General features: G+C 42.7%; 2 protein-coding genes across 4 annotated transcripts; both read right to left on the reverse strand.

Annotated features, from left to right (window-relative positions):
* Positions 1-780: 780 nt before the first annotated feature.
* Positions 781-5,610, reverse strand: LOC127307122 (uncharacterized). Of its 3 annotated transcripts, none has more exons than XM_051337827.2 (4): positions 4,954-5,610; positions 4,529-4,606; positions 2,814-4,082; positions 781-1,114 (listed from the first exon to the last, which is right to left on the reverse strand). In XM_051337827.2, exons 1-3 carry the CDS (start codon positions 5,446-5,448, stop codon positions 2,874-2,876), a joined length of 1,782 nt encoding a protein of 593 aa, XP_051193787.1. In that variant the 5' UTR covers positions 5,449-5,610; the 3' UTR covers positions 781-1,114; positions 2,814-2,873. The 3 variants fall into 3 exon arrangements, with proteins under 3 accessions (XP_051193787.1, XP_051193789.1, XP_051193786.1); XM_051337829.2 differs by having other exon boundaries at positions 2,374-4,082; XM_051337826.2 differs by lacking the exon at positions 781-1,114 and adding an exon at positions 1,231-2,095 and having other exon boundaries at positions 2,200-4,082.
* A 1,471-nt stretch (positions 5,611-7,081) lies between these two features.
* Positions 7,082-16,762, reverse strand: LOC127307121 (uncharacterized). The gene is made up of 10 exons (XM_051337825.2): positions 15,408-16,762; positions 13,989-14,468; positions 13,603-13,904; positions 11,316-12,050; positions 10,954-11,232; positions 10,566-10,727; positions 9,548-10,477; positions 9,244-9,459; positions 8,405-8,665; positions 7,082-7,760 (listed from the first exon to the last, which is right to left on the reverse strand). Exons 1-10 carry the CDS (start codon positions 16,696-16,698, stop codon positions 7,431-7,433), a joined length of 4,986 nt encoding a protein of 1,661 aa, XP_051193785.1. The 5' UTR covers positions 16,699-16,762; the 3' UTR covers positions 7,082-7,430.
* Positions 16,763-72,089: the final 55,327 nt, after the last annotated feature.

Consider the following 72,089-nt stretch of genomic DNA (forward strand, 5'->3'; position numbering starts at 1 on the left):
ATATTCGTCCAAATCTGGACCATCAGTTTGAAGTGCTCCTAGATCATAATCCCTTTCCAATCTCCAAATACGCCTTTTCACTGCGAAGGACCACCACAGCTGAGTCTTATTTCAGGTAGTTTTCGGGTTGCTTCATAGGCGTGCAAGGTACACAATTCGGTCGGTGAATGAAAAAGTCTCGTCGCTAAAACATCTAGAGTAACGCAGTTTAGACGGCTGGATACGCAGCGGACCCTTTTCCTTTCGGCGAACTTTCTCGGATTCGGCGAGCGGACAAGATGCAATCCGATGGACGGCGAAGCACGCCAAGGAACATGATGCGACGGAGAACGACGGATCGATTGCGAGTTGCTGCGTGGGCCTGCCGATGGATTCGTTTGCGATCATCAATCCTCTCGTCATCTATCATGTCGATCGGCGTGCTTCGTGTCCTCGATCGATCGTGCCCGTTTCGCGGCTAGTCCGCCGGTGACACCGACACGTAAAGTTAGGTAGCGCGCTAGCCAAGTTTGGTGTGCCACGCCTGGCCTCGTCGTGTTATTATGTTCATGCCAGTGCCGCCACCGTGCCGCGCCCTGACGTACCCACGCCACGCTGCGCTGTGTTCTGGAAAGAACGGACGTGCCGTGTATCTAGCCTAGACGTGAAACGAGACACGTCACACGTGCATACATCTCTTTCTCTGGAGGCGTTTATAATCTGCGATGCATCATCACCATGACACGGCCCAGGTGGATACAGCAACCTGGTGCGTAGGTGGAGCTCATGAAAGATACGCAATTTGGTACATCAACAGCAGCAGTAGCATCGTCTTTGATAATCCCTGAATGGGTGCATACGATAGGGACACACAATTTGGTAACTGAACTTTTAACTACAAGAAGACGATCATGTCATGCGAACAAACTTGGCACATGTGCACTTTTTTTTTTTTGAAACACGAACTACAATATGCTTATCAGCAAACACCCCAAACCAAAACTTCTCCGGATCTTCTCCAAGACACGAGGCTCGCAAAAATACCACCATCGACTTCCTAATTCATTTATCACCTAAAAAACTTCATGATTCAGTAGAAGCCATGTAGTATCTGCAGTTGTAAGCTTTAAGAAACCTGAAAAGGGAAAATGAGAATGGCATTATTATTACCAATTTGCGCAAGATGTACGCAACAAGAATTAACACACAAACACTCAAGCTAGAATTGCTACTCTTGCAACCTAAAGGATCCTGAGTTCAATATAAACGAGTACAAAATGTGTGTGCTAAAAAAAGAAAAAGAAAAAAAAAACTACTCCCTCCGTTCCTTTGTATAAGACGTTTTGGCAAGCCAATTAGGCTTACCAAAATATTATATAAAAGGGAACAGAGGTTATACTATAGTTCATCTGGCTACATCATCGAAATGAAAAAGAAGCTATGGTCTGTATAACATGCTCATTTCAATTCCATGGCATGATTGCAGCTGAAAATTACACCACGATAACAGCATTTTAACTTCAGCTTTTACGTATGACTCTAATACAAAACTATTACACTGTGTTTGGCTGCACTGAATTAGGCCTGGAATTGAATTGGATTTTCAATTCCAAATCCAAGTTGGAAAGGAAATGGCTGCCAAATCGAATTCAGTTGTTTGGGTGTGCTTGTAATTTCCTGTTGGAATCGAAGGGTGATACCCAATTCCGATTTCTGTTTGGATGTACAAATTGCGCAATTGAATTATTTGCTAAGTTTGGACAATACAAAGTTGTGGTGTTCAAGTCCAACCTTACACATTATCGAAAAGAAAAAAATCTAACATTAGGTATGCTACGAGATGAGGAGTACAAATCGTGTCTATTTCCGCAGGCGTGTTTGTGCTACCTTTGCAAATTGACTGTTCTATTCTATGTGACGCTACCCTGTACTAATATACAGATGCCAACTAGCGCCTCTGCATTCTCGACGGGATTAGTTGGAAGCCAGATTATTATGTGAGAATCTGCGCCAACATGTACTTCCACATTGCTCGCCTCCGTCGGCCGTGGACTTGGCCTGGAGCCTTGGAGCACCTTGCCGCCATTAATCGGTCGTAGCTACCAGTTCAAGGAAACTGCAATGAAAACAGATCCAAAAATTAGGCAAACTACACTGTATGGCTGCTGCAATGGGAGGGTTCAATGGATAAGAAAGCCAACAGCATCCGCCGCCATTCACCTTTTGGCTGACGTCGTTCACCTTCCGGTCGCCGACTGGTAGTGCCCATGATTTAGGTTAGGACCAGGTGGGGAGGGGGGCGGCCAGGGGGATAGGGGCGGGGATGGGAGAGCCTGGAGGCGGTCGGCCAGGGAAGAGGAGATCGGCGAAGGGAGACGGGGAGGGAGGCCATACCTGCGCGCGCCGCCGGCAGGTCGCTGGTTGCTGCCGTCGGGAGGAAGAGGGAGAGGCCTCGCTCGTTTCGGGGATGGGCTCGGTTTGTTTAGCTCGAGCGAACAGGTACGCGCGGGCTCGTTTCCACGCGTTTCCGAGGAGCCGAGCTCCGAATTGGAGCTGGTTCTGTTGCACGCGAGCGAGCGGGTGGTTTTAGTTTCCAGGCCACAATTCAGAGGGCAGCCCAAACGGCGGAAATAGATCCCGAATTCCAGATTCTATGATTCCAGACCCAATTTTTTACATCCAAACACAGCATAACAGTTATATTACTCCCAATCTGTCATTCAGTAGTTCAACAAAAAATCTTATCCAGAAGTAATGGGAAAACTTATGCACCGACATAGGCACATAGACTAGTCATACCAGAAAGTAAACACTCCATTTATCATTAGACTTACGTAGTTCTGAAGTCTGAACTTCTTTCTGTAAAGAAGAAAAATGCAAGCCTGCGCGTCACCCTATTTGTGATGCCCTCCACCACCTCTCCCCGGTGAATGCCGGCCTCCCTGGTGTTGCGGCCTTCCACAGAAGGAAGGATTACCCTGATTAAACTGCCCAGAACTGAATTGCATAGGATACTGACCTCCATCTCCATGCGATGGTGGCAGGCTCCCATATCCTTGTGTGGTGGGTAACCCAGGAGGCATCTGCCCTTGGTTGCCGGCCAAGTGCTGAAGATTATAAGGGTTCCCTTGCCCCATGCCCAATTCAGATGTCGGACCAAATGGAGGATTTACTGGCGGCCCACCAAACGGCATTGGATTTGCAGGCATTCTGCTCTGCGGCATAAACTGTGCTGGGGCCATGGGCATTCCATTCGGGAATCCACCAAAACTCTGATTATGATAATTTTGCTGGTATTGATTGGCTGCGCTGAGTATGTTCTGCATAATATTAGCTGCAAAAGCAGCTCCATTAATCCCCATGTCCGGGTACAAGGGAGACGGAAACCCACCAGGCCAATTCAAATTTGGCTGCTGTGGTAAGAACTGCTGTGATGGATTAGGGAAGCCACCACCTTTCTGATCTGTAAACTGAATGGCTGATGCCATAGCAGGATTCAGTGAGACTGATGGCGCCATTATTGGTAGACTTGTAGAAATGTTTTGAGGACCTAACAAACTTGCTGAGTTGTTAGCAGAAGCAGCCAAGTCTGAGCGCTGAAAACGATGCTTTGATTGATGACCTGGTGTCTGTAAATTGTGGATCCTAGGTGGCATATCCTTATGGAATCCAGCATCCCTGGGCTGCTTCCTCTTATTACCAGAACGTTTCTTGGACTCAAATTGCCTATCAGTCTGCCTTTTTGCCATCCGTAATGATCTTTTGTACTCAGCCTCCTTCTCGTCATCAGAGAATTCAGGATCATCAGTTTCATCCTCAACATGATCTCCTGATTCATCGTAGCCTTTGGTGTACAGCTCTTTTACATTCAAGATATGATCTGCAAACTCTGTAACAAATGAGACCGCAGTTCCTGCACTGATCCCAGCAGGAACTTCTTCCACAGAGTTATACCGGACGAGATAATATGGGTTTTTTACTGGACCAAATAACTCCTCAACAATACCAAGTGGTTTCCTGCTTTCCGTTATCCAGAGTATGGAACCCTCATTCAGGGGATTGTGTTGCACGGACCCTTCAACAATCACTCTTTCACCCATGATCTGGATGGAAAGCAAACAGTCAACACATGGGTCGCATAGAAAATACACTAAGAAAGATAAAAAATATCATGTGTACTTCATCAGTCTAGGACTAAATGAGAAGCACAGGTTATTCACAAAAAACATCAAGCACCACAATAGAGAAGTATACTACAACAAAACTCCATAATTTTTTTATTAAAATGATAAATGCAATAATGGACATATATAACCACCATCATCCAGGCACAGAGGCACTTATAAATTTCAGAATTTACTACTAATAGAGTCAAGTTTATCTCAGTGGAGACAGGTTCAGTAGATTTCTAGCTCTTATATGCAAATAATCTACAGCTTTCAACAACTGAATCTTAAACATATGTTAAATATAAAAGAAGTGCTGATAAGATTTTTGATAAATGTCAACAAACTTTTAGATGAAAAGTCAAGTTCAATACAAGACTTACAGATGAAATTGTTCCCACTGGGAGTGCCTTATGATGTGGTTCCAGCTGGATTTCAATCTTTGGCACTGGAGGAAGGACCTGAAAGACATATGATATATCCACATAAGAAAAGACATAACAACTTACTTTACAAAACCAGAACATATTGGGTTTGTACCCTAGGTGTACACTTGTATCAATTATATATATGATTTTTAGCAATTGAGAATAGATGTTGTAGCAACACACAATAGCTTGCCACTAATACGCACAGACCGATAACCAAGCATAAACTTCTACAGCTTTCTACTAAAAACTTTATTAATCATCTAACAGATTTTGATTGCAAACGTCAATTATACTATAATTAGAAAACAAGGTGTAACTTACTAGAAAAATGATTCACAATTATACTACTATATGAAAGAAAAATTGCAGCTCAATACCTTTACTTCATGTTTGGAGTTGGTATGACCCGTCAATGTTTCTTCCTCCTCCTCATCGTCATCATCATTGATCCCAACCATCAGTTCACCCTCTTTGATGAGGGCCACCATGTCCTCGACACCATCATGCTTCTTGGCTATCTGCTCTTCCTCATCACTGCTCGACGAGGCCTCACTTGACTCCTCCTCCTCCTCCTCACTACTCGAAGAAGCCTCGCTCGATTCCCCATCTTCCTCCTCGTCCTCGCTACTCTCCCCCTTCCCCTTGCTTCCTCCATCTTCCCTTTCCTCTTGCACGAAGACCTCTGAATTCCTCTCAGCGTCAACAGCCGCCTCGTCCTTGCTCTCCTCCTTCCTATCACTCCCTCCAACTTCCACCTCGGAATTCATCTCAGCAGGAACAACAGCTTCGGCCTTGCTCTCGCCCTGCCCCCTGATTCCTCCATCTTCCACCAAGACCTCCGAATCCATCACAGCATAAACGACATCCGCCATACTGGGGAAGTGGGGAAGACAGAGGGCGACAGCAAGAAGGTTTGGCCGAGGCGAACGCCGTATTGATAGCTGCGAAGGTGAACGGGGGCGCCGGCGGCGCGGGGAGCGGCTACGGCGACGGGGCGGGACTGCGGGAGGGTTGTCGTGTGGGGCTCGAGGCCAAAGGGTGCGCGACTGCGGGCTATGTGGGTTTTGGGCTAGGGTTTTACTGCGCCTTGGCCACTCGATCTCAATCTGACGGTGAGAAAGAGCCGCTCGCTCCAGCGCGCATGAACCGTCCTGATTTTTCCAGCACATGATCTGACGGCGCGAGGTTGCGGATGAAGCTCCCGTCGATATTTTTAAAAAAAACATAAATTTTGCGCATACATGTCGATATATTATGCGTGCACGCTAATTTTCGTGATAAAGTGACATCTTTTGTGTCTTTTGTCAAAAAGATAAAAAAATGTCTCATTAAGAGCTACTTTTACCACCGAAATTTATCTTTTTTTTGACATCCGACACAAACAACATCAGCTTTTTGTGAAACTACTTCGCAAGCACATAGAACGTTGAGATGTACGCGCAGATTTTTTGTTAGAATTGTTTAACATTTTATAGTGTGTCTAAAAATCATATTAATAAACAGGCGCATCTACTCCTGGGTGCAAAAACACCTCATTCGATCTTTTATTGTAAATCAGTCTATAGCAAAAAAAAAAATCAACACTCTTTTGTAGCATTAATTTTGTTGTTGTTGTGATGATTTGTTGTAACAGTTTTCGTTTGTACACACATTGAGGGATTGCGTTGTAATATGACTCACATCTGCCCTAGGGTGCCATTTTTCCTATAAATATTGGAAAGATGCCGAAGAGATATACCCTTTTGGTTTAAGTAAAGAAGCTCAACCGACATTGCGCCTGATTTTGGGCTACCAATAGGGCCAATAGGGCGACCGACACATTTATGCCTTTAACAATGCACTGTATCTTATCGCATCATTCTAGGTATATGTTTTAAGAAACAACCTCTACAATGTATTGTTTTTTAGAGTTGTATCTACATTTAATGATTTTTAGCTAATATATGCACGTGATTGAATTAGAAATACATTTTTTGCCTATGACTTTGTGCAAGGCTAAGATACAACAACCCTCCATTTCATCAATTAATATTGTACCACATCACCAAATGACTTTTTCATCAATTAATATGATGCCACATCACCAAATGACCTATGAGACCGTGCCAAGAGCCACCCATTGTGAAAGACCTTAGATTCCCACCACAATATGACCATTATCTCTCTGTACGCTGAAAACAGACACCATTATCTCTCTGTACGCTGAAAACAGACCTGAAGTCTATGATGATCCTATGATACCGTACCAAGAGCCACCCATTGTGAAACACCTTAGATTCCCACCACAATATGACCATTATCTCTCTGTACGCTGAAAACAGACCTGAAGTCTATGATGGTTGACCAGAACTTACCATATCTTTTTATAGCAATTGTGCGTTGACAATTCAGCAAAATGGAAATGTAGAGCCAGTGGCCATGTGTGTCTACCATGTCCAACACTACATAAGATCTAACAATAGAGACACGAGCATGAAACACTTTCTCATGTTGCAACTTTTCAAATGAGGGAGGGGAAAGAATCCCAATGCTTTTAGAAATAATCAAGCAATGGGTGATATCAACCATTTCCATAGCTCTCCACTTGCAACTGATAGTTCCATCGGGTCTCCTGTTATTACAGCTTATTTCACATGGAACCCCTAGCACGGCACCCATGACATCTCGAGCCGACGGCACTACCACTTCAGGATACAAAGAGAGAAGCCAAATGGAAAGGCAAGAACAAAAAGGCTACCACGCAACGCCGGATTGCTCGGCAGCTGGTGAATACAGCCAGGCAAAATGTGATCTATCGAACCAATGCACAAAATGGACATCTTTGGGTCTTCCGCTTGCAGCTGCATCTTAAGAGTTAGGTTTGATTGAACCAGGGACCCATTGCGTTGCTCCTGTGCCCGTTTCCATGGGTACCCACTCCATTAGGTGCTATGGAGGACGTGTGGATCACTGAGGAAGGCGGGCCAACAGCCAGTGAAGGCGAGGGGAATAAGCCAGAGACACTCAAGAGATGGCTGCTACCCTTCCTTTGCCGAATAACATGGATCTGTCTTAAACTCTGCTCATGGATGTTTGCAAGCGTTTCAAGCTCCTCCAGTGATAAAGCCTCCACGCCGACACCATACAGTGGGGCATGCCGGGCCATCTCTTCTTGGAGTGATGTTTCCAGGGTGCGAATATATTGCTGCAACAGATATAATAGTAAATACAATATGCAGTAAGTTCCGATGCAAAACTTCTAAAATGACAAAGAAATGGTCAGGACAAATGCGATATAAGTTGCACGGTAATGATATAGGTGTTTGTTTCAGTGCACCAGTTTGCCACGTTTAACCTTGGCTTGCAAACTTTCTTAGTTGGTATTCGGCTCATTACTCTTATCTTTCCCATCTCAGGATCACAGTAATTTTCTAAACATGCAACTATAGGTAAAACTTATCAGAAATGGAAACAAAATAGTTTAAGATATTCAGAACTAGAAACCAGAAAACAGTAGGGCCCAAATGCATACAATTCAGGTAACTAAGTTTCAAGATGATTACTTTGTAAAATGATTCTGTATGTTAGTTATTCTACCCTTGTCTAATTTTATATATGCATGGTTACAGTTTCAATTTAGGATGATTACTTTCTAACAACAGTTTTACATGTCACTTATTCTGCCCTTGCCTTCTTATGACAGTATCATATGGAAATCATCCTCATTGTATGACAAGTTTTTGCTAGCAGAGCAGCACATTGAGATATTTAGTAGCTTCACCTCACAAGTATATTGGAAATAATGAAATAATCAGTTATTTTGGTAACATAAATTTTGCAAGAGCAAACCTGGCAAACTTGCAGTTTTGACTCCATTCCATCAATGAAAGCTTCGCAACGAGAAATTTGATCTTCTTTTTCTTTCTTCTCTCCCTCCGTTTGTCCAACTTTATGTTTCAGCCTTCTTACTTCAGCATCAAGTGATTTTCTAATCTCTTCGCGAGCCTGTATTTCAGCAGCATGCCGTTTTAATTCATCATCAAATCGTTTCTTTGAAGCTTCAGCTATCTTCAGCCTCTCTGCCAATGTGTTCTTCTCCATTGTTACTTTCTGCAGCATACAAGAAAGATGTAAACCGTAAAACATCAATATTGTTCTTCTCAATTAAATTTCCAAGGGTATCATAAGGCAACATTCAAATAGTTAATAGTACATACCCAAAAAAACCAAGATGGCTTTGCTTCATATAATCTTGAAATTAGAAAGAAAAAAAAAATACTAAGGCGGTATGCCAGTGCGAGTTAACTGCCAAGGCAGGCTGAAAACTAACTTATCGCTTATCTCACTACCTACAATATATACTCTACACAGATAAGAAAAAATGCATGGTAAGTTATGAACATCTAAGGTATGGGTTTTATCTTCTTAAACTCAGAGGGCATAAACTTCAATATCAAGGTCTAGGTGTTTAAGTTATATATTTTAAAATAATAGGATAAAGATGGCAAACGATTGAAGTATATTCAACATACATGCCACACACAAAAAACTCAAATATGGAATTGCCACAAGAATAAGATCAAATCGCATATTTTCACAAATTACCATCACTATTAAGTTATATAGTGATTAAGAGAAACATCAAAAGCTCAACGAACATGACTATGGTTTTTTACAATAACTCTTACCTTTAGTTCTTCGCGTTTCCGTGCTTTAAACTGTGATAGCTGTGTCTCTGCTTCATGAACACGATCATGAAGATTCTTCCTATCAGCAGATAGCTTTGCAATTTGCTCATCTTTCTCTGATCGCACCCATTCCATCTGTTTCTCAATCTCCCGCATCTGCTTGGACAGTTCTTTCTTCTCTTGTATACAACGATCCCTCTCAGCTTTTAGTTCAGACTACAACAATTATAAAATAAACAAAATGTGTAAGGTAAGAAACAAACAAGAAAGGTGGATCAGTAGCTAAATAATGACAAGGAAATACCCTTAGATGTCCTGTGGTTGCCTCAGACTCAGTTAGCCGTTGGGCTAATACAGCTCTTTCATTGGTAAATTTAGTTTGCTCCATGTCTATCTCCTCATGCAAACGAATATTCTCATCCTCAGTAGCACATATTTGGTGCCACAGATTAGCACGATCTGCCTGAGCAACTTCAGCAGCTTCACGCATCATGCTTAAAACAGGTCTAGCAATTCCAAACTCCTCCTTAACAAGAAATACCAAGACATCCATATCTATGTCAACTTCTCGGCAGTTATCTGAAGTATTTGTTGCCCGATCAACAAGGCCCTTCAGAATTCTGTATCTATAATGATCCTCGGCATAGATCTTAAACATGATAGCATAAAGCATCCGCACAAAGTCTTGGACCCTCGTTTCGCTAGATAGAGACAATACCTCACCAAGCGCAAGGACTGAAGTGAAATCACCTTCTTGGATGGGCGAGGATTCAAACTGCCCACCTGACAGAACTTGTTTGTCCTGTAAATCATACACCACAGCACCAGACTTTGAACTTAACCTGTGAGAATGCCGTCTTTCCAACACCATGGCTACTAACTGTAGCCCAAAGGCCCCTTGCAATAATGCCCTTTCCAAAACCTGTGCAACTTCAACAAACGATCCAGGTATTGATAACATTTCTATCAGTACAAAAACATCTGATAGATGGTTGCTTCCATGTACAGCCTGCTCTTGCCAAGAAGGCATCCCTTCAGTAGAAAGCCCATCTTTGGTACAAGTGCTACAGGGCGATGAGAGACAACTGCTATCAGGTTCAGGGTCAGAACCGATATCCTTCAATAATGCTTCAGCTACATCTGGCCAGCTGTGCACTGTTTTAGACAAAAAATCAAGCACGCAAGATGGAACTTCAGTACCCAAATGTTTTAATCTCCACCGGACAGCTTTAACCTTGGGGAAAAAAGTAAGTGGACTTAGTAGTATGAAAAGATTGTAGAAACATAAATAGTAACAATAGGTTTATCGAAGGTTAACATACAGCTTGAGCAATATGCTGGCACTGAGATGCTGCCTTGAGAACATAGGTAATGGCTGCTACAAGAGGTTCATCATTTGAATCAGACAACAATTCTAGTGCATGAAAAGATGCCCGTTTCCAGACATCACCATCGAACTCTAATTCGGACAGGGCGCCAAAAACCTGACATGATAGAAAAAAAAAGGAGTCAAAATATGCATCACTAACTCACTTGCACATTACTAGCCTGCTATATTATTTATGAGGCTATCTCCAAATACGAAAATAAGATCATAATAAATTTAGACAATTCAGACATCTGTTCACCCAAAGTAGTAGAAATATTAGGTTACTTCACGATAATTAAATTAGGCAAATAAGAAACAGTTGTTCAAAAGGTCAAACTTACCGGTAACCTCAGTGACGGCTCAGCATCTGCCTTTTGAAGATGATCTAAAAGCGCACAAGCAGCAAGTGAGTGTTCTGAACCATCAACCAACTTTGGTACAAGGGCAATCAAATCTGGTTGAAGCTTCTTTGGAGCTTTCTCTAGTACAAGTGCAACTTTCTGGACAGACTTAGGCCGCTTTCTTGGTTCAGGGCATCCATGTGGGACAGCACAGTCCAGTGCCTTCAACGAATTAACAATTAATCCTAAAAGTTCCTCTGATTGGTCTGGCCATTTTGTCTGAAAAAAGATCAGCAGGTTAGCCTATAGGTGAAATAAAATATGAAAATGAGGCTTTATATGATAGAAATCTCATATCATACCGGAGAAGCCTGGTCAGAACTTCCATCCCCAGGCAAATAATTGGCAGGTGTCTCTGAAGGAAAACTGGCCTGTTCTAGAATCTTGGCAGGCATCTCCTTTGCACTCAACTCTGTATTTTGTAATGCTAGATTATGCCTAGAATTATCAGTATTAGATTCAGCCGTTTCATACTGATTTCTGCATGCACGTTCTGTTAGTTCCCCTTCAACAATGATGAGCTCTGGTGGAGAGCTAGCCCCATTTGAATCGGGAGCAGTTTTAGAGCTTTCTGAGGAGGAACCATATGATGATCTTTCATCTGAAGGTTGGCAACACTCAACCATTATATCTAGAAGCAAATCAATGATAGCCTGCTTCAAAACGCTCACACCCATCAACAAATTTATCAGACTTGTGGAGCTTGAATCGCACTTCAAAGAATCTTTCATTCCACCACCCTTGGTGGGCACTTTGGTAGGAACAAGCATGCGCTTCACTTTTGCTGGATTATCCAGATAAACACGCAGCCCAGTAAGAAATCCAGCAATTGCACTAGCATCGGTCAAAATTTTCTCTCTTAAGGTAACCTGTGGCTGAGTATTGTTGTCTCCATATGTAAGAGAAAATCCAGCTCGTGAGAGGAGATTTCGGAACATATCCTCTTCATCTCCACTCATATCATCACTGTCTTCAGACTCGATAAGTTCATCAGGATCTGTTGACAACTCATCCTGGTCATCATCTGAGGCAAATACCTGCCAGATAAATTAATTGGGGATTACAATATGCAAACCATAGTTTCTACCATATAGACAATCTGAATATCAGTTGAAAAATATGGTGTGAACCACGACAGGGCTTGCATCAAACTGCAATATAGGACTGGACTTGAAGAGCATGTGAACGATTATAACTGCGACTCGTAGATAAATGTTACGCTATCCACGATAAGTTCCTTTAGAGGTAAGAAGAAAGCAACCGTCATGTACTCAACATTCATTAATAATTCAACACAGACATCATTGTCTGAACAAAACCTCAAAAAAGATAAAGAAATATAGAATATGCAGTTGCTTGAGTAAAATTACGGAATATGCATGCGCATCAAACCAACAGTTGACCAGATATGCCACGTACAGAGTTACAGACCATAGTTAGGACTTATAACTGCGAAATCAAGAATATATTTCATGTTGAGGCTTGCTATTGGATGGATGTACACGTATGAGAGCTAAGTTTATATCTAACAGTAATCTAATCAGGGTTAAAATTTATCACGTATACCTAACTGGAGTGCTTAAAAAAAGCATATTTGTTAGCTCTACTGTTATAATTGGCATGCTCTTGCAACTCATGAACTATAAGTACTATTAACAATACTTCCTCCGTTTTTATATGTAAGGCCACTTCGCATTTCGAGCCAAAACTTTGACCAATAAAACATAAATTATATGACACCAAAAATATATTGTTGGAAACACCTTTCAAATATGAATCCAATGGTATACTTTTGATGATAACTCATACTACCTCCGTTTCAATGAATAAGGTGCACGGGTATTCCAAGACAAACTTTGATCCAAAAAAGTTGAGCAACAAAATCTTGATTATAATGTACGTAATTAGTACTGTTGGATTTGTATTGGAAATCACTTTCTAATGATACTAATTTTATACCAACAATCTTTATATATTTAGAGTAATTTTTGGTCAAAGAAAAAACATGAAAAATGAGGTCGCCTTATTCATTGAAATGGAGGGAGTATTTTGTTGGTCAAATTGTTAGTCAAAATTCTACCTCGAAATGCATGGTGGCCTTACATTTTGGGACGGAGGGAGTACTTGCTAATTGCTATAGCATATGGTGAATCTGTAATTTGAGTAATTCAAAGCACACTTGAACTGTGGAATGCAATACTTAGATTGCTCTGAATATTTTATGAACTGTTTACAGTTAGTCAGTGATTGGTAGAACCAATTCATTTTAATCCTAAATATTACAAAAAGAAAACCTAATTGGAAGTGGCCTACATCGCCAAATAAGAGTAGTCTAGGACTTCTAATTCTTAATTGTTTCTTCTTGTGTGCCTTCATAAAGGATATACCATATGCTGCACAACTACATTTAAGATGTACCTTTGGTTCTTATAACAACAGCCTTTTAACAGTTTGCAAACACTGTCTCATCAAGGTAGTTTAAATTTATAACCATGAGATTTGGAAACATTATTACAAGATTATCCTACAGATGTGCAGAACAAGCACAAATAGACAAGCCACGTGAAAGATTAGCAAACCTAACCTCACCTCAAGATCAGAGAAGTCAAACCATGGACAGCAGTCTATGATCTCGCAAACAAAGACAACAGTGTCACGGACAAGAAAGCCAGCTTCAGTATCCAGAATATCTGAAACCTTCATAAACTGGAGAACTGAATTGTTCCATGTTTTTGTGCAGATTGACGATTCTTTGCAAATGGTTTTTACGGAATTCTTCTGGTTGAGTATAGCCATCTTATAATGTACCCAAAAGTTCTTGTCAGGATCAACTCCAGATGGCTGATCACTCTCCAGATATATGCAGATTGTATCAAATGATTCATATACACCTGCAGGTTGTGTTATGTAAGCACAGATATGAAAATACACAAGAAAATATAAGGTACAAGGCATGAATAATAAACTTCATTTACCTATCCGCAGCTCACAACCACCAGCCTGAAAATATTTACTGAAAATTTTTCTTGTCTCCATAATCTCCTTAAAGGACAAGAAATTTTCCACCTTCCACGTGAATGAAGGATGCTTTGGCAGAGTATCAATCTGACATCCAGAACTTGAACTGCCTATTTCAGAAATTTCACCACTAAGCTCTTGCATAGTTGCAGTTTCCTTCAATATGAGAACCTCTGCAGAGAACACAACAGTGTCCTGTACAAGAAAACCAGCATCCTGGTCAAAGAGGCTAGTTAACGTCAGAAATTCACGCCAGCCCCAATCCTTCGCTGACTTAGAGTAACGATTTTGAGACTCTTTCATGATTGACTTCTCCTCCACTTTCTGATTGATAACAGACAATCTATGGCTCACAAAGCAGGTCCATTCACCACTAGTGCTTCGGGGATCTGTCACTTCCAAAAACACTGAGAGATGGCATGGTGGTTGAGACTGCCCTGATTGCAGCAACATTAAGAGAACCAACTGATGAAGTTAGTACATACATTCTGATAATGCAGTTACATAAATTTGAAACTAGCAATGATTTTAATGTAACTAGACCATTAAGTTCACAAGAATAAATAAGTAGAGAACTGAAATGTGGCATACCAATTTAAAATGGTAATTTAAATTCTGCATACAAATGTGTACACAGCAATGTTTACTAATATGTGTACACAGCGACTGAACCAACCAAACTCCAAACTTAACCTATAAGAGTGATTTCAACATTGACGGAAGTAGTGCCAGGGATTCCAAGTTCCAACTGCACTGGTAAGCCAGATTGCACTCAAAAGTCAAATGCTTTAATTACTTCAGTTTGATATACTTATGATTATTTTAGGATCAACTCAGAGCATAAATGAACTTCATTATATAGCCTTTCAGACAAAATATATGCATTTCGCTCATGATTTAACAGCTCTAATTAATTTACATAGGTGAATGGAGACCTCACAAGCACGGACCTTGAATGGACAAGATGAGAACCAGGAATGGATATGAGAGTAGTTTTTTTATAAATTCTCCCAGTAGGTGATTGTGTCTGCAACCTCCTTGTTGGTTGGGGCACCTCGGGGAAAAATCATGAAAAAAGAAACATGGACATAGAGGATGCTATAATATGTGGACCAACAAGGTGCGTCAACCGAGAAGGGATTGCAGATGCAAAATTGAGGGTCTAAAGATCTAATTTGAAACAAAGACCACACATGACCTATAGTTGGTTCCAAACAGTTAAGAAACATCAGCCTGTTTGGCATGTGAGGGTTCTGATCAAATCATTTAGGAATCAATATTACAGGTTTGGTTATCACGTTTTAAGCAGTACTATATGTCTCCGTAAAGTTGATGCTGAAAGTAGCATATGAATCTTGAGAGGGCATTTTACTTACCCCGTGGATAGACAATAAGGCGGCAGTCCCGATTCCCGACCTGAAAGCGTCTGCTCTTGATGCATAAACCCGTGATCTTGCGTTTCTTGAGCAGCTCCTTCAATCGTGTGAAGTTGTCGATCCTCCACACAAACTTCCCAAAGTGTCCATCGGACTTCCTAGTCCCAGATCGTCCACCAGCAGCAGCACTAGCGCCCGCCACCAGCGGTAAGCTACGAGTGAATGAGTTAGATTCCTTGATGACATGCACCGAGGCAGTGAACACCACAGCGCCATCAAACAGGTACCCCCCATCAGCAGCCAAGAAGTCATCCATCTTCAGGTAATCCCCCCACCCAAGGCTGGCACTGTCTGCCGCAAACCGCCCATACGAATCCTTATGGATGTGGTTCCCCCCAGGATTCTGGTTGAGGATTGAAACACGGAAAAGACACCAGCAGCCACGGTCATCCAGCACGCCACTCCCTGCACTAGTCGACGCCAATGCTGATGCTGATGACACGGTGGTTGCCTGAGCCACAGGCTCCTTGCCCTCCAGGCACACCGACAAATGGTCTGCACCAGATACATTGCTCTGGTAGACACTGATCCGTAGCCCGGAGTCACTCCCACCGGCGGCGGCCGTGGCGGGGAAGAATGGGGGGCTCGTGATCTTCTGTGTGCGGATCATCTCCCTGAAGATGCCAAAGTTGGACACCTTCCAGGTGAAGCGGCCGTCCGCTTCGGTGAAGGAGGCGGTCTCCGATAGGACGGAAATGTCGGCGGCAATGACAAGGGAATCGTGCGGCGGCAGGAGGTAGGAGGCGGTGGCGGAGGGCGCGAAGTCGGACCATCCGTGCGAGCGTTTCTTGGAGGAGAAACGGTGCCAGGAATCGCGCGCCAGGGACTTGGCGTTGTCGGAAGGGTGGAGGATGGAGAGGCGGTAGCTGAGGAAGCAATCCCATTTGGAGGATGAGGTGGTGGTGGTGGAGGAGGAGGAGGAGGATGGGGTTTTTGGGTCGAGGACCTGGAGGTAGAGGGAGAGGTGGCCCGGGAGGGCATGGACGTCGCCGCGCGGGTAGATGAGGAGGCGGCAGTCGAAGCCGCCGACCTCGAAGTAGCGGCTGTAGAAGGTGCGGGCGCGGGTGCGGGGGAAGTCCGGGAGGGTCCATCGGCAGGAGGCGGAGGCATCGCCGCGGCGCTCGACGGAAAAAGTGGCCGAGGCGGCGTCGGAGTGCGATGAAGAGGGGTCGTCGGTGGCCGCCGCAGCCGCGGCGGCGGCGGCGGGAGGCGACACAGTGGTGGGCTTCATGGATTGGGGATTTTTCGTTTGGTTTCCCGAGATTCTTTTTTTTTTCGCCCTCCTTGGGTCTGGCTTGGGAAGGTGAGGAGGAGGAAGGGAATGGCCTGCCTGTGCTTTTCCATTTCCATTTTAATGTATACCACTATTGTCGAGACTATGCACGATTATACTACCACTGCTCATTAATGGGGAAAAAATCGAATGCAATATATATCTTTTGTTCTTTCTTGATATGCATAATAATTTAATATTTTTAAATATATAGTATTTAATGTACGATACACTTCCTCTATGCCAAAATAATATAAGTGTTATTAGGTTTTTTCAAAATCAAACCGTGTAAACTTTGATGAAGTTTATTTACACAAAGAAATAAAACCATTTAGAATATCAAATCAATACCACTAGAAACAGAATGAAGTATATTTTAATATGTCATACATTTTGGTATTCTAGATATAAGTAACAAATAAAAAATCTAATAAACTTAGTCAAAATTGGTGCACTTTAATTTTCGCGAAAAATCAATGTGCGCTATATTATGGCAAGGAGGCGGTATTGATGTTTTTAGTGTTTATGGCAAGGAGGCAGTATTAATGTATTTAATGTACTAATCACTAAAGTATATATCTCTTAAAAGGAAAACACTTCACATCACTTGGACGATTCGGCGCCGCGCGTCCTCCTGGTTACCAGCGCACCACGCATCCCTATGGTTGCCAGTGCACCACGTGTCCTTGATGCAACGCACCACGCGCCCTTGACGCAAGGGCTAGAACTGGGGCCAACCTCCCAATCTTGTCTTCTTCTCATCGTTCTCCTTCGTTTGTCGCTATCACTAATCTCCTCTCTCATGTTTTTTTGAAGTCTCCATGTCGTTGGTGCCCAACTCCTCTCCATGCCTTCCTCGGCCTCAACCGACGCACTGCGCGGTATCACACTTATACTTGATCCAATATCACATAGAACATGATAGCGTGAAGTTCCAATAGCACATGATATAATAGGTTTATCAACTTTGGTGGCGTTACCTTGAACTATCTTGGTGGAATCTTCACATAAATAAACATCACAAGGAGTTTCTTCATTCAGTTCTTTGATGACCGAAATTTGACGCTGAACCTCAATTTGTTCATATGGTTCATTACATGTTCTAGCACTCTTATTTGCAACAGTAGTGAGTAAATTTTCCTTCACTCTGCTTGGATATGGAGGAGTTTCAACATATTATTCAATTTTGGCAGATGATACTTGACTATCCTATTTCACAACTTTAGGAACAACTGTAGAGTATTTAAAAGGCTCAACATAAACATCAAATCCTTTTTAGGGACATTCAGATGGTAGCAAAAGATTTAGTAACTTCTACTAAAACATGAGGATCAAGGCCAACCATGTTACTTACCTCTTTAAACAATATAGTAGTAGAGAAATTCTCTACAGATGAATACTCATATTTAAAACGGGTTCGTTCCCTTTATCAACATCCCAAGCATCAGTATTTTTAGATATGATATCCAATAAGTTTTATGCTTCTTTTTGAGTTCTGTTAGTGAAACTTCCTTCAAAGGAATTATCCAAAAAGTTCCTAAGATGCTGAGGTTCACATAGAAGTTGATTAGTATAATGCTTTCAGGAATACCATGACAAGGATTCTTACGAATGCGTTCATTCACTCTCCACCAAGCTTGAGCAATACTTTCCAACATGAGGCCAAAATTTATAAATATGACAACGATCATCATAAGCTTATTTAGAAGTATAGTACTTGAGATAGAAAGCCTTCCTCAAATATTCCCAATCAAGGCGGTATTTATCATCTAGAGATCTAAATCATATGCGAGCATTACCAGAAAGAGATAAATATAATAACTTCCTTTCCACTTCATCATGAGGAATATCAACAAGTTTAAGTAGAGAACATAGATCTTCAATGGCGTGTAAATGCTCTATAGCAGTTTGGCTTCCATCCCTTAGTTTTGTAGCCTTTTTTGGCAATACTAATATGGATTTGATATGCCACTTTTGGTTCAGAAGGTTTTTCAATCTTATTCTTAACAACATGAACATATTCATGTAGAATTAGTTTCATATCCTCACAGCCTAAGAAAGCCACGATAAACAAATAGTAAATAGTAAAAACAGATTTAAGTTTCCTTACCAAACAACCTACCAATAGTGTGACACTAAAAGAGCAAGATCTATACCTCGTGTTTTGTGTGTTTGATAACAACACTTGAATGAATTTAACAGTGTGTATAGATTGTATTTGATAGATTTGTAGGTGCACGGTGCCCTCGCTGACGCATCATGATCGGAAGACTCAAGCGTAGCTTATAGGTTTTCTGGTTTTGTGTGTGTGTCGTGAGGTGACGTGGTTGGAGAGGGAAATAGGAATTGTGGAATCTGCCTGACCGGTACTACCGGTACCAAGAGCGGTAGTACCGCTACCCTATTGGTACCGGCATGTGATACCGCTCTGGGATTGCACGCAGAAACGCCCACAGAACAAAGTACGGTACCTTGAGCAGAAGTACCGCTCCCAAGCGATAGTTCCGGCATGGTACCGCTTTGGTAACGTAACTTTGAGTTACAGAATTTCCGCCCTGGTACCTCCAAGGTACCGGGTGGAGTCCGGGGCTCGCAGAGGCCATGCCGGTATCTCAGCGGTACCGCTAGCAGTACTACCGCTTCGAGCCCACGTGGCAGATCTGTGGGCGGAATTAGAACCCAGAGCGGTACTACCGCTTGCCCAAGAAGTAGTACCGGTTGTGCGGGATCTACACATAACAGTTGGATTTAGGGGAGCCTATAAAAGGGCCCCTTCTTCTCCAGCTCGATTTCATCTCTTCTCCCTCTCCTCCATTGTTACTGAGCTCAAACCTTGAGGATCTCCCCACCTACCCAATAATTCTTGCCCAAACTTTGAGAAGTGGTACGTGGAGGAGGCCCCGGACTATAGTTCTACCAAGAGAGATTTCACCAATATCATCTAGTCCTTAGTGGATCTTGGAGTTAGGGTTCCTATGGTGGGATCTTGGAGGAAGTGCTCCTATGGAGGCTAGCTTGGAGTTGTGCTAGCCCCATAGGGTGCTGGGAGCCTCCTGTGTTTGTGGAGCTCGCCCCAACCTTGTGAAGGAACCACCGCCTCGACCGGCTACTTAGTGGAGAAGGGGAAGCTCCTTCATGGGACTTTCTCGAGGAACAAGGTGAGGCCTGTGTGGCCACCTAGCCTTCATGGTAAGCACCTCCTAAACGCAAACATACTCCCTTTTGTGGGAGGAACTGCAGGAAACAAACCTCACATCATCTCCACGTCCCCGATTGTTTCGCTCCCTCTCTTTACTACCTTGTTCGGTTCCTTTGCTTGTTGCAATAGCCTAGGATCATACTAGGAACACCCCTATCACCAAAGTTACCATGTTTACTTTCGCATCGCATTAAAACTGAAAAAGACATAAAATTGTATAGCGACCATTCACCCCCCTCTTGTTCGCTACAATCCATTCAGATGCTCCCCAGCAACGGCCCCAGGAAAGTGTCTTGATGGCTCCCAAGTGCAGGAGATCAATAGTATTTTTCAATAAGAAAGGTTGTCGAAACCACGAGGAGCATGGAGAGCTCAATATGAAGAAAGGGCGAGAAGGATGAAGGAAACCGAAGGATCTAAACTTCGAAGCTTGACTAACTCCGAGCTTCAGGCACAGATTGATCTTCTTCACCAGCAAATTGTTGATGAAGAGAAGCACTCCGCTTGCTCTTGTCACCATATAAAGTTGTTGCAGGATGATGAAGAGGCGGTGAACGTCAAGTACATCAAGAACGTGGAAATCAGCTCTGCAGCCTGCATGGAGACCATCGGAAGGCTGGAAGAGAAGGTCAATTGGTATAAGGCCAAGTGGACGGAACAAGTTGAAGCCAATAGGAGGTTACTTGCATCCTTGTCAAGCATAAGAAGCGCAACTGATGGGGAGATAATGAAGATCTACATCAACACTTAATCTTGGGGGAGTTATATCAAGTCTTTTATGCTTTCTAGTTTATCATATCGTTTTTAGTTCGTCATCTTAGTTGGTTTTGCTTTCATCTAGTAGTATCAAGTCTCTCATAGTTTGGAAAGCTCTTAGAGCATTATCATCTATCTTTGGTCAAGTGGGTTTTAATGAAATTTGAAGTATGGTGTCATCCATGATTCTTTTGTATGGAGATTTATGGGTAGCACTCATGCAGATGTGTTCCTCGTATTTAGAAATTTCAGTCACACCTTATCTTGAACTTAATTAACTTGAGCATGTTGTACAAGCATAGAATTTTGTGAGTATGGCTTGCAACAAAGGAAAGATCCATGCAAGCAATACTAAGCATTATAAGAAAAATAAAATACCTTGAAGTTGTGTTGGAGATGTGGTATTGGATAACAAATAGTTAGGAAGAGAAGATGACAAGGAAGTATGAGACATGCTTGTGCTACTTGATAATCAACGGGTAAACTGATGTAATGGATATTTCAATACATATGCTCCAACAAGTTTGTGAATGAAAAGGTCGGCACCCGAGGATTCGGTTAGCCATGAAAAGTGAAATACAAAGGTGGATGTAAAGCATATGACATGATTGAAAGATTTATGAATAAGGTTTATATTGGTTACTAAGGGGCAAGACTATTAACTTGTCATATAAAGGAAAATGCAAAGTATTTGATAAACATCAAACTTCATGCTCTATGAGAGTTTATCTTCAGTGCAAAGGCAGAGTAAAAGAAGAACAAGCTGGTAAAAAGCCAAGCATAGAAGTGATCTATACTTGTAGACACACATGAAAAAATGTTCAATTGTCCAACATGCAATGGTTAGAGCATTGCATCATCAACTTAGGCATATTCAATTGTAATGCATCATCAACTTAGGCATATTCAATTGTAATGCAAGATTTCTGAACCAACAATCATATTTCTTTTATCAAACATAAGCTTATTGATGCATGATACGATATATTCGCTTATTTGCTCGAGATTGAGCAAAGGTTTAAGCTTGGGGGAGTTGATACATGCATTTTGCATCATCATTATTGCTACATATATGATTAGTTTTCATTGTTATTTGCATCATCATTATTTGAATATGTATAAGTTGATGATGCAATGCTCATATTTTTTATCAACCATAAGCTCATTGATGCATGATATGATCTATTCGCTTATTTGCTCGAGGACGAGCAAAGGTTTAAGCTTGGGGGAGTTGATACGTGCATTTTGCATCATCATTATTGCTAAATCATTATCTATGCACTCTTAGTCAATTTCCGGGACTTTCCTACAAAGTCCCCTTCATTGGTATTTAATTCCTGGGAGGCAGAAAACCTCCTTTTTCGTATTTTATTTTTTTCAGGATTTTTTGGATCGCTAAAAATCGAGGGAAAATACCAGATCATTTTTTCACCCGGAGAAGAACCGTGAGTGAAAGAACCACGCGAGAGGGGCCACGAGGACCAAACGAGCATAGGTGGCGCGCCCTACCTAGGTGGGCGTGCCACCCACACTCGTTTGTGCTTCGAGCGTCGCCTCGGGCCCCCTTTTATACTAGGGCCTCCATTTCGTCAAAAAATCTAAGACATATTTTCCCGAGATTTATTGAGGCGACGGCGGAGGCGAAAGTCCTCTCCTACTACGGGAGAGGGCTGATCCTGCACTGGTGCCTCCGGTGAAGGGGAAATCGACGCCATTGACATCCCCACTCCTCCTTGGCTTGGTAGGAGGCATCTCCATCATCACCATTATCACCACCATCTCCATCTACGAGATCGACGTCATCCCCATCATTGTTTGTGTTAAATGGAACCCCAGATATTGTTTTTAGTGCTATTACATGTTTATGATTGGTACTTTGTCATTATATGGTGGGGAGATTATATATTCAGATTGTATTGTAATCCTTATGCCTCTGATTCATATCATGTTTGAAACTTGTGAGTAGTTCCCCACGGTCCTGAGGGCATAAGGTGATCTGAATATGATTCTATATATTGTGCAATGAGTATTTGGTCATGTTTTCTATGTTTTATGTTGTTCTATGATGGTTTTATATGAACGTCGACTGCATATTACTTCACCTATATGGGCTCATAGGGTTTCACTTTAATGTAATGCATTAGTGTTGGAAGGAACGGACTGACAGAAATCGTTTTCCAATACTATGGGTTACATTAAAGTGGTTTATGTCGGGGACCAATGATCTTATTGCTATGGTGATACATTCATGTTTTAATGATTCCTATAATTGCACATGAAAATGGCTCTAGGACCCATCATAAGGGGTGTGTTTGCACATATCTATGGTTGCACCTAATTTAGGCTTCGCCCCTAATGGAATAAAGCTTGACAAAATATTTAACATGTCGTTTATAACTCAGATGCTAGTAAATCCATGTCACCCTCGGGAACTTTAGTATCATATAAACACACACTTGAGCTTGTCCTCTTGTTGCATAGAGGATTGTGATTTTCTCTCATCGAGAGAATTTACTTATTTGCTATTCACTTTATACACTTTATTTTTATTGCAAACTATACACTCAAAACACCAAAAATGCTACTTTATTATTACTGCTTTCTTGTCGATTCTGCTAACCAATACCTTCAGATCCTCGTGGGTTCGACAAACCTTCTTATTGAAAAGTACTACAATTGATCTCCTGCACTTGTGAGCCATTGATATATCACATACGATTTGCTTGTGAGCCATTGATATATCACATACGATTTGCAATCGGATTTCCGTTTACGATCATATCACAACAAAAATGGTTAACCGTGCCTAATCGTGTGTGTGATCTGTGGGTATGTCCCGTCGGGCTGACGAAACCCTCGCGAATATTATTTCTAGTATAAATTAGTACTAGCATCGTCATTATCCATTATCGCTCCACTCCAGAGAACACGGATTTAGAACCACTCCGACGAACGTAAGCTAGCTTTTGGCCGGAGATCTTCCTCGTTGGAATGGCAATGAACTCCAGTGTGGCACGTTGGCCGTGGAGTCTCGCCGATCCACGCGTTCTGAGGTTGGATATGCCGTTGATACCTTGATGACGCTCGCGTATGTCATCCAATCATTGGGACTCCAAGCGCAGAGTGTCGTAGCAAGTGAAGCTTTCCCCCACAAGGGTGAATCGAGGGTTTTTATCAAACTCTCGGAGAATTGGCTTAGAGGTATCCTCTCTTCCTATTCTTATAGCAATCCTGCAAAGCAAAGTTTTGCCTTGTGTCCCCAACTCCACCGTGTGGTTTTCAACCACAAGGTTTCATATTAGTCATTGTAGATAAAAGAGGTAATAAAATAAAGTAAAGCAAATAAACTATGTAAACTAAATAAAAGCGGTAAATAGATAATTGTTTTGGGTTTTGTGTGTGATTAAGTAAAGATTTTTTTATTTTTGGGTTAAAATAGTGCTGCAAGTTGGAAGTATGATAAAAGTAGTGGAAAGGTGTTTCTTATGATTAAAATTGGACGCTTCATGGGTTCACTTGTCTACTCTCTTTGACATGATGTCTGATATCAAATATGCTACGTTGAGAAAACAAGATTATCATTATTGTCACATGATAAACATAGAACATGCAGTCACTTTATCCCTAGTGAGGCAGCAAAGGAAAGTGTAAAACTATAATAGATCATGAATTTGTTGTCATTATTCAATCACTAAAATAATGCTACTCCATCTAATACACACTTCTCTCCACACATGTTCTTGCATACACGTTGGTTCAGAACAAGCACTTAAGAACAATGTACATCATATGCATCTATAAATACATCTTACACATAATAGATTCAAATCTCATATCTCAATATCATTTCAAAAAGATCCACCATATAGTAATTACATATATGACCATAATCATGTTGGACAACTCATATGGTACTAAGATCTACGAATAATAAGAGAGAAATAGATCAATATACTGCCACAAACCCATAGTCCAGAGGTGGACTACCCCCTTCCTCAAGGTGATGATGTTGAAGACGTTGGAGAAGGTGGAGATCCCTCTAGAGGTGGCTCTAACGGAGTTTCCCCCTCCAATCTTCGATGCTTCAGCCTCTGTTTTGGTGTTTTGGTGTTTCTGCGTCGTTCTCTCGAGGGAACCATAGGGGTCGTATATATATGGTTTTTTAGGTCAAATGAAGTCATTGGGTGAAAGAATTAGGTCAACTGGAGGCCCGAGGGCGAAAAGAGATAGGGTGGCACATCCACCCTTACTGGGCGCGCCACCTGCCCTCTTTTGGGCCTCCAGGTCCCTAACGTGAGGTCCAAGTGCTGTAGATGCTTCTTTTGATGAAATCCGAAATTCTAACTCAATTTGACTTCGTTTAGGTCCCTGAAATTAAAAAATACACAAAATAGGTTTTTCCCGTCCTTCAAAGTTATAACCCAAATAAAGGGGATCATTGATAAATCCCTATAAATCAATGTAAAACATAGATATAACATCATATATGTTGCAAATATGTGGGAATATGTATCAATAAACTAAAAAGTTTATGAATGCATTTTACATGCATCAACATCCCAAGCTAACCTATGCTCATCCTCGGGCATAAAGGTGATAAAACTAACATGGATTTTGGACTTTATTGCATTTCTTCTATACTATCATGCAAAGTATCACAAGGTTCAGTCATTAAAGAATAATAATACCTAAATGAGGTATTAAGTGATGTTTCTCACATTCTACAAAGCATGCGTATTAATGAGTGGCATTGTGAGCAAATAAATTAATAGCATTATAGACCATAAAGCATGCCTAGATGAACCTATAAAATTTTATTTGGAAGACTCTTTTTCTTCTCTTTTCTTTGGATACGTTTGGCTCTTTTGACTCTTTGAATAACAGAAAGTGAGTAGGGAATACATGTTTTAGTCCTCCAAAAAATAAAAGATGAATGAGACAAAAAGAGTAAAGTTTCGAGATATGTACTTCACGTCAACGGTAATCATAAGGATGGGGCTCCATTTATCTCTTTCTTACTTTGTTTTAGATACACTTATGGTTCATATGTTTGACTTCTTATAAGCTAGTAAGATGCTTCATGCCTTTTAGCACTTTGATAACCACACCTCGTACTACTCAACTTTAGATTAACTAGCAAGGTGGCCCGCGCACATGCGCGGTCAACATCTTTATTGTCCTAAACTTTTCTCTTGAAATAAGTGGAATAAAGTTCTGTATTTTCTAATTTATGAAAAAAAAATGTCATGTATACAATTCTTCTTCCTAGGAATATCACATATGTATGTATCATCGAGACACAATCAATAAGCTTATAAAACACAAAATCACTAATGTGAAAAAATAAGTCGTACAACATCCAAATGTGGATATCAATGCAATGATCAATAAGTATCAACGGTACACATCAGAACTAATATATCTCTCTATACAAATGTTGTTACTTACATATACATGATTATGAATGTCACATAAGATGGTGTGGAAGGCTTGGGATCCCCCGAAGGCCAAGTTCTTCGCTTGGCTCCTCATGCAAAATAGGATTTGGACGGCCGACCGCCTACATGCTAGAGGTTGGCCGAATTGCGACCGGTGCCCCCTTTGCAACCAAACTCTAGAGACCGTTGACCACCTTTTCATCAAGTGCCGTTACACCACCCGCATTTGGGTTGCAATCAAGAATTGGATTGGCATTCTATCCATACACCCGACACAATGGGAGGGCCTCTCCATCGAGCATTGGTGGCACATGTTGGTGGGCGTCACCGCTCCGAGTAGGAAGGCTATATCATCGCTCACCCTTCTAATCACATGGAAAATTTGAAACGAACGCAACGCAAGGGTCTTCCGCAACAAACATACCCCCTCTCATGTTGCTATTGACAAAATCAAAGCCGAGGCTAGGTTGTGGGTTAGGGCGTGTGCCAAGCATTTGGGCAACATCATTCCGGGAAAGTAATCCTTTGTAATAACTTTGGTGTCCTTTGTAATACTCTTCTTAATTAATTGAATAGGGCAAAGCTTTTTGCCCTCGGTTAAAAAAAATCAAAAAAAAAAAGATTATGAATGTCACATCATGGCTACTATTGGTTCGTTGAGGCAAACTACAAAATCTAAATATGTTCATATGAGTCCGTGTTTAAATTGGAAACAGATATATAGAAAGTTGGACCATGTCCACTCGATTCAGCCAATGTGAGACTGCCCTTAATTTTTTTCATATAAATAAGAGCTGCAAAATAATGAAAATATATCACCCGGGCTTTATATGTGCAAAATATAAGATCTCTCCAAATTAAGAGGTCGTGATCTTCTGTCGAGAGATCATACTGTTCATAATATTTGCTAGCACTGGTTCTTACTTACGTGTCACACCTTATAATCACATACGTTCAGAAGTTAAAAATGATAATGAATTGTTTATCCTTAAATTTATCTTTCTAACAAAGTACAATGAGCTATATAAGAGCAATTAAATGTCCATGTCAACCGCTTATATACGTGGTAAGCATCCACGGGTTTTTGTTAATCGCAAAAAGCACAATGACCAAGGGGATTAGAACTTACAAAGGGATTTAATAGAATTAGAAGTTACAACAGCTGAATCCATAAACTATTTCGATCTATATCCATGTACAATCTGATCATCGATGCATTATACAAACCTTATGCACGTACCTAGTAATTAAAGGAGGTAAATTAACATCTAACATGAGATACCAAAAATATGTGCCCACGTAAGCTAGCACGTGATTTGCACGGGTCTAAACTAAATTTTGTCACATAATTCATTGATAAATTATCTATAGGTTTTTGAAAAGTCTATGGGTTAATAACATATTTTTATGAATTAACTATTAGTTAACTGAATATTCTACAATCGATGAAAAAGGCGATTACTAATGAAATTTTTTAATTTGGCAATAATCGATCCATATCTTACTTATTCTATAAGACACAATCATGTTACACATTAGGTATTTATATATATATATATCATAATGTTTCAACAAAATAAAATTAAGTAGTAGCAGACAACTAACTTCATGCCCAGGATCGAAGAAATAAGCTTGCAATTATTTAACGAATTCATCGGCATCATCTTGCATGAACTAACATTAGCAACACATTTTTTTTTTCTTACAGAAAAAACATAATAATTACTTTTGAAACACATGCATGCAATGATATAGGATGTGCAAGACACGATCTTAATCCACGGTAAAGAGCACGTGCTGACCTGCTATTACATGTTATTCCCGTTTGTCTTGCGCGCTCCCGTCGCTGGGAATATGTTGAAACCGAAACACTCTGACGTTTCTGCGACCATATTTGAATAGGTGAAACATGTTGAAACTGAAACACTGTGACGTTTCCGCGACCATAGTTGAATAGCCGAAACCGGGCTCCTCAGTCCTCCTGCTATCATTCCCTCAGTCCTCCTGCTATCATTCCGTATTGAAACTAAATACAACCTAAACTGCAGACCCGCAAAAGGACTAACAAAGCATTAAGATGAACTAATACTTAAGCCTAGACCGACAAAATGCAGACCCTTTGAAGGAAAAATAAATTAAAGCAGTGCAGCGCCCATGAAAATTATCAAGAACTGATCATATTACTACCTACTGAAGTTGAGTATTTTTTACGTGGTACTAATCGGATGAATGTATGCAGCATTATAATAAAAAAGCAATGCATATATTCAGAGTTTGGAGAGAGGAACGGCTCCATTCAGAGTTTGGAGGAAAGAACGACACCATTTTTATTGTGATCCCCGTTACTTATAATGGCTGAATTGAACTGTACAATAAATATTACAGAGTAACTTGGTCGTATCCAATCAGATATTTAACAGGGAAGGGAGAGATAAATAGCAGGTCATAAAATGTATATAGCAGCCTACCAAACCTTTTTGCACCGTTGCACTCGCTCAGACGTGTATTATCAAGAAACACGTAGCTCCAGGGATGTCACATCATCCTGTCCACTGCAAGCAGCTGAGTACATGGGCCGGCTCTTCCAGGTCAAGGTGTCGAGCTTCAGACCTTCAGTATATATGTAAATAGCCGCAAACTCCGATTCTACACTATCAAACATTCAGACTTCACAGCGCAACTTACCAAATCTTTTTGTGCCATTGCACTCGCACGTAGCTCCAGGCATGCCACATCCTGGTGTCCATTCCGAGAAGTACATTGTCTGCAAATTTGGATCCTACAGTACCAAACATTCAGACTTCATAATTCAGAGCGCAACTTAGCAAACCTTTTTGCGCTGCTGCACTCCCTCATATGTGTATTATCAGCTCCAGGGAGGCCACATCCTGGTGTCCATAGCGAGCAGCTAAGTACATTGTCCGGCTCTTCCGGCTCTTCATGGTCGGGGCGTCGAGCTTCAGACCTTCAGTACATAACTAAATAGCCGCAAACTCGGATTGTACAGTATCAAAAACATTCAGATTTTCATTCGCAAAAAAAAAAACATTCAGATTTCAGCAGTATACACGATTAGAAATCTAGAAATAAGATGGTTGTGGCAAAGACAACTTCAGATGCATGCAACGATTTTATTGGAGGCACCTTGCACGTGAAGGTTGCAGATACTTCCCATGACTAAAATTCCAGCGTACGTCCGCGTGAAGGTTTCATATCCTTGCCATAATAAAATTCCAGCGTACGTCCGGCCGTAGCCGGCAGAAATTTTCGAGCTTGTTGGCGTGGCCATGGACGGGATGAGATCGATCTTGGCAGGCATACATCTTTCACGGATGGTCTGGTTTGTGTCTAAAACCGAAACCATCAGCTGCTAAACTGATCTAAACTCACAGCTTGCCAACCAAAATTAAGGTGCATGCATATGGAGTAGATCGGCAGACGGAGGGCACCAAGACAAATACGGCGGCGGCGCGCGGCAAGGCCACGTGAGGGCCTACCTTTTTTTTCCTGGAGATGGAATAATACGTGACCTAATTTGCTCATTAGCTAGGCAAATATTGAAAGGGTATCAGAAAAACTTATCAAGGGCATTGGTGGGTAATTTTTTACCTTTCACGTCAATTTTTTTTTTAATAATCCACCGGCTGTCATTGTCTTGTCAATTAAACTGATGGCTGGATGTTTCTAATTTTTGTGGGATTTTCTAGACTATTTCTATTTTTCTGGTAGCCCGTAATGTACTTTTAATATATAATAGACATAGACATTCTTAATATGCATATTATTTCAACCAAGTATCGTAAAGGGGTACCTCCATGCCTCGTGTACAAAGAACCCAAGGAAGTTTTGGAACCTCAACTCTAAAGGCCCTATATACCGGGGAGATAGTGACAAGGGATGAACTTATCAATGCCTACAAGTTGTAGACTAGGGTTTTAGTCGGAAGTAGAGGGCAAGTAGATCTCGAAGGTTTCAGCCGAAAAGTACTCGACGATGTGAAAACTAGGGTTTCGTGAGACAATGAATCGATCCTTTCTTTGTCCCTCGACTCCCCCTTATATAGGAGGCGAAGCCGAGGGATTCGTAATACACAAGTTACAGAGTCCGGGAGGGTTTCCAACCCATCCCGCAAGATTACAAGTAATATTTCCTAATACAACTCTAGCTTTCCTTAATAATAACTTGGGCTTTCGATTCTTCATTTTCTTTGAGTCGTGGGCCTTCAGTAAACCCCGGGTACCATCTTCGGCAGGCCCATTGGGGATGCCTATGTCAGTAGCCCCCGAGATTTTGCTTGAATCGCAGAATCAGGGAAAATCTCCAACTTTATATTCATTCAATAGCTTTGCCGAATTTTATCACATATCTTTGGATACGTAATTATATATTGTACAGGGATAATGGTAGTTGGGGCTAGTTCATCTGACGGATCAGGTACTAGTTAACTGCTCTAGTGGTAATCCTCAAAAACCTACTTCAAGATCACGTCCCTGGACATGATCTTGGAATACTAGTGTAAACTTCGACAGGTGCCGCTTAAGGTTTTACCATTCTGTCGAGTCCCAGCCATATTTTATCGGGTACCTAACGCGTCCGTTAGGATTTTCTTCGTATCTGTTGATACAGAAAAAAGTAGCAAACCGACGTCAGAGACGGCGCCACGCCACTCAGAACAGATCTGGGGTCTTACCTTCGCAAAGTTTTGCGGCATTCAGAGATTGTTCGCAACTTTGGCGCTCTGAGAATATATTGTCGAGTGCTTTTTTGGCTGTTGGAATAGCAAATTTTATCGAGTCAACGGATGACTTATATTGCCTTCCCGATGGGAGTATATGCAGAGTTATTTGTATAACTCGAAATATGCTCACTTTTCTTCTTTCTTTTCTCGATATTTTTTTTTATAATTTCATCGGGCACGCGAATAGCGTTCCCGATGGGAGTAGCCCCCGAGGCTACAGCCAAGGTCTTGTGCTTGGTTGTAGGCTCAACGCCTCATGTTGCTATATTTTCCTTCTTTCTCGAAGTTTTCATATCTATCGGGTGCGCGACCAGCGCTCCTGATGGGAGTAGCCCCCGAGGCTATGAGCAAATGTTTGTATTTGATCATAGGCTCTCGCCCTTTCTATTTTGTCATACTCAAGTTTTTCATTCTTCCGAAGTAGCCCCCGAGCATTTGATCAAAAACTTGTATTTGATCAAAGGCTCTCGAAATAATCAATAATCTTCAGCTGTCGCCATTCTTATGAAGCTTCATAGCCGAGATTTTCTCTTGCCAAAGTGACATCATTGCTGACGATAGCCACGATCACTGTATCGGGAAAACGCTAGAACTGCGCTCTCTCTGTCTTGCGGGCCCAAATTTCTTATCAAGTTGACACGTCGTGCAAGTGGGGGACACACGTCCTTCACTTTTCCTGGCGCACGCACTGTAGCGCATGTTCCTTCCCTTCTCAGTGAAATTGCGTTTTTACCCCTTGTCCACGTGTACACCATCTATCTCACAATTTCTCCATCTAACGGTGCGTCGATTCACCGCACCTCTACTTAAGGTCATCGTCTTCCTTCTTCCACACTTTCGCTCGCGCCGCTTGATGACGCGTAAAGCACACGCTCGTTGGGAACCCCAAGTGGAAGGTGTGATGCGTACAGCAGCAAGTTTCCCTCAGTAAGAAACCAAGGTTTATCGAACCAGTAGGAGTCAAGAAGCACGTTGAAGGTTGATGGCGGCGGGATGTAGTGCGGCGCAACACCAGGGATTCCGGCGCCAACGTGGAACCTGCACAACACAACCAAAGTACTTTGCCCCAACGAAACAGTGAGGTTGTCAATCTCACCGGCTTGCTGTAACAAAGGATTAACCGTATTGTGTGGAAGATGATTGTTTGCGAAAAAAGAGTAGAACAAGTATTGCAGTAGATTGTATTACAGTAAAGAGAATTGGACCGGGGTCCACAGTTCACTAGAGGTGTCTCTCCCATAAGACGAACAGCATGTTGGGTGAACAAATTACAGTTGGGCAATTGACAAATAAAGAGAGCATGACCATGCACATACATATCATGATGAGTATAGTGAGATTTAATTGGGCATTACGACAAAGTACATAGACCGCCATCCAACTGCATCTATGCCTAAAAAGTCCACCTTCAGGTTATCATCCGAACCCTCCAAATATTAAGTTGCTAACAACAGACAATTGCATTAAGTATTGCGCGTAATGTAACTAGTGACTACATCCTTGAACATAGCACTAATGTTTTATCCCTAGTGGCAACAGCACATCCATAACCTTAAAGGTTCTTGTCACCCCTCCAGATTCACGGAGACATGAACCCACTATCGAGCATAAATACTCCCTCTTGGAGTTACTAGCATCAACTTGGCCAAAGCATCTACTAATAACGGAGAGCGTGCAAGATCATAAACAACACATAGATATAACTTTGATAATCAACATAACAAGTATTCTCTATTCATCGGATCCCAACAAACGCAACATATAGAATTACAGATAGATGATCTTGATCATGTTAGGCAGCTCACAAGATCCGACAATGATAGCACAATGGGGAGAAGACAACCATCTAGCTACCGCTATGGACCCATAGTCCAGGGGGTAGACTACTCACACATCACACCGGAGGCGACCATGGCGGCGTAGAGTCCTCCGGAGATGATTCCCCTCTCGGCAGGGTGCCGGAGGCGATCTCTGGATCCCCCGAGATGGGATCGGCGTTGGCGGCGTCTCTGGAAGGTTTTCCGTATCGTGGCTCTCGCATCGGGGGTTTCGTCACGGAGGCTTTAAGTAGGCGGAAGGGCAAGTCGGAGGGGGCACAGGGGCCCAGATGACAGACGGCGCGGCCAAGGGGGGCCGCGCCGCCTAGGGTTTGGGCACCCTGTGGCCCCACTTCGTTTCGTCTTCGGACTTCCGGAAGCTTCGTGGAAAAATAGGCCCCGGGCGTTGATTTCGTCCAATTCCGAGAATATTTCCTTACTAGGATTTCTGAAACCAAAAACAGCAGAACAAAGAATCGGCACTTCGGCATCTTGTTAATAGGTTAGTTCCGGTAAAATGCACGAATATGACATAAAGTGTGCATAAAACATGTAGATAACATCAATAATGTGGCATGGAACATAAGAAATTATCGATACGTTGGAGACGTATCGGCATCCCCTAAGCTTAGTTCTGCTCGTCCCGAGCGGTAAAACGATAACACGAGATAATTTCTCGGAGTGACATGCCATCATAATCTTGATCATACTATTTGTAAAGCATATGTAGTGAATGCAGCGATCAAAACAATGTATATGACATGAGTAAACAAGTGAATCATAAAGCAAAGACTTTTCATGAATAGCACTTCAAGACAAGCATCAATAAGTCTTACATAAGAGTTAACTTATAAAGCAATAATTTAAAGTAAAGGTATTGAAGCAACTCAAAAGAAGATTAAGTTTCAGCGGTTGCTTTCAACTTGTAACATGTATATCTCATGGATATTGTCAACATAGAGTAATATAATAAGTGCAATAAGCAAGTATGTAGGAATCAATGCACAGTTCACACAAGTGTTTGCTTCTTGAGGTGGAGAGAAATAGGTGAACTGACTCAACATTGAAAGTAAAAGAATGGTCCTCCATAGAGGAAAAGCATCGATTGCTATATTTGTGCTAGAGCTTTGATTTTGAAAACATGAAACAATTTTGTCAACGGTAGTAATAAAGCATATGCATCATGTAAATTATATCTTATAAGTTGCAAGCCTCATGCATAGTGTACTAATAGTGCCCGCACCTTGTCCTAATTAGCTTGGACTACCGGATCATCACAATGCACATATTTTTACCAAGTGTCACAAAGGGGTACCTCTATGCCGCCTGTACAAAGGTCTAAGGAGAAAGCTCGCATTGGATTTCCCGCTATTGATTATTCTTCAACTTAGACATCCATACCGGGACAACATAGACAACAGATAATGGACTCCTCTTTTATGCATAAGCATGTAACAACAATTAATAATTTTCTCATTTGAGATTTGAGGATATATGTCCAAAACTGAAACTTCCACCATGGATCATGGCTTTAGTTAGCGGCCCAATGTTCTTCTCTAACAATATGCATGCTTAACCATAAGGTGGTAGATCTCTCTTACTTCAGACAAGACGGACATGCATAGCAACTCTCATGAAATTCAACAATGAATAGTTGATGGCGTCCCCAGTGAACATGGTTATCGCACAACAAGCAACTTAATAAGAGATAAAGTGCATAATTACATATTCAATACCACAATAGTTTTTAAGCTATTTGTCCCATGAGCTATATATTGCAAAGGTGAATGATGGAATTTTAAAGGTAGCACTCAAGCAATTTACTTTGGAATGGCGGAAAATACCATGAAGTAGGTAGGTATGGTGGACACAAATGGCATAGTGGTTGGCTCAAGTATTTTGGATGCATGAGAAGTATTCCCTCTCGATACAAGGTTTAGGCTAGCAAGGTTATTTGAAACAAACACAAGGATGAACCGGTGCAGCAAAACTCACATAAAAGACATATTGAAAACATTATAAGACTCTACACCGTCTTCCTTGTTGTTCAAACTCAATACTAGAAATTATCTAGACCTTAGAGAAACCAAATATGCAAACCAAATTTTAGCATGCTCTATGTATTTCTTCATTAATGGGTGCAAAGCATATGATGCAAGAGCTTAATCATGAGCACAACAATTGCCAAGTATCACATTACCTAAGACATTAATAGCAATTACTACATGTATCATTTTCAAATTCCAACCATATAACAATTTAACGAAGGAGAAACTTCGCCATGAATACTATGAGTAGAAACCAAGGACATACTTGTCCATATGCTACAGCGGAGCGTGTCTCTCTCCCATAAAGTGAATGCTAGGATCCATTTTATTGTTATCACCAGATTTTGGACAAATCCAGAGGTGGGCCATAAGGGAGATGGGTTTGGAAGACTACACGTGGAAGATCTCTGAAGCGGCCTTGCACGAAGAATTTGGGCTAGTTTGCCCGTGTATCTTTAATTATAGTAGGTTATGTTTTAGATCAAGATTAGAGTTTGTATCGTGCACGGTGGGATATTCCCACGTTAGAAAGTCCCCTGGACTATAAATATGTATCTAGGTTTTATGGAATAAACAACAACTCACGTTCAACCCAAAACAAACCAATCTCGGCGCATCGCCAACTCCTTCATCTCGAGGGTTTCAATCAGGTAAGCGACATGCTGCCTAGATCGCATCTTGCGATCTAGGCAGCACAAGCTCCACGTTGTTCATGCGTTGCTCGTACTGAAGCGTCTTTGATGGCGAGCAACGTAGTTATCATAGATGTGTTAGGGTTAGCATAGTTCTTCGTATAACATGCTTACGTAGTGCAACCCTTGCATGTCTAGCCGCCCTCACGCCTATTTCAGGTGTGGGGGCGGCACCCTGCTTGTTCATCATCTAGTAGATCTGATCCGTTACGATTGCTCCTTGTTCTGCAAGGATTAGTTTAATATCTGCAATAGTTAGGCCTTACAAAGGGGGGGAGGATCCAGCGGCACGTAGGGTGGCGTTCGCAAGTCCTAAACAGGATGTTCCGAGGATCAACGTCATGTTGGTTTTTAGGCCCTGTTTAGGATCGGCTTATGAGCACCGTGCGTGGCCGCGAGGCCCAACCTGGAGTAGGATGATCCGATTATGCGGTGAAAACCCTAAATCGTCGTAGATCTCATTAGCTATATTTTGATCAAGCAGGATCACCAAGTATTCGTACACCCCGTACGAATCATGGGTGAATCGGCTCTTTGAGCCGATTCACAGGATAACCTGAGAGCCGATCGAGGCTCGTATTTAATGTTTACGTGTATGCCATGCAGGAACTAAGCGAGGCATCCCCATCACCTTCCTGACCAGGTATAGGTCAGGTGGCACGCCCTTGCACTTCGCATCGCCGCGTGTGACCAAAAGAGCATTGCGGGCCGTCGCTCGGAGGGGTCTCAGCCAGCCGCAGCTCTAGGCTCTTCCCGGCTCTACTGTGTTGACAGGCCGCTGCCCGCCGGTGGGTTTTGGCAGGCAACACATTCTGGCACGCCCGGTGGGACCATCGTCTACATCAACCACATCGCCATCTACATCTGAGATGGCGGCGGACGGCACGCCAGTCACCTACGAGGAGCTGCCTGCCGAGCTCAAGAAGAAATATGACGAGATCAAGGTCACCCTCGAAGCCGACCTCATCGGCTCTTTCCAGAGAACCCGTTCCCATGGCATTAGATGGAAGGGATTCTCACCGCAAGGTGCACTCGATGGGATAGATCTCTCTGCCCCGTCGGAGGAACGCACCAGGGGCCTACGGCAGGAGATCAACTACTTGGTGGCTCACTCACTACACCGCCACTCTGAAAACTTGGTCAACGTGTTGGAGCGTCTCGCTGCGCGTGATCCAGGAGATCATGAGCCACCGGTACTCGCCGTCAGACCAGCTCTCGGGACGCATCAAGGAGAGTTGCCGCTCCAGTCCCGTCCACCGCTGCCATATGCGTTGGCAGCACCACTGGTGCCGGCTACACCGGCATTCGTCGTCTACAAGATTGGTGGTGATCCTAGTGACTACCAGTTCTTGACCGAGGCGCCTAAGGAGATCCCTCAAGGATACGCGTGCACGTATGTGCCAGATTGTGGCAATCGGGCACTCTCAAACCAGGCCACAACATCGGGGACTCCGGCGAAAACAGAGAAACGTCGGCGACGTAGCTTGAAAAGTGCGCACGTGGCTAACTAAGTACGCCACCCCGACGACACTCCCGAGCCCAGCTCCTGCAGCTTGGCTCGAGCTAGAAAAGCAAGCATGGCTGGCTAAGCACGCCACCCGGCGAATCTTCGTAGTGCAACTTCTGCAGCCAAAGACAATGGATCAGATCGCACTACCATCTGAGAGACCAGCTTCGGCATGGTGCCGAAAAGAAGGGCAATCGGCTATTCCAAGCCGTACCCCGACGAGTACGAGATGATCCCGCTGCCACCTAAATATCGGCTCCTGACTTCTCCAAATTCGGTGGATCAGATGGCTCCAGCTCCATCGAGCACGTCGGCCGATATTTGGCGCAACTAGGACCGGCTTCGGTGTCGGATCAGCTATGCGTGAGGCTCTTTTCACGGTCCCTCACAGATCGGCTTTTGGATGGTACACCTCTCGCCAAAGAACTCCATCCAGCCTTGGAAGCAATTGGAAGAACAATTCCATACGCAATACCATTCGAAGCTTCCGAGTCTAGCATTGCCGATCTAGCACAACTACGTCGAAGCGCGGAGAAACGGTGACAGTACATCCAGCGCTTCAGAATCTTAGGAACCGATGTTATTCGGTTCGTATAATCGAAAAGGAAGCAATCGAGTTGGCGTAGCTGGCCTTGCAACACAGCTCAAGGACATGGCCTCCCAAGCAGATTATCCCTCGGGCGCACATGGTTCGTAAACTATCAGCATATGAACAACGCCACCCGCACTGTACCAAGACAAGTTCAAGCGTGCGTAGTCCCGGTCGATGCGAGAGGAAGACGAAGTTCCCGCGGGAGACCAAGAAGTAGCAAGGCTGAGTGGACTCGGGGAGGAGCCCCCGTGTCCCGCAAATGGGTAAAGCCACCAGGGCCGCCTGTGGGATTTGATTTTGACGTGACCAAGACTGAACAAATCTTCGACCTCCTGCTCAAGGAGAAACAGTTGACGATTCCTGAAGGTCTCAAGTTCCCCACGGCGCAAGAGCTAAACGGAAAGCCGTACTGCAAATTCCACAACTCACTCTCCCATGCCACCAACGACTGCAGGGTGTGGCGTCAGCACATCCAAGCGGCGATAGAGAAGGGGCGTTTAATTTTTAACCAGTACGCCATGAAGGTCGACACCCAACCCTTCCCCGCCGTTAACATGGTGGAAGTCACCTACCCTGAGGGTTGCCAGCCAGGTCCCACGTTCAGCATCAACATGGTAGGACTTGGGAACCACTCTGGCAAAGATGGAGATGAGGGCAGCTGCTCTCATAGCAAGGACACAGAGGAGGCCGCTCCACGCGATCGGCTCCATCATGATGGCAAGCACTACGTCACAGAGGGAGAAGTGAAGAACATAAGATATCAACGACCTCTCTCTGATCACCTCCTCAACAAATACGTGAGAAGCCAGAAGACATCGTCGGCAGGATCGCGATGAGGAGGAGCACGAGCGCCGTGCCACGGACAAGTCAAGGGAGCAAGATGACAACGCCAGACACTGGGACTGCCCTTTCTTCAGACACTGCGGGGATTCAGGAATGAGCCGATTGCCCACAATCGGCAATTGCCCAGAATGCAACAAGAAGAAGAAGGAGGCAGCCAACGTGTCTGTGTTCGAGCGCTTAGGGCCTCTCCCGCCACAAAGCAAACGCGCTGAGTCAACTCGTTGGGCAGATCTTGAGGATTCCGAGGACGAGGGACCAGAAGAAGAAGACAGGTACCACCGTCCAAGGTGGTGCCCTGACGGACTCAGCCGTTCACAAAAACGCAGGGTTCAGCGGTTGCGCGGCCTGGAGGAAGCCGAAAGGTTATACTTGCACACGCTAAGGAAGGCACGACCTGATCCGTCGCAAAGGTTCAGCGAGCCCTGGATGAAGAGGGTCGTCCACGGAGAATGGAGTGGCGTCCCAAGCAAAAGAAAGCCGATGATGAAACATCGGCTGGCACAAACATGGTGCTCGTCTTGCCGACAGAGCTTAGTGCTCCACGATTATACGATGCACTCAAGGAGGACGACAGCAGGCGCATCAAGTCAGAGGTTGGGTTGGTTTTATCCAGCCTAACCAAGTAGCAAGATTAAACCAATGAGCAAACCGTGCGAGGCTGATCCTTGTGATCGGCCCCAAAAAAATTATGGAGGGACATTACAAAACCTTCATCGAACAAGCAATGTGGAGGCCGATTCCAGCAATCGGCCAAAATTATCTTCTGCACATATTCTGTTTGTGGTCAGCAACGATCTACTGGGCAGTGGCCACGTCGGCAGATGAAAGTCAGCATGAATCTTTGCGAAGCCGACGTACAAGTGCAGTGCCCTGACTAACCATGAAAGCCGATATCTGCAGTCATTTGGCAGATTCGGCTCGGGGGGCATATAGTCAGATGAACATGTGCAGATAAAACATGTGCAGACATGCGTGCAGTGGAATATTGGGGGTCGATTAAGAAAAATCGGCCAAATAAAAAAAAAGCCGATGGAAGGACAAGGCGCGAAGTAGACTGAAGAAGCCCGGGGGGCAGCTCACCCTGAAGGTTCTCTGCTTTGGGGAGCCGATTTTGTTGAAATCGGCTAACTCTGCGTAGGCGGCACATTCGGCTGATCCATTACCGTTCTCGCCTCGACTGAGACTCGGGGGGCAGCTGGCTGGTGACTCCTCTGTTTTGGAAAGCCGATTGGAGTCGCATCGACTGGCCCTGCATTGTGTTCTCTTCTGAATCGGGGTAGGAGGCCGTCAGTTTTTACAAGTTTGGACCGTCTTGTCGCTGCAAGAGGAAGAAAGGGACTAGATTCTCAAAATAGCCGATGAATAGTCATCGGCTAAGGGATTGCGAAAATTGTGGTCAGATACCAAATCGCAGCCTGAAATTGAGAAGTTCTTGGCCTACGAGCTTATCGACGTGAGGGTCCGGCTTCATGGGCGTCCAAAAGAAAAAATCCGATACATTGCTATCGGTCTTGACAAGACAGGCGGAAGAAATGAAATTGGGGCAATTGAAGGATGAATCAAAAGAACAATTTCATTAATTCAGAGGAGCGGCTTTACAAGAAAGAGCCGATTAGTTCTCAAAAGAGGGATCTAGTACCTAGCGCACTACTACTACTAGCCCTATGCTACTCCCTGATCTAAGGGCCGTCGCCGCCCTCGTCGTCGCCATCGTGGCTGCCGTTGGCGCTGCTGCCGGTAGGCTCCTCGTCGCTGTTGATGAAGCCGCCGGTAGGGGCTTCATCTTCCTCGTCATCGTCGTCGTCATCCGACCAGGCCCAGCCACGGAAGCGCTTGGCCGGCGGGTATCCCGCGGAGGAGGAGTCGTCTTCCGACTCCTCCGCCTCTTCTTCCTCCTCGTCGGAGGAGAGGACTGCCTCCCATGGGAAGTGGTCGTCGTCGCCCGCCGGTACCAGCTTCCCGTCGACGAGGAACTGGAGGTCCTCCTCCCCTTCGGTGAGGGGTTCGTCGTCTTCCGATTCGAGGGAGAAGTCCCAGTCCCGCGCGTCCCAATACTCTGGGGCACGGGCCTCGTAGATGCCCATCAGATTGACCTCCTGCTCGGGCTCGCTGGAGGAGGAGGACTGGAAGGACAGGCTGGAGGAGGAAGGGGAATCCATGGCGGGCCAAGAAGGGTTTTTTGTTTGCCGAAGGCTACTGCGGAACAGGAGGATGAAGAAGCAAACCGCTCGACGCGGTTAAAAATAAAGGGGACGGGGAGGTTTAATGCTGTGGTGATTTCCGAGGAGGTGGTGCCAAAACTGTCAAATCGTGCAGAGAAGTTGGGAAGGTAAATTGTCATGATGAAAACTGCTGCGACGGTTTTGCTCTGCCACGACATGACCCGACGAAAGAGAAGCGTAATGATTTTGGAAATGTCATTTCCAAAACCAGGGGGGCATGTGTTATCACCAGATTTTGGACAAATCCAGAGGTGGGCCGTAAGGGAGATGGGTTTGGAAGACTACACGTGGAAGATCTCTGAAGCGGCCTTGCACGAAGAATTTGGGCTAGTTTGCCCGTGTATCTTTAATTATAGTAGGTTATGTTTTAGATCAAGATTAGAGTTTGTATCGTGCACGGTGGGATATTCCCACGTTAGAAAGTCCCCTGGACTATAAATATGTATCTAGGTTTTATGGAATAAACAACAACTCACGTTCAACCCAAAACAAACCAATCTCGGCGCATCGCCAACTCCTTCATCTCGAGGGTTTCAATCAGGTAAGCGACATGCTGCCTAGATCGCATCTTGCGATCTAGGCAGCACAAGCTCCACGTTGTTCATGCGTTGCTCGTACTGAAGCGTCTTTGATGGCGAGCAACGTAGTTATCATAGATGTGTTAGGGTTAGCATAGTTCTTCGTATAACATGCTTACGTAGTGCAACCCTTGCATGTCTAGCCGCCCTCACGCCTATCTCAGGTGTGGGGGCGGCACCCTGCTTGTTCATCATCTAGTAGATCTGATCCGTTACGATTGCTCCTTGTTCTGCAAGGATTAGTTTAATATCTGCAATAGTTAGGCCTTACAAAGGGGGGGAGGATCCAGCGGCACGTAGGGTGGCGTTCGCAAGTCCTAAACAGGATGTTCCGAGGATCAACGTCATGTTGGTTTTTAGGCCCTGTTTAGGATCGGCTTATGAGCACCGTGCGTGGCCGCGAGGCCCAACCTGGAGTAGGATGATCCGATTATGCGGTGAAAACCCTAAATCGTCGTAGATCTCATTAGCTATATTTTGATCAAGCAGGATCACCAAGTATTCGTGCACCCCGTACGAATCATGGGTGAATCGGCTCTTTGAGCCGATTCACAGGATAACCTGAGAGCCGATCGAGGCTCGTATTTAATGTTTACGTGTATGCCATGCAGGAACTAAGCGAGGCATCCCCATCACCTTCCTGACCAGGTATAGGTCAGGTGGCACGCCTGCACTTCGCATCGCCGCGTGTGACCAGAAGAGCATTGCGGGCCGTCGCTCGGAGGGGTCTCAGCCAGCCGCAGCTCTAGGCTCTTCCCGGCTCTACTGTGTTGACAGGCCGCTGCCCGCCGGTGGGTTTTGGCAGGCAACATTTATTCAAACAAAACAAAAACAAAAACAAACCGACGCTCCAAGAAAAAGCACATAAGATGTGATGGAATAAAAATATAGTTTCAGGGGAGGAACCTGATAATGTTGTCGATGAAGAAGGGGATGCCTTGGGCATCCCCAAGCTTAGACGCTTGAGTCTTCTTGATATATGCAGGGGTGAACCACCGGGGCATCCCCAAGCTTAGAGCTTTCACTCTCCTTGATCATGTTGCATCATACTCCTCTCTTGATCCTTGAAAACTTCCTCCACACCAAACTCGAAACAACTCATTAGAGGGTTAGTGCACAATAAAAATTAACATATTCAGAGGTGACACAATCATTCTTAACACTTCTGGACATTGCATAATGCCACTGGACATTAGTGGATCAAAGAAATTCATCCAACATAGCAAAAGAGGCAATGCGAAATAAAAGGCAGAATCTGTCAAAACAGAACAGTTCGTATTGACGAATTTTAAAATGGCACCAGACTTGCTCAAATGAAAATGCTCAAATTGAATGAAAGTTGCGTACATATCTGAGGATCATGCACGTAAATTGGCTTAATTTTCTGAGCTACCTACAGGGAGGTGGACCCAGATTCGTGACAGCAAAGAAATCTGTTTTTGCGCAGTAATCCAAATCTAGTACTTACTTTTCTATCAACGGCTTAACTTGGCACAACAAAACACAAAACTAAGATAAGGAGAGCTTGCTACAGTAGTAAACAACTTCTAAGACACAAAATAAAAACAAAGTACTGTAGCAAAATAACACATGGGTTATCTCCCAAGAAGTTCTTTCTTTATAGCCATTAAGATGGGCTCAGCAGTTTTGGTGATGCACTCGCAAGAAATAGTATTTGAAGCAAAAGAGAGCATCAAGAGGCAAATTCAAAACACATTTAAGTCTAACATGCTTCCTATGAAAAGGAACCTTGTACACAAATAAATTCATGAAGAGCAAAATGACAAGATCAGGAAGATAAAACAAGTGTAGCTTCAAAAATTTCAGCACATAGAGAGGCATTTTAGTAACATGAAAATTTCTACAACCATATTTTCCCCTCTCATAATAATTTTCAGAGGCATCATGAACAAACTCAACAATATAAGTATCACATAAAGCATTCTTATTCACATGCATAAAAGTATCATTACTCTCCACATAAGCATAATCAATTTTATTAGTTGTAGTGGGAGCAAATTCAACAATGTAGCTATCATTATTATTCTCATTATCAAATATAGGAGGCATATTGTAATCATAATCAAATTTATCCTCCATAACAGGCGGTACTAAAAGACCAATATCATTATCATAAATAGGAGGCAGAGTATCATCAAAGTAAATTTTCTCCTCAATGCTTGGGGGAATAAAAAGATCATGAAAACCAGCTTCCCCAAGCTTAGAACTTTCTATATTATTATCAACAATGGTGTTCAAAGCGTTCATACTAATATTACTACCAGCATGCAAATAAGATTCCATAGGTTTTTTAATTTTCGCATCAAACAATCCATGTTTTAAATCAGGAAATAGAATAAGAAGATCATTCTTGTCCATTATGCCAAACTAGTGAAATAAAAACATGCATGATATTAAGTAAAGTAAAACAAGTAACTAATTTTTTTGTGTTTTTGATATAACAAACAAGATAGCAAATAAAGTAAAACTAGCAACTAATTTTTTTGTATTTTGATTTAGTGCAGCAAACAAAGTAGTAAATAAAACTAAGCAAGACAAAAACAAAGTAAAGAGATTGAGAAGTGGAGACTCCCCTTGCAGCGTGTCTTGATCTCCCCGGCAACGGCGCCAAAAATTTAGCTTGATGACGCGTAAAGCACACGCTCGTTGGGAACCCCAAGTGGAAGGTGTGATGCGTACAGCAGCAAGTTTCCCTCAGTAAGAAACCAAGGTTTATCGAACCAGTAGGAGTCAAGAAGCACGTTGAAGGTTGATGGCGGCGGGATGTAGTGCGGCGCAACACCAGGGATTCCGGCGCCAACGTGGAACCTGCACAACACAACCAAAGTACTTTGCCCCAACGAAACAGTGAGGTTGTCAATCTCACCGGCTTGCTGTAACAAAGGATTAACCGTATTGTGTGGAAGATGATTGTTTGCAGAAAACAGTAGAACAAGTATTGCAGTAGATTGTATTACAGTAAAGAGAATTGGACCGGGGTCCACAGTTCACTAGAGGTGTCTCTCCCATAAGACGAACAGCATGTTGGGTGAACAAATTACAGTTGGGCAATTGACAAATAAAGAGAGCATGACCATGCACATACATATCATGATGAGTATAGTGAGATTTAATTGGGCATTACGACAAAGTACATAGACCGCCATCCAACTGCATCTATGCCTAAAAAGTCCACCTTCGTGTTATCATCCGAACCCCTCCAGTATTAAGTTGCTAACAACAGACAATTGCATTAAGTATTGCGCGTAATGTAACTAGTGACTACATCCTTGAACATAGCACTAATGTTTTATCCCTAGTGGCAACAGCACATCCATAACCTTAGAGGTTCTTGTCACCCCTCCAGATTCACGGAGACATGAACCCACTATCGAGCATAAATACTCCCTCTTGGAGTTACTAGCATCAACTTGGCCAAAGCATCTACTAATAACGGAGAGCATGCAAGATCATAAACAACACATAGATATAACTTTGATAATCAACATAACAAGTATTCTCTATTCATCGGATCCCAACAAACGCAACATATAGAATTACAGATAGATGATCTTGATCATGTTAGGCAGCTCACAAGATCCGACAATGATAGCACAATGGGGAGAAGACAACCATCTAGCTACTGCTATGGACCCATAGTCCAGGGGTAGACTACTCACACATCACACCGGAGGCGACCATGGCGGCGTAGAGTCCTCCGGGAGATGATTCCCCTCTCCGGCAGGGTGCCGGAGGCGATCTCCTGGATCCCCCGAGATGGGATCGGCGTTGGCGGCGTCTCTGGAAGGTTTTCCGTATCGTGGCTCTCGATCACCGGGGGTTTCGTCACGGAGGCTTTAAGTAGGCGGAAGGGCAGAGTCGGGGAGGGGGCACCGGGGCCCCTGATGACTGGGGGGCGCGGCCATGGGGGGGCCGCGCCGCCCTAGGGTTTGGGCACCCTGTGGCCCCACTTCGTTTCGTCTTCGGACTTCTGGAAGCTTCGTGGAAAAATAGGCCCCTGGGCGTTGATTTCGTCCAATTCCGAGAATATTTCCTTACTAGGATTTCTGAAACCAAAAACAGCAGAACAAAGAATCGGCACTTCGGCATCTTGTTAATAGGTTAGTTCCAGAAAATGCACGAATATGACATAAAGTGTGCATAAAACATGTAGATAACATCAATAATGTGGCATGGAACATAAGAAATTATCGATACGTTGGAGACGTATCACCGCTCCTCTGCTCTCCTCTTGCCAAAATCCTCCATTGCGCCCCACAGTTCTTGAGCTCAACCACGCTCGCGCTTTTCTCCTCCACTTTCGTTGATGCCACCGCGTGCGTGGCTCACCAGGCACAGCACGCCCGAGTCCAAGATGGCCGCTGAAGATCTGGAGTGGGAGAGATCCAAAATCTCCAATCAAGACATGAACCTGTTGAAGAAGCTCGGGTTCACGAAGAAGGAGAACGCCCTGCGCTTCCCCAAGGAAGAAAGCTATCCATCGCCTCCAATCGAATATCGGGTCAGTTTCGTTGACCACCTCATTCGCGGTCTTTCTACCCCTATCCACGAGTTCCTTTGTGGTCTCCTCTTTGTCTACGGGCTACAGCTGCATCAGCTGACGCCCAACTCCATCCTCCATGTGTCGATTTTTATCACCCTCTATGAATGCTTCCTCGGAGTCCATCCTAATTGGGCTCTGTGGAAGCGCATCTTCTGCCTCCGCCGCAATGGCTCCCACAACATCGCCTACAACATCGGCGGTGTTGTCATTTGCGTTCGCCCTGATGTCGAGTACTTCAACGTCAAATTCCCCGACTCCGTCCAGGGGTGGCGCAAAAGATGGCTCTATGTGCACGAAGAAAGCCCCGACTCGGTGGAGTACAATATTGCTCCTTTCGACGGAGGGGCTAAGATTCTTCGCCGCCATTCCTGGGATGCTGAAGCCTGAAGCCACCGAAGAAGAGAAGTCGGCGGTAGAGGCGCTAATGACTCGCATCCATGAGCTCCAGAACACCCGTGGCAAGGAATTGTCCGGTATCCAGATCACAACCTACTTCCTTAGGATTAGAGTGCAGCCTCTACAAGCTCGCAAAAATCCCCTTTGGATGTATGCTGGTGAAGAAGACGTCGACAGGCTCTCCAAAGACCTTCCTGTGAAGGATGTGGAGAAACTGATCCGAAGAATTTCATCGCTTAGCAAGAAGGATACTATTCCATCCTCTTGCCGCGTTGAGCCATATAGTGGCACCAACGCCCTTCCCGAGGTAATTTTTCCTTTTACTACTATCTTGTCTTCTTGATTTTTTTTTAGTATTTGTTGACTACTATCTTGCTAGCGTCCTTTGCATAACTTTTTATCGACACTCCTTGTTTTTTGCAGAACCACCCTGTTCTAGCTTCTCTTCCTCCTCTTCCTGAAGGTGGAGAAGTCGAAGAACGGACTGTTGTCACCGATGACAACCAGGGTACTTCTCGCCGTGAGAGTGAAGTCGCGGGTTCTCAGAAATCCGCGGCTTCCTCTGAAAAAGAAGCCGAGTCTGAGGCTACTGCCTCGACACGCTCCCTTCCTTCCGCTGTTTCTCCAAGGAACAAGAGGAAAAGGGACGAAGTCGCCGATTCCGGCGCCTCCAAAGCCGGCACATCTCGTGCCGAAGAAGTTGGTCCTTCTGAAAAGAAGACAACTTTCAACCCTTACGAGGATGCCCTTGTCAGCTCGTAAGTTCTTATTGCTCTTTATTGTTTGCTCTCGATGTTTTTGTCTATGTTAATTCTTATATTGTCGCCTTTTATTGTAGTGGTGACGAGGATGAAGATCAACCTATTGACGCGACTGCTCGAACGAGCACGTCGCGCACTTTAGTTGTCTCTGAAGCTCAGCCTGATGGAGATGAAACCTCGCCTCCTCAGCAAAACATCGAGCATCCTACTCCAACTGCAAGCCCCCGTGCCCCTTCGCCAAAGAGGGCTAGGGTCGAGCCGGCCAAGGAGCCTGCTTGCTACTTGGTAGCTCCACGACTCCTTCAATGGATGATGTAAGTTATTCACTTCTTCTCTTATGTGCCGAATATTTCAATGCTGTCGACTCTTCTTTGTTTTTCGCTTCTCTATTACTTTCTGCTGTCGAACTTTTTTACCTTATTGATGTTTCTTTCTCTTTTTTCTTTGCAGCCTTTGATGAAGGAGTTTATCCGTCTCGGTACCCAATTCGTCGGGTACCGTGACCATGCTAAAAAAGCCGAAGGTACTATTTTGCCACTTCTTCTGGTAAATGACCTCTCCATCATTTCTTGTCATGACATTTATTGCTGTCTATTATTTTTCCAGAAAATCTTGTAGAAGCCAATAAGCGTGCTGATTCTCTTGCTCGTAAACTGGAGCAAAGTGAAAAGGCTCGTAAGAAAGCTGAAGCAGATGCTGCCGCTATCGAAGATCTTCAAAAAAGACTTCATGACGCGGAAACTTCTTAGAGCGACAACATAGCTGAGCAAGCTGCTCGTGAAAAAGAAATCCTCAGTCGCTTGCAGTCGCAGAGTCAACGTTTTGTTAGTTAGTACTCAAATCCCTGCTATTTCTTCGGGTTGTCAAATTTATCCTTGCGCACTTTTTGACGAGCTTTCTTTTTCTTGTTTTAGGGAAAACGCATCAAGATTTTGACTTGGAATGTCCTGAAGGTGATCGGCTTCTTGACGTGCTTTCTCTCCTTGAATTTCATGGAGAGGAGGCACGCGAAGGCCTTGCTGACGCCAGAACAGGTCTGTCGCGTCTTTTTCCTTATTTCTTCCCAAAGAAAGAAGAGCCCGAGGTTTTCACTGCTCTCGCCAAGTGCTTCAACTCTCAAGAGGATCTTGGGCTCAAACTTCGCCAAGAAGGTCTAAAGATTGGTGTCGAAGGCACTATTGCTTTGGTTGCTGACAGCCAACAAGACGTCGACTGGGCTAAAGTTGGCGATATAAAGGAGATGGAGACGAAGAAATGACAATCTTTGATTAAGGCTGCCAAGCCAAAATCAAAGCCAATCCTTTCCTTCCTTGGATGCAAGCCAACTCCTGCTCCCAGTTCGTCGAAGCCGGAGGTCAAGTAGACTACTTTGCCTTCTCTTTTGTTTTCTCTTCTTTTTTTTAAATGTTGTCGCCGAAGTAGCTTTTGGCGACACTCTCCTACTAGTTCAGTAGGGAATCGTCCTTTTGTAATAGCCATGTAAATACTTTGCAAATCAATGGAGATCTATTTTGCTTGATGATTGATGTCGAAAATTTTATTTCCAGTTGATATTTGATAACTACAATTCAACTCCTCGTCCTTCCGATGCTTTTCCTGCTTCCTCCCACTCGAAGAAAACACCTGTTGATGATGAAATTTTTGAAGATTCCTCGAGTAAGGGTTCAGCCCAAGACTTGGGAGAACTCCGTCAATAACTTCAATATATGAAGAAACAGGCACTTATAATGATGGATAAGTCTCAAAAATCATCAGAAAAAGAGAAAGTTGCACTGCAGCAAGCTCAGGAGGCCATAGCTGCCAAAGAAACCGTTGTTGCTGAAGCTGCACAGGCTACCACCCGAGAGAATTTTATGCTCGAGTTGATGACTGAAGCAAGTTTGGACATGACAGGTATGCTTTGCAAACGTAGTCATGCTGTCTCTTATTCTTACTGTCTTGATTCCTTACTGATGCTCTCGCTGAAATAGGTTCTTTTTTGGATACTGCTGCCGAAGATCAACGCGTGGAAGCCCGAACCAATGTGCTTCTCAGGCTTGCTCGTCAACATGGTTCCAATTTTTGGGTTACTCCTGAGCGTACTTGCAAAATAATCAGATTTCAAGATCGCGCGAGTCAGGTCCGCGATTTTCTCGACTTCTGCACACGAACCTTGTCTTTAGTTTATAGTACCATGTTTCCTCGTAACAAGATACCAGACACTCTGCCTGCTCTGATGGAGAAATTCCGAGATGCCCCTCGTATCCATAATTTTGTACGGGCTCAGCTATCTCCTGGGGCAAGATTCGCCATGATTATGATACAGATCTGCTACCCTAAATTAGATCTGACGAAGATTGTCACCAAGTGTCTGGCCAAGCAATCGAAGCGAAAGAGGAACATCGATAAAATCAATGACACTGTAACCCCTATAGCCGAAGAAATGATGGACGAACTTCTTCGGATGGACTCAGAATTCTTTGTAAAAGGTAGCTATGCTGAACATACGACTGGTGCTGCAAACAATGACATGATAAACATAGATGATATATTAGGTAGCAACTGAGATTTACTATATTGCGGGAATTCTTGTATATTTTTTGTTGTCGAATTTATCTGGATGATGAAGTTGTCTATATTGTAAAGCCCCCGAGCCTTTGGCCGGAGCTCAAGCTATTTTTGCGTCTCGATGAATTTACTATTTTGCGAGAATATATATATATATATATATATTTGTTGCCACGGGTTATGAGCCCCCGAGCCTGTCGACAAAAAAATATGTATGTCACCAATATCTTTTACTATATTTCAGCACCACGAGCCCGCCTCATTAAAAACCTTTCAGCCCCACTCGGTGCCCTGAAAGGAAAATAGTGCATCTGAAAGCTCGCGGGCGTTTCAGTACATTGTATTTTTACAAGGAGGACTATATTTCGACTCTAGGCATAAAAACGCCTTAGCTGCGCCACGTTCCAGGGGTTTTTCTCGGGAACCCCCGTTTTCTTGTCCTTTATCTTGTACGCTCCTCCTTCGATTACTTCTGTGACGATGTAAGGGCCAAGCCATGGCGACTCGAGTTTTTCAGTGTTGTTTTGATTGAGTCGTAGAACTAAGTCTCCAACCTGAAAGGATCTTGGCCGCAAACGTCGACTGTGGTAGTTTTTCAAGTCTTGCTGGTACTTAGTGACCCGTGATAATACTTCATCTCGAGCTTTGTCAAGTGCGTCGACATCGTCTTCTAATGCTTTTCTGGAAGCTTCTTCATCGTATTCCGTGACTCTTGGAGAATCATGCTCTATTTCTATCGGCAGTACTGCCTCGGCTCCTTGGACCAGAAAAAACGGAGTCTCCTGTGTCGCTGTATTTGGTGTTGTTCGAATACTCCATAATACACTCGGCAACTCTTCTGGCCAAGTATGTCGAGCTTTTTCCAATGGTCCTAACAAGCGCTTCTTGATACCGTTGCAGATGATACCATTGGCTTTCTCGACTTGACCATTGGTCTGCGGGTGCCCAACTGACGCGAAGTGTAATTTGATGCCTACCTCTGCACAGTATGCCTTGAATTCCTTGGATGTAAAATTACTGCCATTGTCCGTGACGATGCTATGAGGTACTCCAAACCGAAAGACAATGCTTTTCACGAACTTTATTGCCGACACTGCATCTGGTGAGTTTGTCGGCTTTGCTTCTATACACTTGGTGAATTTGTCGACAGCGACGAGCATATACTCGTATCCTCCTGGCGAGGCCTTGTGTAACTTTCCCACCATATCGAGGCCCCATTGACCAAAGGGCTAAGACAACGGTATTGGCATCAACTCTGCTGCCGGAGAATGAGGCTTCGCGGCAAATCTCTGGCACGCGTCGCAAGTTCGTACTATCTCCTTCGCATCCTCGATTGCTGTCAACCAATAAAATCCTGCTCGGAAAACCTTGGCCGCAATGGCTCGACTTCTTGCGTGATGACCACATATTCCCTCGTGTACGTCCTTCAGAATTATCCTTCCTTCTTCGGGTGTGACGCACCTTTGTAACACACCCGAAATGCTTCGCTTGTACAGCTCCCCTTTGACCACAGTAAAGGCTTTAGATCGTCTAATAACTCGCCTTGTGATAACCCACAAGTATAGGGGATCGCAACAGTCTTCGAGGGAAGTAAAACCCAAATTTATTGATTCGACACAAGGGGAGGTAAAGAATACTTATAAGCCTTAACAACTGAGTTGTCAATTCAGCTGCACCTGGAAAAGCACTAGTAACAGGGGTGATGTGAAAGCAGCAGTAATATGAGAGCAATAGTAATAGTAACACAGCAGCAGTAATAGTAACACAGAGGCAATGACACCAGAAAATAGTTGATACTACTTCCAATGACATATAGAACGAATATATGATGATGAGAGATGGACCGGGGTTCCCAGGGATCTACACTAGTGGTAACTCTCCAATAACAAGTGACAAGTGTTGGGTGAACAAATTACAGTTGGGCAATTGATAGGATTGAAATAGCATTAAGACAGAACATCAAGATTATTAATCATGTAGGCATGTTTTCCATATATAGTCGTACGTGCTCGCAATGAGAAACTTGCACAACATCTTTTGTCCTACCAGCCGGTGGCAGCCGGGCCTCAAGGGAATCTACTGGCGATTAAGGTACTCCTTTTAATAGAGCACCGGAGCAAAGCATTAACACTTGGTGAAAACATGTGATCCTCATATCACAGCCTTCCCCTCCGGTTGTCCCAATTTCTATCACTTTTGGGGCCTCGGGTTCCGGACAGCAATATGTGCAAACAACTTGTAGATACAATCTAAGCAATAATTATAGAGCTTAAATCTAAGATCATGCCACTCGGGCCCTAGTGACAAGCATTAAGCATAACAAGATTGCAGCAACAATAACTTCACAAACTTTATAGATAGACTAATCATAATGTATCATCCATCGGATCCCAACAAACACAACACCGATTACATCAGATGAATCTCAATCATGTAAGGCAGCTCATGAGATCATTGTATTGAAGTACATGGGAGAGAGAGTACCAACTAGCTACTGCTAGAACCCGTAGTCCATGGGGAAACTACTCACGGAGCATGACGGAGGCGGTGGCGTCGATGGAGATGGCTTCCGGGGGCACTTCCCCGTCCCGGCAGGGTGCCGGAACAGAGATTCTGTCCCCCGAATTGGAGTTTCGCGATGGCGGCGGCGCCCCTGGAGTCTTTCTGGAGTTTCGTCAATTGGTATCACGTTTTTAGGTCGAAAGGGCTTATATAGGCGAAGAGGCGGAGTCGGAAGGGCGCCAGGGCTCCCTCCCCATAGGCCGGCGCGGCCAGGGTGGGGTGGAGCCCGCGCGGCCCTGTTGTGTGGGGCCCCCTGGCCCATCTTTGTCTCCCCTTCGGTGTTCTGGAATCTTTCGGGAAAAATAAGATACTGGGTCTTTATTTCGTTGAATTCCGAGAATATTACCCGAACAGCCTTTCTGGAACCAAAAACAACAGAAAACAGGAACTGGCACTGTGGCATCTTGTTAATAGGTTAGTTCCGGAAAATGCATAAAAACATTATAAAGTGTGAGCAAAACATGTAGGTATTGTCATAAAACAAGCATGGAACATCAGAAATTATAGATACGTTGGAGACGTATCAGCATCCCCAAGCTTAGTTCCTACTCGTCCTCGAGTAGGTAAACGATAAAAAGAATAATTTCTGTAGTGACATGCTACTTACATAACCTTGATCATACTATTGTAAAGCATATGAGATGAATGCAGTGACTCAAGGCAATGATCTATAGTTGCTAACAAATAGATAACATATAGCAAAACTTTTCATGAATAGTACTTTTAAGACAAGCATCAAAAGTCTTGCATAAGAGTTAACTCATAAAGCAATAAATTAAAAGTAAAGGCATCGAAGCAACACAAAGGAAGATATAAGTTTCAGCAGTTGCTTTCAACTTTCAACATGCATATCTCATGGATAATTGTCAGCACAAAGTAATATGATGAATGCAAATAAGCAAGTATGTAAGAATCAATGCACAGTTGACACAAGTGTTTGCTTCTAAGATGGAAGGAAGTAGGTAAACTGACTCAACATAAAGTAAAATAAAGGCCCTTCGCAGAGGGAAGCAGGGATAAAATCATGTGCTAGAGCTTTTCAAGTTTTGAAATCACATGGAGAGCATAAAAGTAAAGTTTTGAGAGGTGTTTGTTGTTGTCAACGAATGGTAGTGGGCACTCTAACCCCCTTGCCAAACAGACCTTCAAAGAGCGGCTCCCATGATGTAGTTTATTTTTATTTTTGGGTGACACTCCTTCCAACCTTTGCTTTCACAAGCCATGGCTAACCGAATCCTCGGGTGCCTTCCAACATTTCACATACCATGGAGTGTCTATTTGTGATTAATTGGGGCTGGGAACCCCGTTGCCAGCTCTTTTTGCAAAATTATTGGATAAGCGGATGAAGCCACTAGTCCATTGGTGAAAGCTGCCCAACAAGATTGAAAGATACAACACCACATACTTCCTCATGAGCTATAAAACATTGACACAAATAAGAGATGATAAATTTTGAATTGTTTAAAGGTAGCACATGAAGTATTTACTTGGAATGGCAGGAAATACCACATAGTAGGTAGGTATGGTGGACACACATGGCATAGGTTTTGGCTCAAGGTTTTGGATGCACGAGAAGCATTCCCTCTCAGTACAAGGCTTTGGGCTAGCAAGGTTGTTTGAAGCAAACACAAGTATAAACCGGTACAGCAAAACTCACATAAGAACATATTGCAAGCATTATAAGACTTTACACTGGCTTCCTTGTTGCTCAAACACTTTTACCAGAAAATATCTAGACCTTAGAGAGACCAATCATGCAAACCAATTTCAACAAGCTCTACGGTAGTTCTCCACTAATAAGTTTAAACTACATGATGCAAGAACTTAATCATGATCTACTTGAGAGCTCAAAACAATTGCCAAGTATCAAATTATCCAAGACAATATGAGGCATTTTTTGTTTCCAACCAAATAACAATAAGTGCAGTAGCTTCCAACTTTTACCATTGAACATTAGAAGTAAAACGAAGAACAAGTGTTCATATGAAAAAGCGGAGCGTGTCTCTCTCCCACACAAGGATTGCTAAGATCCGAATTTATTCAAACACAAACAAAAATAAAAGCACACAAACGCTCCAAGTAAAGCACATAAGATGTGACCGAATAAAAAATAGTTTCAATAGAAGTGACCTGATAAATTGTTGATGAAGAAGGGGATGCCTTGGGCATCCCCAAGCTTAGACGCTTGAGTCTTCTTGAAATATGCAGAGATGAACCACGGGGGCATCCCCAAGCTTAGAATTTTCACTCTTCTTGATCATATATCATCCTCCTCTCTTGACCCTTGAAAACTTCCTTCACACCAAACTTCTCATAAACTTCATTAGCGGGGTCAGTACTCAAAAAAAAAACTTTAATCCACTTTAGTCCTGTAGTGACACATTGCAAGAACTCAATAAAACATTAGCTACAGCTCTCCACGTCTAGAAAGCCTTGCTTAAAGTCCACAAGAGACAATGCAAAAAAACAGAGACAAAATCTGTCAAAACAGAACAGCCAGTAAAGACGAATTTTTAATAGGTACTTCCGTTGCTCAAATCAGAAAACTCAAAACTAATGAAAGTTTCGTACATATCTGAGGAACACGCACAAAAATTGGCAGATTTTTCTGAGTTACCTACAGAAAATCCTTCCCAAATTCGTGACAGATAGAAATCTGTTTCTGCGCAGAAATCCAAATCTAGTATCAACCTTCTATTAGAGAGTTCACTTGGCACAACAATGCAATAAAATAAATATAAGGAGAGGTTGCTACAGTAGTAACAACTTCCAAGACACAACAAAACAGTAGCAAAATAAAAACATGGGTTATCTCCCAAGAAGTGCTTTCTTTATAGCCATTAAGATGGGGTCAGCAATTTTAATGATGCACTCGCAAGAAATAAGAGTTGAAGCAAAAGAGAGCATCAAAAAGCAAATTCAAAACACATTTAAGTCTAACCCACTTCCTATGCATAGGAATCTTGTACACAAATAAATTCATGAAGAACAAAGTGAAAAGCATAGGAAGATAAAACAAGAGTATCTTCAAAAAAATTAGCATATAGAGAGGTGTTTTAGTACCATGAAAATTTCTACAACCATATTTTCCTCTCTCATAATAATTTTCAGTAGCTTCATGAACAAACTCAACAATATAACTATCACATAAAGCATGTTTTTCATGATCCATAAACACATAATTTTTATTAAGCTCAAAAATAGTGGGATTAAAACTTTCAAATCCACTTTTATCAATAATATAACAAGATGATTGATCATTCTCAAGAGATATGGGACTCCTAGATAAAGTCAAGAATTCCGCAATCCCATTTTCATTAGTAGTACAATTAATATTATCAAGAAACATAGGACCATCATCTAGAGCTTTATCATAAACATTTGCCAAGCAAAATTCTTTAGTACCATGCATTTCGACATCAGGCACAAACAAAGCATTATCATAAGATTTATCAAAATAGCATGGATTATCATAGATAACAGTAGCATAATTATTCTCACAAGTTTTACTCGTAGGTACTATTTCAAGAGAATCCACAGGAACATAACATTCATCCTTCTTTGGTAAGCATGGAGGACAATCAAATAGTGTAAGAGATAAAGAGTTACTCTCATTAGAAGGTTGGCATGGGTAGCTAATCCATTCTTCCTCCTTTTGTTCATCACTCTCCTCTTCTTTTTCATCTATTGAGCTTTCAGGTTCATCAATTTCCTCCTCTTTTTCATCCAATGAGCTTTCAGGTTCATCAATTTCTTCTTTCACAGGTTCCTGCAAAGTGTGAGTGAATTCTTGTGCATTAATGAGTCTCTCTTTATAATCAATGATATAAGGATTATCACTGTAACTTTCTATGCAAAAATTAAGGATAGAAGAGACATAATCTTTAAGGTCCTTACAAATAACACAAGTTTCATAATTTTTAGACATGAAGGATTCTATCTCAGAGGCTCCCATAAATAAGACAAATTGTTCTACCTCTTCGAACCCAAGATGAATATAGTTATTCCAATTGTAGTTCTTAATTAAAACTTCTTCACTAAAGCCATATTGGAATTTCAGATGTTTAGTATCCTGTTGAGAGCAACAGTTTATATCATGGCGTTTAAGCAAGATTTTAGCAATTGTATTCAATTTTTCTATCACAGCACTCATCACTTCACCCGCTCTTGATTCTCTATAATTATTATATAATTCTATAAGCTCCAAATAGGTTGTGGGTTCTCCCATAACAACAGTTTTTAATTTTTTGTTTTTCAAATTTTTATGGATTTTTGGGTATATGAGAAAAATAAAACAAGACAAAAAGAAACTAAGAAAAATAAAATAAAATAAAATAAAATCAGAGAGAGAGGTAGAGTGTACTCCCTAGGTGAACTTATGAGTAGAGCTATGCCTCCCCGGCAACGGCGCCAGAAAATAGTCTTGATAACCCACAAGTATAGGGGATCGCAACAGTCTTCGAGGGAAGTAAAACCCAAATTTATTGATTCGACACAAGGGGAGGTAAAGAATATTTATAAGCCTTAACAACTGAGTTGTCAATTCAGCTGCACCTGGAAAAGCACTAGTAACAGGGGTGATGTGAAAGCAGCAGTAATATGAGAGCAATAGTAATAGTAACACAGCAGCAGTAATAGTAACACAGAGGCAATGGCACCAGAAAATAGTTGATACTACTTCCAATGACATATAGAACGAATATATGATGATGAGAGATGGACCGGGGTTCCCAGCGATCTACACTAGTGGTAACTCTCCAATAACAAGTGACAAGTGTTGGGTGAACAAATTACAGTTGGGCAATTGATAGGATTGAAATAGCATTAAGACAGAACATCAAGATTATTAATCATGTAGGCATGTTTTCCATATATAGTCGTACGTGCTCGCAATGAGAAACTTGCACAACATCTTTTGTCCTACCAGCCGGTGGCAGCCGGGCCTCAAGGGAATCTACTGGCGATTAAGGTACTCCTTTTAATAGAGCACCGGAGCAAAGCATTAACACTTGGTGAAAACATGTGATCCTCATATCACAGCCTTCCCCTCCGGTTGTCCCAATTTCTGTCACTTTGGGGCCTCGGGTTCCGGACATCAATATGTGCAAACAACTTGTAGATACAATCTAAGCAATAATTATAGAGCTTAAATCTAAGATCATGCCACTCGGGCCCTAGTGACAAGCATTAAGCATAACAAGATTGCAGCAACAATAACTTCACAAACTTTATAGATAGACTAATCAAAATGTATCATCCATCGGATCCCAACAAACACAACACCGATTACATCAGATGAATCTCAATCATGTAAGGCAGCTCATGAGATCATTGTATTGAAGTACATGGGAGAGAGAGTACCAACTAGCTACTGCTAGAACCCGTAGTCCATGGGGGAACTACTCACGGAGCATGATGGAGGCGGTGGCGTCGATGGAGATGGCTTCCGGGGGCACTTCCCCGTCCCGGCAGGGTGCCGGAACAGAGATTCTGTCCCCCAAATTGGAGTTTCGCGATGGCGGCGGTGCCCCTGGAGTCTTTCTGGAGTTTCGTCAATTGGTATCGCGTTTTTAGGTCGAAAGGGCTTATATAGGCGAAGAGGCGGAGTCGGAAGGGCGCCAGGGCTCCCTCCCCATAGGCCGGCGTGGCCAGGGTGGAGCCCGCGCGGCCCTGTCGTGTGGGGCCCCCTGGCCCATCTTCGTCTCCCCTTCGGTGTTCTGGAATCTTTCGGGAAAAATAAGATACTGGGTCTTTATTTCGTCGAATTCCGAGAATATTACCCGAACAGCCTTTCTGGAACCAAAAACAACCGAAAACAGAATCGGCACCTTTGTGGCATCTTGTTAATAGGTTAGTTCCGGAAAACGCATAAAAACATTATAAAGTGTGAGCAAAACATGTAGGTATTGTCATAAAACAAGCATGGAACATCAAAAATTATAGATACGTTGGAGACGTATTGATACGTCTCCGACGTATCGATAATTTCTTATGTTCCATGCCACATTATTGATGATATCTACATGTTTTATGCACACTTTATGTCATATTCGTGCATTTTCTGGAACTAACCTATTAACAAGATGCCGAAGTGCCAGTTGCTGTTTTCTGCTGTTTTTGGTTTTAGAAATCCTAGTAAGGAAATATTCTCGGAATTGGACGAAATCAACGCCCAGGGTCCTATTTTGCCACGAAGCTTCCAGAAGACCGAAGAGTCAACGAAGTGGGGCCACGAGGTGGCCAAACCACAGGGCGGCGTGGCCCAAGCCCTGGCCGCGCTGACCTGTAGTGTGGGCCCCTCGTGACGCCCCTTGACCTGCCCTTCCGCCTACAAATAGCCTTCGTCGCGAAACCCCCAGTACCGAGAGCCACGATACGGAAAACTTTCCAGAGACGCCGCCGCCGCCAATCCCATCTCGGGGGATTCAGGAGATCGCCTCCGGCACCCTGCCGGAGAGGGGAATCATCTCCCGGAGGACTCTACGCCGCCATGGTCGCCTCCGGAGTGATGTGTGAGTAGTCTACCCCTGGACTATGGGTCCATAGCAGTAGCTAGATGGTTGTCTTCTCCCCATTGTGCTTAATTGTCGGGTCTTGTGAGCTGCCGAACATGATCAAGATCATCTATCTGTAATTCTATATGTTGCATTTGTTGGGATCCGATGAATAGAGAATACCATGTTATGTTGATTATCAATTTATATCTATGTGTTGTTTATGATCTTGCATGCTCTCCGTTACTAGTAGATGCTCTGGCCAAGTAGATGCTTGTAACTCCAAGAGGGAGTATTTATGCTCGATAGTGGGTTCATGTCTCCGTGAATCTGGGGAAGTGACAGAAATCTCTAAGATTATGGATGTGCTGTTGCCACTAGGGATAAAACATTGGTGCTATGTTCGAGGATGTAGTTACTGATTACATTACGCGCAATACTTAATGAAATTGTCTGTTGTTAGCAACTTAATACCGGAGGGGTTCGGATGATAACCCGAAGGTGGACTTTTAGGCATAGATGCATGCTGGATAGCGGTCTATGTACTTTTTCGTAATGCCCAATTAAATCTCACTATACTCATCATAATATGTATGTGCATGGTCATGCCCTCTTTATTTGTCAATTGCCCAACTGTAATTTGTTCACCCAACATACTGTTTATCTTATGGGAGAGACACATGTAGTGAACTGTGGACCCCGGTCCAATTCTCTTTACTGAAATACAATCTACTGCAATACTGTTCTACTGTTTTTCTGCAAACAATCATCATCCACACTATACATCTAATCCTTTGTTACAGCAAGCCGGTGAGATTGACAACCTCGCTGTTTCATTGGGGCAAAGTACTTGGTTTGTGTTGTGCAGGTTCCACGTTGGCACCGGAATCCCTGGTGTTGCGCCGCACTACATCTCGCCGCCATCAACCTTCAACGTGCTTCTTGGCTCCTACTGGTTCGATAAACCTTGGTTTCATACTGAGGGAAAACTTGCCGCTGTACGCATCACACCTTCCTCTTGGGGTTCCCAACGGACGCGTGCTGTACGCGTATCAAGCTCTTTTTCTGGCGCCGTTGCCGGGGAGATCAAGACACGCTGCAAGGGGAGTCTCCACATCCCATTCTCTTTACTTTGTTTTTGTCTTGCTTAGTTTTATTTACTACTTTGTTTGCTGCACTAAATCAAAATACAAAAAAATTAGTTGCTAGTTTTACTTTATTTGCTATCTTGTTTGCTATATCAAAAACACAAAAAAATTAGTTACTTGCATTTGCTTTATCTAGTTTGCTTTATTTACTGTTGCTAAAATGGGTACTCCTGAAAATACTAAGTTGTGTGACTTCACAACCACAAATAATAATGATTTCTTATGCACACCTATTGCTCCACCTGCTACTACAGCAGAATTCTTTGAAATTAAACCTGCTTTACTGAATCTTGTTATGCGAGAGCAATTTTCTGGTGTTAGTTCTGATGATGCTGCTGCCCATCTTAATAATTTTGTTGAACTTTGTGAAATGCAAAAATATAAAGATGTAGATGGTGACATTATAAAATTAAAATTCTTCCCTTTCTCATTAAGAGGAAGAGCTAAAGATTGGTTGCTATCTCTGCCTAAGAATAGTATTGATTCATGGACTAAATGCAAGGATGCTTTTATTGGTAGATATTATCCCCTGCTAAAATTATATCTTTGAGGAGTAGCATAATGAATTTTAAACAATTGGATACTGAACATGTTGCACAAGCATGGGAAAGAATGAAATCTTTGGTTAAAAATTGCCCAACCCATGGACTGACTACTTGGATGATCATCCAAACCTTTTATGCAGGACTGAATTTTTCTTCGCGGAACCTATTGGATTCAGCTGCTGGAGGTACCTTTATGTCCATCACTCTTGGTGAAGCAACAAAGCTTCTTGATAATATGATGATCAACTACTCTGAATGGCACACGGAAAGAGCTCCACAAGGTAAGAAGGTAAATTCTGTCGAAGAAACCTCTTCCTTGAGTGATAAGATTGATGCTATTATGTCTATGCTTGTGAATGATAGGACAAATGTTGATCCTAATAATGTTCCGTTAGCTTCATTGGTTGCACAAGAAGAACATGTTGATGTAAACTTCATTAAAAATAATAATTTCAACAACAATGCTTACCGGAACAATTCTAGTAACAACTATAGGCCATATCCTTATAATAATGGCAACGGCTATGGTAATTCTTATGGGAATTCTTACAATAATAATAGGAACACACCCCCTGGACTTGAAGCCATGCTTAAAGAATTTATTAGTACACAAACTGCTTTTAACAAATCTGTTGAAGAAAAGCTTGGGAAAATTGATATACTTGCTTCTAAAGTCGATAGTCTTGCTGCTGATGTTGATCTTTTGAAATCGAAAGTTATGCCTAATGAAAATCATCATAATAAAATTGTTACTACAGCAAATGCCATCCAAGTTAGAATTAATGAGAATATAAGATTGATGGCCGAATTGCGTGCTAGGTGGGAAAGAGAAGAAAATGAAAAAGAAGAGAATATAGCTAAAGTTTGGACTATTACCACCACTAGTAATGCTAATGCTACACAAGTTGCTGCACCTCCTACTAATAATAATAAAAGAATTGGTGTTAGCAATGTTTCCACTTCTAATGCAAAGCGCGAGAAACTGCCTAAAACTGCTAAAACTGCTGAAATTGCCTGTGATAAAATTGCTGAAATTTTTTCCAACATTGGGGATGATGATCCCATTGCTTTAGATTATAATGGTTTGAATTTTGATGATTGCCACATCTCTGAAGTTATAAAGTTCTTGCAAAAACTTGCTAAAAGTCCTAATGCTAGTGCTATAAATTTGGCTTTCACGCAACATATTACAAATGCTCTCATAAAAGCTAGAGAAGAGAAACTAGAGCGCGAAGCCTCTATTCCTAGAAAGCTAGAGGATGGTTGGGAACCCATAATTAAGATAAAGGTCAATGATTTTGATTGTAATGCTTTATGTGATCTTGGTGCAAGTATTTCTGTTATGCCTAAGAAAATCTATAATATGCTTGACTTGCCACCGCTGAAAAATTGTTATTTGGATGTTAATCTTGCTGATCATTCTACAAAGAAACCTTTGGGGAAAGTTGATAATGTTCGCATTACCGTTAACAATAACCTTGCCCCCGTTGATTTTGTTGTCTTGGATATTGAATGCAATGCATCTTGTCCCATCATATTGGGAAGACCTTTTCTTCGAACTGTTGGTGCTATCATTGATATGAAGGAAGGTAATATTAAATATCAATTTTCTCTCAAGAAAGGTATGGAACACTTTCCTAGAAAGAGAATGAAGTTAACTTTTGATTCTATTATTAGAACAAATTATGATGTTGACACTTCGTCTCTTGATAACACTTGATACACACTTTCTGCGCCTAGCTGAAAGGCGTTAAAGAAAAGCGCTTATGGGAGACAACCCATGTTTTTACTACAGTACTTTGTTTTATTTTGTGTCTTGGAAGTTTTTTACTACTGTAGCAACCTCTCCTTATCTTAGTTTAGTGTTTTGTTGTGCCAAGTAAAGTCGTTGATAGTAAAGTTCATACTAGATTTGGATTACTGCGCAGAAACAGATTTCTTTGCTGTCACGAATCTGGGCATAATTCTCTGTAGGTAACTCAGAAAATTATGCCAATTTACGTGAGTGATCCTCAGGTATGTACGCAACTTTCATTCAATTTGAGCATTTTCATTTGAGCAAGTCTGTTACCTCAATAAAATTCGTCAATACGAACTGTTCTGTTTTGACAGATTCTGCCTTTTATTTCGCATTGCCAGTTTTGTTATGTTCGATGGATATTTCGATTCCATTGACTTTCAGTAGCTTTGTGCAATGTCCAGAAGTGTTAAGAATGATTATGTCACCTCTGAACATGTATATTTTGATTGTGCACTAACCCTCTAATGAGTTGTTCTGAGTTTGGTGTGGAGGAAGTTTTCAAGGATCAAGAGAGGGAGATGATACAACATGATCAAGGAGAGTGAAAGCTCTAAGCTTGGGGATGCCCCGGTGGTTTACCCCTGCATATATCAAGAAGACTCAAGCGTCTAAGCTTGGGGATGCCCAAGGCATCCCCTTCTTCATCGACAACATTATCAGGTTCCTCCCCTGAAACTATATTTTTATTCCATCACAGCTTATGTGCTTTTCTTGGAGCGTCGGTTTGTTTTCGTTTTTGTTTTGTTTGAATAAAATGGATCCTAGCATTCACTTGTGGGAGAGAGACACGCTCCGCTGTAGCATATGGACAAGTATGTCCTTAGGCTTTACTCATAATATTCATGGCAAAGTTTCTTCTTCGTTAAATTGTTATATGGTTGGAATTGGAAAATGATACATGTAGTAATTTGCTATAATGTCTTGGATAATGTGATACTTGGCAATTGTTGTGCTCATGCTTAAGCTCTTGCATCATATACTTCGCACCTATTAATGAAGAAATACATAGAGCATGCTAAAATTTGGTTTGCATATTTGGTCTCTCTAAGGTCTAGATAATTTCTAGTATTGAGTTTGAACAACAAGGAAGACGGTGTAGAGTCTTATAATGTTTTCAATATGTATTTTATGTGAGTTTTGCTGCACCGGTTCATCCTTGTGTTTGTTTCAAATAGCCTTGCTAGCCTAAACCTTGTATCGAGAGGGAATACTTCTCATGCATCCAAAATACTTGAGCCAACCACTATGCCATTTGTGTCCACCATACCTACCTACTACATGGTATTTCTACGCCATTCCAAAGTATATTGCTTGAGTGCTACCTTTAAACAATTCAAAATTTATTACCTCTGATTTGTGTCAATGTTTTATAGCTCATGAGGAAGTATGTGGTGTTTATCTTTCAATCTTGTTGGGCAACTTTCACCAATGGACTAGTGGCTTCATCCGCTTATCCAATAATTTTGCAAAAAGAGCTGGCAATGGGATTCCCAGTCCCAAATTAATTAATAAAAATAGACACTCCTCCATGGTATGTGATTGTTGGACGGCACCCGAAGGATTCGGTTAGCCATGGATTGAGAAAGCAAAGGTGGGGAGGAGTGTCATCATAATAAAACTAAAAATAAAAAGGCACTCCTTCATGGTATGAGATTGTTGGCAGGCACCCGAAGGATTCGGTTAGCCATGGTTTGTGAAAGAAAGGTTGGAAGGAGTGCCACACAAAAATAAAATAAAATGGGAGCCGCTCTTTGAAGGTTTGTCTGGCAAGGGGGTTAGAGTGCCCACTACCATTCGTTGACAACAACAAACACCTCTCAAAATTTTACTTTTATTGCTCTCTATATGTTTTCAAAATCAAAGCTCTAGCACAAATATAGCAATCGATGCTTTTCCTCTTTGAAGGACCATTCTTTTTCTTTTATTGTTGAGTCAGTTCACCTATTTCTCTCCACCTCAAGAAGCAAACACTTGTGTGAACTGTGCATTGATTCCTACATACTTGCATATTGCACTTGTTATATTACTCTATGTTGACAATATCCATGAGATATACATGTTACAAGTTGAAAGCAACCGCTGAAACTTAATCTTCCTTTATGTTGCTTCAATGCTTTTACTATGAATTATTGCTTTATGAGTTAACTCTTATGCAAGACTTATTGATGCTTGTCTTGAAGTACTATTCATGAAAAGTCTTTGCTATATGATTCAGTTGTTTACTCATGTCATATACGTTGTTTTGATCTCTGCATTCACTACATATGCTTACAAATAGTATGATCAAGATTATGATGGCATGTCACTCCAGAAATTATCTTTGTTTATCGTTTACCTGCTCGGGACGAGCAGGAACTAAGCTTGGGGATGCTGATACGTCTCCGACGTATCGATAATTTCTTATGTTCCATGCCACATTATTGATGATATCTACATGTTTTATGCACACTTTATGTCATATTCGTGCATTTTCTGGAACTAACCTATTAACAAGATGCCGAAGTGCCGCTTGTCAAGTTTTCTGCTGTTTTTGGTTTCAGAAATCCTAGTAAGGAAATATTCTCGGAATTGGACGAAATCAACGCCCAGGGTCCTATTTTGCCACGAAGCTTCCAGAAGACCGAAGAGTCAACGAAGTGGGGCCACGAGGTGGCCAAACCACAGGGCGGCGCGGCCCAAGCCCTGGCCGCGCCGACCTGTAGTGTGGGCCCCTCGTGACGCCCCTTGACCTGCCCTTCCGCCTACAAATAGCCTTCGTCGCGAAACCCCCAGTACCGAGAGCCATGATACGGAAAACTTTCCAGAGACGCCGCCGCCGCCAATCCCATCTCGGGGGATTCAGGAGATCGCCTCCGGCACCCTGCCGGAGAGGCGAATCATCTTCCGGAGGACTCTACGCCGCCATGGTCGCCTCCGGAGTGATGTGTGAGTAGTCTACCCCTGGACTATGGGTCCATAGCAGTAGCTAGATGGTTGTCTTCTCCCCATTGTGCTTAATTGTCGGGTCTTGTGAGCTGCCGAACATGATCAAGATCATCTATCTGTAATTCTATATGTTGCGTTTGTTGGGATCCGATGAATAGAGAATACCATGTTATGTTGATTATCAATTTATATCTATGTGTTGTTTATGATCTTGCATGCTCTCCGTTACTAGTAGATGCTCTGGCCAAGTAGATGCTTGTAACTCCAAGAGGGAGTATTTATGCTCGATAGTGGGTTCATGTCTCCGTGAATCTGGGGAAGTGACAGAAATCTCTAAGATTATGGATGTGCTGTTACCACTAGGGATAAAACATTGGTGCTATGTTCGAGGATGTAGTTACTGATTACATTACGCGCAATACTTAATGCAATTGTCTGTTGTTAGCAACTTAATACTGGAGGGGGTTCGGATGATAACCTGAAGGTGGACTTTTTAGGCATAGATGCATGCTGGATAGCGGTCTATGTACTTTTTCGTAATGCCCAATTAAATCTCACTATACTCATCATAATATGTATGTGCATGGTCATGCCCTCTTTATTTGTCAATTGCCCAACTGTAATTTGTTCACCCAACATGCTGTTTATCTTATGGGAGAGACACCTCTAGTGAACTGTGGACCCCGGTCCAATTCTCTTTACTGAAATACAATCTACTGCAATATTGTTCTACTGTTTTTCTGCAAACAATCATCATCCACACTATACATCTAATCCTTTGTTACAGCAAGCCGGTGAGATTGACAACCTCGCTGTTTCGTTGGGGCAAAGTACTTGGTTTGTGTTGTGCAGGTTCTACGTTGGCGCCGGAATCCCTGGTGTTGCGCCGCACTACATCTCGCCGCCATCAACCTTCAACGTGCTTCTTGGCTCCTACTGGTTCGATAAACCTTGGTTTCATACTGAGGGAAAACTTGCCGCTGTACGCATCACACCTTCCTCTTGGGGTTCCCAACGGACGCGTGCTGTACGCGTATCACGTATCAGCATCCCCAAGCTTAGTTCCTTCTCGTCCTCGAGTAGGTAAACGATAAAAAGAATAATTTCTGTAGTGACATGCTACTTACATAACCTTGATCATACTATTGTAAAGCATATGAGATGAATGCAGTGACTCAAGGCAATGATCTATAGTTGCTAACAAATAGATAACATATAGCAAAACTTTTCATGAATAGTACTTTCAAGACAAGCATTAAAAGTCTTGCATAAGAGTTAACTCATAAAGCAATAAACTCAAAGTAAAGGCATCGAAGCAACACAAAGGAAGATATAAGTTTCAGCAGTTGCTTTCAACTTTCAACATGCATATCTCATGGATAATTGTCAGCACAAAGTAATATGATGAATGCAAATAAGCAAGTATGTAAGAATCAATGCACAGTTGACACAAGTGTTTGCTTCTAAGATGGAAGGAAGTAGGTAAACTGACTCAACATAAAATAAAAGAAAGGCCCTTTGCAGAGGGAAGCAGGGATAAAATCATGTGCTAGAGCTTTTCAAGTTTTGAAATCACATAGAGAGCATAAAAGTAAAGTTTTGAGAGGTGTTTGTTGTTGTCAACGAATGGTAGTGGGCACTCTAACCCCCTTGCCAAACAGACCTTCAAAGAGCGGCTCCCATGATGTAGTTTATTTTTATTTTTGGGTGACACTCCTTCCAACCTTTGCTTTCACAAGCCATGGCTTACCGAATCCTCGGGTGCCTTTCAACATTTCACATACCATGGAGGAGTGTCTATTTGTGATTAATTGGGGCTGGGAACCCCGTTGCCAACTCTTTTTGCAAAATTATTGGATAAGCGGATGAAGCCACTAGTCCATTGGTGAAAGCTGCCCAACAAGATTGAAAGATAAAACACCACATACTTCCTCATGAGCTATAAAACATTGACACAAATAAGAGATGATAAATTTTGAATTGTTTAAAGGTAGCACATGAAGTATTTACTTGGAATGGCAGGAAATACCACATAGTAGGTAGGTATGGTGGACACACATGGCATAGGTTTTGGCTCAAGGTTTTGGATGCACGAGAAGCATTCCCTCTCGGTACAAGGCTTTGGGCTAGCAAGGTTGTTTGAAGCAAACACAAGGAATTGGGATCAACATATGTAGGTGGGTGTGGCACTGCCGCTATTCTGAGCTGATGCCGATTTTCGTCCGTAATTGCGGGAGGAGGTGGTAAGTGAATCTCACTCCTGGGCCCTTGGGGATTTCTATTTGTTGCTTGAGCATTGGCTTGCCCTGCAAATCTCAACATTGCTTGAAAATTTCGACAGTCTTTCTGCAGATGTCCTGACTGTCTCTTCCCATTGCTATCGAGATAAAAATGCATCTGACACGGCCCGTTCATCATATCCTCGGGAGACACGAAAGGTCTCTGGAACCTTGGCCCACTATTTTTCCTGTTATTTCGGGAGTCATCTCTATTTTCGCCTCGCTGCTCCTTTGATATTCATCTCTATTGCCTCCTCCATTATTTCCTCGGAAACCGGCCAATATTTGGCCAGGAGCGTCATAACTCGAGTACTGCCTAGGAAATCGTCGTCTATTTTGGAAATTTCGACTGCGGTCCTCCTCAGGCGACCTGTGCCGCTTATTGTGAACAGCATCTTCTCCATCTGCCCACCTGTTTGCTATCTCCATCAATGCTGATACTGTCTTTGGGTTGGTTCTCCCCAAGTCTTCGACAAAATCTCCTCGTCGGATTCCTGCTACGAACGCATCTATCGCCCTCTCGTCAGATATGTTCTCTGCCGAGTTTTTGATGATGTTACACCTTTGGATGTACTTTCTCATTGATTCATCATGCTTCTGTCGACACGCTCTCAACTCTTCTAGTGATGCGGGTTTTTTGCAGGTGGATCGGAAGTTCTTGACGAACACATCCTCGAAACTGTCCCAGCTGTCGATGGAACCCAGAGGAAGCTTCTTTACCCAAGATCGCGCGGCTCCACTTAGATGTACTTGGATGCTCTGCATGGCTGTTGCTCTGGTTCCTCCTATCAGCTTCACCGTCTCGAGATAATCGATTAGCCAATCCTCTGGATCTTGCAGGCCATCAAATTTTTTGAAGTTATCGGGTAATTTAAACCCTGAAGGAACTCGAGTTTTCCGGACCCTCCTTGTGAAGCACGGCAGCCCGCACATATCCTCGTCGTCTATCTCTGGGGAGTGCCGATGTTCCCTTCTATTTTGTCGTGCTCTGTCCACTCGTGCTTGTGCTGCTGTGTCTCTTGCTCCACTTGTTCTCTCGGGACCTGGTGCTGCTGCAGTAGGTCGTGGACTATTTTGCCTTGCTGATCCTTCGGGAGGCGAATTTATAAACGCCGTTCCCATGGCTCCAACTCCTGCCATAGTCATATTGTATAATGCTTCTCTTGGATCTCCGGGAGGTGGCTTGGATGCGAGGATGAACGCTTGCGTCGCCATGTATCCAACTTCTGGTGTCTTAGGGATAATGTTCCCTCTCGTGTCTATTGACATAAAGGACATGTCGAGGTTTTGAACCAGATTCTCCCTATCTGCCTGATGTCTACGCACGCTTCTATTCCTATAGACAGTGTTGGGCCTCCAAGAGCAGAGGTTTGTAGAACAGCAGCAAGTTTCCCTTAAGTGAATCACCCAAGGTTTATCGAACTCAGGGAGGTAGAGGTCAAAGATATCCCTCTCAAGCAACCCTGCAATTACGATACAAGAAGTCTCTTGTGTCCCCAACACACCTAATACACTTGTCAGATGTATAGGTGCACTAGTTCGGCGAAGAGATAGTGAAATACAAGTAATATGGATGATTGTAAGTAGTAATTGCAATCTGAAATAAATATCGCAGCAAGCAAACATGTAACAGAACAGTAAATATACGGTGTTTTAATGCTTATAAACAAGGCCTAGGGATCATACTTTCATTAGTGGACACTCTCAACATTGATCACATAACTGAATAAATAAATGCTACTTTCTACACTCTCTTGTTGGATAACAAACACCATTCATTGTGTAGGGCTACAAGAGCTCCCTCAAGCTGGAGTGAACAAGCTCCACAACATTCGGAGTTCATATTTAAGTAAGCTTTAGAGTGCATGATAGACCATTGCAATTTAGACCGAGTACTAACATAGCATGCACACTGTCACCATCAGGCTATGAAAGGGGGAATAGATCGCATCAATACTATCATAGTAATAGTTAATTTCATAATCTACAAGAGATTACAATCATAACCTACACCAAGTACTACATGATGCACACACTGTCACCATTACATCATGGAGGAGGAATATAGTACTTTAATAACATCACTAGAGTAGCACATAGATTGATAGTGATACAAAGCTTCATCATATGAATCTCAATCATGTAAGGCAGCTCATGAGATCATTGTATTGAAGTACATGGGAGAGAGATGAACCACATAGCTACCGGTACAGCCCTTAGCCTCGAGGGAGAACTACTCCCTCCTCATCATAGGAGACAGCAGCGGCGATGAAGATGGCGGTGGTGTCGATGGAGATGCCTTCCGGGGGCAATTCCCCGTCCCGGCGGCGTGCCGGAACAGAGACTTCTGTCCCCCGAATCTTGGCTTCGCGATGGCGGCGGCTCTGGAACTTTTCTCGTATTGTGGCTTATTGGTACCGGGGTTTTCTCGACGAAGGCTTTTTATAGGCGGAAGGGTAGGTTTAGAGGCGGCGCGAGGGTCCCACACAACAGGGCGGCGCAGGCCCATCCCTGGCCGCGCGGCCCTGGCGTGGCGGCGCCTCGTCGCCCCACTTCGTATCCCCCTCGGTCTTCTGGAAGCTTCATGGAAAAATAAGACCCTGGGCGTTGATTTCGTCCAATTCCAAGAATATTTCCTTTGTAGGATTTCTGAAACCAAAAACAGCAGAAAACAACAACTGGCTCTTCGGCATCTTGTCAATAGGTTAGTGCCGGAAAATGCATAAATATGACATAAAGTGTGTATAAAACATGTGAGTATCATCATAAAAGTAGCATGGAACATAAGAAATTATAGATACGTTTGAGACGTATCAAGCATCCCCAAGCTTAGTTCCTACTCGTCCTCGAGTAGGTAAACGATAACAAAGATAATTTTTGAAGTGACATGCTATCATAATTTTGATCAATACTATTGTAAAGCACATAAGATGAATGCAGCGATTCGAATCAATGGTAAAGATAATGAGTAAACAACTGAACCATATAGCAAAGACTTTTCATGAATAGTACTTTTGAGACAAGCATCAATAAGACTTGCATAAGAGTTAACTCATAAAGCAATAAATTCATAGTAAAGGCATTGAAGCAACACAAAGGAAGATATAAGTTTCAGCGGTTGCTTTCAACTTCAACATGTATATCTCATGGATAATTGTCAACATAAAGCAATATAACAAGTGCAATAGGTAAACATGTAAGAATCAATGCACAGTTGACACAAGTGTTTGCTTCTAAGATAGAAAGAAGTAGGTAAACTGACTCAACATAAAAGTAGAAGAATGGCCCTTCGCAGAGGGAAGCATGGATTACTATATTTGTGCTAGAGCTTTTATTTTGAAAACATAAAAACAATTTTGTCAACGGTAGTAATAAAGCATATGTGTTATGTATAAGATATCCTATAAGTTGCAAGCCTCATGCATAGATTACCAATAGTGCTCACACCTTGTCCTAATTAGCTTGGATTTACATGGATTATCATTGCATAGCATATGTTTCAACCAAGTGTCACAAAGGGGTACCTCTATGCCGCATGTACAAAGGTCTAAGGAGAAAGTTCGCATTGGATTTCTCGCTTTTGATTTTTCTCAACTTAGACATCCATACCGGGACAACATAGACAACAAATAATGAACTCCTCTTTAATGCATAAGCATTCAACAACAAATAATATTCTCATAAGAGATTGAGGATTATTGTCCAAACTGAAACTTCCACCATGGTTCATGGCTTTAGTTAGCGGCCCAATGTTCTTCTCTAACAATATGCATACTCAAACCATTTGATCATGATAAATCACCCTTACTTCAGACAAGACGAACATGCATAGCAACTCACATGATATTCAACAAAGGTGTAATAGTTGATGGCGTCCCCAGGAACATGGTTACCGCTCAACAAGCAACTTATTAAGAAATAAGATACATAAGTACATATTCAATACCACAATAGTTTTTAAGCTATTTTTCCCATGAGCTATATATTGTAAAGACAAAGAATGGAATTTTAAAGGTAGCACTCAAGTAATTTACTTTGGAATGGCGGAGAAATACCATGTAGTAGGTAGGTATGGTGGACACAATGGCATAGTTTTGGCTCAAGGATTTGGATGCATGAGAAGTATTCCCTCTCAATACAAGGCTTAGGCTAGCAAGGTTGTTTGAAGCAAACACAAGTATGAACCGGTACAACAAAACTTACATAAGAACATATTGCAAGCATTATAAGACTCTACATTGTCTTCCTTGTTGTTCAAACACCTCACCAGAAAATATCTAGACTCTAGAGAGACCAATCATGCAAACCAAATTTTAACAAGCTCTATGTAGTTCTTCATTAATAGGTGCAAAGTATATGATGCAAGAGCTTAAACATGATCTATATGAGCACAACAATTGCCAAGTATCAAATTATTCAAGACATTATACCAATTACCACATGTAGCATTTTCCGTTTTCAACCATATAACAATTAACGAAGCAGTTTCAACCTTCGCCATGAACATTAAAAGTAATGCTAAGAACACATGTGTTCATATGCAACAACGGAGCGTGTCTCTCTCCCACACAAGCATGAATTTATTCAGAGAATGAAAATAACAAAACGAAAATAAAACACACAGACGCTCCAAGTAAAGCACATAAGATGTGACGGAATAAAAATATAGTTTCACTAGAGGTGACCTGATAAGTTATTGATGAAGAAGGGGATGCCTTGGGCATCCCCAAGCTTAGATGCTTGAGTCTTCTTGAAATATGCAGGGATGAACCACGGGGGCATCCCCAAGCTTAGAGTTTTCACTCTCCTTGATCCTATTGTATCATCCTCCTCTCTTGACCCTTGAAAACTTCCTCCACACTAAACTCAAAACAAACTCATTAGAGGGTTAGTGCAT

This window comes from Lolium perenne, chromosome 6 (assembly GCF_019359855.2).
Source record: "Lolium perenne isolate Kyuss_39 chromosome 6, Kyuss_2.0, whole genome shotgun sequence".
In the NCBI taxonomy this organism is placed as follows: Eukaryota; Viridiplantae; Streptophyta; class Magnoliopsida; order Poales; family Poaceae; genus Lolium; species Lolium perenne.

Bases quoted from the DNA above. Each gene is read 5' to 3' on its own strand.
- LOC127307121 (XM_051337825.2), bottom strand. From the start codon at position 16,698: ATGAAGCCCACCACTGTGTCGCCTCCCGCCGCCGCCGCCGCGGCTGCG. The intron at 10,728-10,953 runs GTAAGTTTGACC...CTATCATGTCAG, and splicing joins AGCCGTCACTGAGGTTACCG to GTTTTTGGCGCCCTGTCCGA. The intron at 8,666-9,243 runs GTAAGAGTTATT...TGTATGCTGCAG, and splicing joins GGAAACGCGAAGAACTAAAG to AAAGTAACAATGGAGAAGAA.
- LOC127307122 (XM_051337827.2), bottom strand. From the start codon at position 5,448: ATGGCGGATGTCGTTTATGCTGTGATGGATTCGGAGGTCTTGGTGGAA. The intron at 4,607-4,953 runs GTATTGAGCTGC...TATGTCTTTCAG, and splicing joins ACTCCAAACATGAAGTAAAG to GTCCTTCCTCCAGTGCCAAA. The intron at 4,083-4,528 runs GTAAGTCTTGTA...CTTTCCATCCAG, and splicing joins CAGTGGGAACAATTTCATCT to ATCATGGGTGAAAGAGTGAT.